General features: G+C 45.0%; 1 protein-coding gene across 1 annotated transcript; it reads right to left on the minus strand.

The window, feature by feature from the left end:
* Positions 1 to 6278: 6278 nt before the first annotated feature.
* Positions 6279 to 29853, minus strand: KLHL31 (kelch like family member 31). Its single transcript, XM_040428568.1, has 3 exons — positions 29719 to 29853; positions 7447 to 8651; positions 6279 to 7113 (listed from the first exon to the last, which is right to left on the minus strand). The coding sequence occupies exons 2-3, from the start codon at positions 8616 to 8618 to the stop codon at positions 6381 to 6383; spliced, it is 1905 nt and encodes a 634-aa protein (XP_040284502.1). The 5' UTR covers positions 8619 to 8651; positions 29719 to 29853; the 3' UTR covers positions 6279 to 6380.
* Positions 29854 to 72089: the final 42236 nt, after the last annotated feature.

The following is a 72089-nucleotide window of genomic DNA, read 5'->3' on the forward strand; positions in this document are numbered from 1 at the left end:
CTTTTGCAATTCTCTGTTCTTCAACAAGTGTAATCCAGTGGCGGTGGGAGGGCGTGCAGCAGCAAGCACTCGTTTTAATATATGCAAGGGAGTTGTAGTGCATCTAGCACAAAGCTTTCAGGTGAGAGGCTTTCCCTGTCCTGATAGCCCCCCCCCCCCCCCTTACATCTTGGTCCTGCATACGCGGCTCTTTTTGTTTTTCCCAATAGCTATCACAGCTTAGGGGGCAGTTGAAGGATGGAACTGAGCATGCGTGTCCACCTCAGCGAGGTGGACAGAGAAATAAGAAAAAGAACAAACAGCAGGCACCATAGAGATATACATTTTATTGAATAACTCAGTGGCTCTGCTAAGTTATTAATTACATGCAATTACGAAAGTATTCGAACCTAGGTGCTGTGTTAAATAATGCTAAATATTTTTTGCGGGACAACCCCTTTAATTTCACAGAAAACCATAAATAATATTGTTACAAGTTTTCAATTTACAGTGTCACCTAAACTATCCTAGAGTACAGTATATGCCAAAAGCGCTAATGTAGTTGCAGATTGCATACTCTTAGAAATTACAGTGAGCTGCCAATGCTAAATGGGCAGGTAATATGAAGATGTGTAGACTTTTTATTCTATTGTGTTTAGGCTAAATTTACTACAAGCGTGAAAGAAGCCTTGTGATGTCAACTTTTATATACTATAAGATTTGTTCCTTTAAAGGGGTTGTTTCATGATAAACAATGGGAGCATATCACTAGGATATGCCCCCATTGTCTTATCGGTGCGGATCCCACTGCTGGGACCCCCACCTATATCGAAAACGGAGCCCGGCAAGGGGGTGGTGGCTGGAGGACTCCGGTACTGGCCACCACCAAGCCGGCTCCCCATAGAAGTGAATGGGAGCTGCGCATCCGCGGCCCCCGCTCCCATTCATTTCTATAGGGCCAACGAAAATAGCCAAGCCAGCGCATGCGCAGTGCGCCCTCCTTCACTTGCGGGCGCCGTTCTCGATATAGGTGCGGGTCCTAGCGATATGCCCCCATTGTCCATGATGAGACAACCCCTTTAACTCCCAATTAATAAACTTGAACACATAATTTAATTCACTTGTCAATCACTAATAACCAGTTCCAATTATGAATTTCTATGCTGCTGACTACTGTATATTTCATTGTAGGCAAAAGTCCCTGGTTCAATTTCATATGGACAGAGTTGATACGCATTTTTACATTGCAGATACTGGACATTCAGCTAGGACAGCCATCCACTGCTCTCTATGTGCTGCATGAGCGGACAGGATCAGGTTGTCACACAGATCTATGTCAGTGAGAGTGAACACTTCTGATCATCGGGAGTGTTCCTACTTCTCCTACTAGTTACACAGCCCAATCCATGAATGGCTGCTTAATGCTTCCTTAACCACTTTTCTATTCCCAACTCCTTTAAAGGGGTTTTCCAGGAGTACAATATTGATAACCTACCTGAGAACAGATCACTATCATCTGAATAGTGGGGGTCTGACACTCAGCATTGCCACCGATCAGTTTGAAGAGACTGCAGCGCAATGGTGAGCGCCGCGGCCCCCTCACAACATACCAAGCACAGCTCCACGCAGTATATAGTGGTTGTCCTTGGTATTTCAGCCCAGGCCCATTCATTTTAATGAGACTCACCTCCACATAGGCCTTGTCACAGATGTATGTGACGTCACCGGCCTAGGATAAGTCAGCCTCACTTACCAGAGTGCTGCGGCTCTTCAAACAGATGATCGATAGGGGTGCTTGGAGTCAACACCACACCAATCTGATATTGATGCCCTATACTGAGGATAGATCATTTATATTATGTACTTCTGGAAAACCCCTTTAAGTAATCCAATTCCAATGTAACCTAAGATGTTCATTATAGGAACATTGATTTTAATTACTGAAAGTTAATACATCCCTTGACCCTCTAATCAAACATGCTTAATACAAACAGGGAATTAAAGAAACTGAGTTTATGGCACAAAATGACTGTTTTGGTTTATTCCAATGATTGTACGTGTATATATGAGTCTTAAAGAGCATACCTCTGAATTAAAAAAATTATCCTCTTGTATAGTTTGATCATATACTTCATAGTTATGTATGCGTTATCTTAGACTCCTAGACAGGTAATAGCTGCTGGGTAACTAGGGATGAACGAATCGACTTAGACCAAACATCCAAAGTCGAATTGCATAAAACTTCGTTAGAATACTGTAGTGCTCCATACAGTATTAGAATGTATTGGCTCCTATGAGCGGAAGTTATTACTTTGCGAAGTCTCGCTAGACTTCGGGTAATAACTTCAGAAATTTATTTCTACTGTCAAAAAAACTTTTACTGAACTCCGGTTCAGTTCCAAGGTACCACTTGGAACTGAAATCGATTTCAGTAAATGGTTTTCAACAGTAGAAATTAATTTGTGAAGTTATTACACAAAGTCCTGTGAAACTTCGCGAAGTAATAACTTTGGCTCATAAGAGCCAATACATTCTAATACCGTACAGAGCGCTCGCTCTATACAAATTGACATTGGATGTTTCATCCAAAGTCTATTCGCTCATCCCTAGTAACAACCATCAGTGGAACATATTGCAGTGCCTATAGGCTTTTCATTGTCATGTATAGTCATATTATGCCCATTCAAGGGCTGTGGAAAATGAAGTGGTTGTGATTCAACATCTGTTCCCTCTGTAGCAATCAAAATACCTCTGATGCCTCTGAATGAAAATTTTATTTGGATGACTCTGGAATTACATTTCCAAGAAATGTTCTAATTTCAGGAAAATGCTTTGTAAGGGTATTTTTTCTATACAGGGTGGGCCATTTATATGGATACACCTTAATAAAATGGGAATGGTTGGTGATATTAACTTCCTATTTGTGGCACATTAGTATATGTGAGGGGGGAAACTTTTCAAGATGGGTGGTGACCATGGCAGCCATTTTGAAGTTGGCCATTTTGAATCCAACTTTTGTTTTTTCAATAGGAAGAGGGTCGTTTGACACATCAAACTTATTGGGAATTTCACAAGAAAAACAATGGTGTGCTTGGTTTTAACGTAACTTTATTCTTTCATGAGTTATTTACAAGTTTCTGACCACTTACAAAATGTGTTCAATGTGCTGCCCATTGTGTTGGATTGTCAATGCACTAAGACTTCTCCCACTCTTCACACACTGATAGCAACACCGCAGGAGAAATGCTAGCACAGGCTTCCAGTATCCGTAGTTTCAGGTGCTGCACATCTCGTATCTTCACAGCATAGACGATTGCCTTCAGATGATACGAGATGTGCAGCACCTGAAGCTACGGATACTGAAAGCCTGTGCTAGCATTTCTCCTGCGGTGTTGCTATCAGTGTGTGAAGAGTGGGAGAAAAGGGTTGTATTGACAATCCAACACAATGGGCAGCACATTGAACACATTTTGCAAGTGGTCAGAAACTTGTAAATAACTCATGAAAGAATAAAGTTACATTAAAACCAAGCACACCTTTGTTTTCCTTGTGAAATTCCCAATAAGTTTGATGTGTCAAATGACCCTCTTCCTATTGAAAAAACAAAAGTTGGATTCAAAATGGCCGACTTCAAAATGGCCGCCATGGTCACCACCCATCTTGAAAAGTTCCCCTCCTCACATATACTAATGTGCCACAAACAGGAAGTTAATATCACCAACCATTCCCATTTTATTAAGGTGTATCCATATAAATGGCCCACCCTGTACATTTGTGTGGAGCTGTAGTGAGCATACTCAAGTGCCACTTGTGCTGGTAACTAGGAACAGGCAACTGGAATGCCCCATACTAGTGACTGGTGGGGTTCCAAGAGGTAAGGCCCCCTGCAACTTGACATTTAGCACCGACTAACTGTCGATAGTTGATAAATGTTATTGGTAGGAAAACCCCTTTCGGGGTTGTTACCATCAAAGTAAGTGGATATTGTTCACATTGATGTGGGATACTTTAGTTTGTATGTTTAATAAATAGCTACTTAACACAAAAAAAACTGCATCAGGCAAGGCCAAATGTGTCCTTAAAGGCATATTTACATAGCAATGTTTTCAATCCATGTTACATCTGCATATTTCTTTCCAAAAAATAAGAAAAAGGTTGACTAAAGGAAAGTAGGAAAACCTGCCCTTTGAGAACAGTTTTTATAAAAAAAAAATAATATATATATATATATATATATATATATATAAATACATAAATGTAGCCTGGGGTGAAAATGTGGTTGTGTTAATATGCCCTTAAATTATGAATAAATAAAAAAAAATGCAAACCTCAAGTTTAAACCTCTGTTTTCTTGTTTTACCTTCGGTGAAAGCATGTAATATGCAGAAACATCTGCTTTTCTTCTTGGTAAGGATTCTGTAGAACCATTTTTCACAGCCAATTTATGTGATATATTGTGAAAAATAATAAATATTCAGTTTTTTGGTATATTTGTCATCGTGTTTATCATAACATTGAAATTGCATTCTGTATTTTCATGATCTTGTAAGCAGTTTTGGGGATTTCAATTTATAATTTTTATGTTACATTACTACCTATCATCGGTGTACTTTATGAAAACTGCATAGCCAAGGACAAATTGAATTACGTTTTCAGCCTGTTTGCAATTCTATTAAGCACTGAAAGTCAAGGTATGGAAAAACAGAGAATGTAATGTCTGCATTATGAGTACATGTGTCTATCTTTCTTTTTGAAGTACATACCAGCATTATATTGCTTTGCAAATCATCGGTTGTTTCATTGAATTGGGAAAAGCAATGACAATTTTATTTACCATGAAGCTTACAGTAGTATTTATTCATTTTTACTCAGTGACTAATTGTTTATTACATAATTAACATAAAGGTTAAGTCCTAAAAAAAACAAAGCAAATTTTCCAAATGTTATAAAGTGATGGGATAATATTAGAACAGACCCTCACCGATTCTGAGAATTAAGGGGCCACAACTCTAATGTTGTACCGCATCCCTCTGTTTTCCTGCACAGTGGCTCCCTGGCCTCTTGCTGTGCAGTAAACTGTTGTGTGGCCCCACTCAAGCACTTAAACTCAAGCACCTCCTAAGTTTTCCACATGTAGCTTTTCACATGCTTGCAATACAGTGAGCAATAACTTTCAATAACAATATCCCATTCCACTGAAGTCATAGTCACAAGTGTCCAGGAAGCTGAAATATGGGGAGATGTTTGGTGCAGTCTTCACACCATAGAACTGCTTATGTCATGGAGTGAACTTGTAGGTCACTAGTGAATGCATTGGCTCTGGGGAGGGGTTGTTACGGTAAAACCTATATTTTAGTATTTGACCCTTTAGATCTAGGAAATAAAATAAGTAGTGACAACAGGGGCTATAGGCCAGGGGACAATGATTGCAGCATTACAGTGTGTGAAGGATACTCTCCATATTCAGTATCTGTGTACCTGAACCTCTGTAAGTATAGTATGGAGTTGTGAAAGATTGTGTTTTGACTCCATAGGCTTGACACCATTGAGGTTTGGACATTGATTATAATTAGCTGCCTATAATTTATGGTTGCATCAAGCTCCAAAAATTCTAATTAGTGGAATAAAAGTACTACAATGATGTAATAAGCAACATAAATATGGATAAAAATCATCTTCCAACTTGGTTATTACATCACAATAGATTAAAATTTTATACAAAAGTTAAGGGCAATTTCCTTTTGTGTAGTTACACTACAATAATATAATCTTTTCACTACAGTACTCCTTTTCATTAGTATTATACACCTAGAAATCCAATGTCCTCTAAGCCACTAACATTTAAAATGCCCTTTCAATTTAAGATTATTGTTAACACATAAAATCATCCAGAAAACATTCATTTCACGTCATACACTAACGATACTAATGTACAAAAACAACAATCACTTTTCATGCCCCAAAATGGCCTACACCAACTTATTAACCTTGCTTTAACTATCAGTTGCATTATCATGAAATATTGGTTTAACCCTTTTATTCCATGGCTGTAATCTTCATTGTAAATAGAAAAGGCTTGCTACAGTGCCTTATGGGCAAATTATTATAATGCCATGCATCAACCTCCAATTTCCAAAGCAATATTAAAGTTGTTATGGATACATTTTCTGATGAATAATTTAATAGTTCCTTTCACATACAAATAGTGTTTCGTCTACATCAGGTTCCATTTGACATTCCATGCACCAAATAATATAAATGGGTCAACTGAGACAACTTATCAGGTAGTATAATTACAACTTTTTTTTCAATTTTTTTTACATTGGCCTGATGCCTGAGAAGCAATGTGCTATAGTAGAAGCATTGGATTCTTTTAATGTATCACTGTCAGTAGAAAACACTTATATACTGACAGGCACTGAAGAAACCGAGCTTGCTCTGGATTCCCGTGTTTTAAAATTTGGCATAGTGATTGTACAGCAAGATACTCCTACTGTTGCCTCTGGTAATTCATCTTCATCAGTCCATTCATTAAGATCAGGGTTGTAGGCCTGAATACATTTCTTGTACTTCTTTTCCACTTCATTCCAGCCGCCCACCAAATAGATTTTGCCATGTAGTGTGGAAGCACCCGCAGTGCTCACTCCATTCTGCAGAGGGGCAACATAGCTCCACTGGCCAGTGTGAGGATTAAAGCATTCAACAGGAAGGACGTCAACTCTCTCACCACGGCCACCAAGTTGACTGCCACCCATCGCATACACTCTGTCACCAAGTGTAACAGAGCAATGCCATCCTCTTGGTGTACTCAGACTTGCCTTATCATGCCAGCTATCATTACTTGGGTCATACATACAAACAGAGCGAGAGTATGCATTATTAATGTATCCACCTATGACCAAGAGCTTACCATCAATGAGAGAGCTGGAATGGCAGCACCTTGCAACCTCCAGTGGTGCCTTTAACTGCCACTGGTTAGTTGAAGGCACATAACACTCAAGTGAAGCTAGGGAACCTTCAGAATTGCGACCACCAATTGCATAAAGGAGACCGTTGAAAACATTCAAGCTAAAATGAGTACGCTTCTGAGTCATGTTTGCAAGGTGAATCCATGCGTTAAAACGTGGATCATATCTAAAAATACATAAGTAAAAGAATAAAAAATGTATATAATTAATATAACAGAAAAACAGTACCACCCCCACAAAATAAAACCCAATTCTTATCTGCATTTAAATTACATAAAATATAAATTGATGCGATTGATATCCAAGTGTAGTGCTATTTAAATTATGTTATAACAGATAGATGCATAGATAGAGAGATAGACGGATGGATAGATAGGTATTTAGACCCACAAAAAGTGTGAGAAGAAATAGAACTGACACGCAATCTCCAGGGCAAAACATAATATCAGAACCTCTCACATGCTGCTTGCTAGCTTTACTTGTTAGAATATAAAATTACCTGCAGAAATTGCTGACTGCATGCTTTGCTTGATTCCTGGCATCATTCTGGTCTTCACCACCAGCAATGTAGAGAAATCCATCCATCACTGTGACGCACTGATTAAAACTCTTAGCTGGCAGCTCAGTGAGCCTTTTCCATCCATTCTCAGGATCCCTGTGCAAAATCTCCCTGCTAAGAGATTTTTCTGTCAATGCTGGTCGGCCACCTACAGTTACAAGAACTCTCGTTCCTCCACGTATTTTTGTTCTTCTTGATTGTAAGGTGTTTTGATGATATGGAAGCAGATGGTAATTCATGGCTTCAACCAGAAGCCTATGGCATTCTGTATCTTGCATCATTCTTGGCACTGATTGGACATAGTTAACCAAGTCTTGAGCTGATATCGTGCCAAATCTAATATTGCCTAAAAGACTTGAGGCATACTTGATTCTCTTTTCATCATGATCTAACCATTTCATTGCAATATGGAAGGCAAGAATTTCAGATGGTAACTGCAACTCATCATCTATAAGAAGTTCATTTATTTGATCAAATGTAAGCTTTAGGAACTGATCAGTTTCAGAGAACTCAATGAAGTTGTCTCTAATGAATTTTTGTGCAGCATCTTTTGTACTTTTAAGTGCATAGGTTTCTGCAATATTAGCAACATACATGCAGTTTTCAACATTAATTTCTTGCATCAAAAAGTTACAGCACATGTTCACAAGGGCATTTATCTGAAGGAAGACGGCTGAAGATATAGTACTACCGATTGTGTACAAAGACAGAGTAATTTTACCAGTGTAGGCATAGGTTATTACTGTAGCTAGACCTAGAGGAGATACATCATTCAGATCAACTTGCTGAGTGGAAGGATCTTTCTTCAGAATGTTGTAGAAGTATTCACTGCAAGATGCCATCACAACCTTGTGGACCATGAATGATTTTGTTTTGGTACCAATGGTAAGATCACACAGGAAACTGTCTTGTCTCATTCTGCTTAACCCTTCCATGAGATTAGATCCATATGATGAGTCAGAAACCTCTGTGGAGATGTAACTAAAGCCATTTCCTCCATCAATTAAGCCACTAAGCCCATTGAGTTTACTCAAAGGACCATCTTCAACGATGATTGTCATCTCATTAATATCTGATTTACTTTTCTTGACATTCTTCTTTTTTGGTGCCATGACTGCAATACAGGAATCACAGCCAAGACCTTTCTGTAAGATGACAATTAATAACAATTAATAATTTAAGGTAAAATATAAATGAAGAAAAAAAATTAAAACTTAATTATATTCTATTTAATGTAGGTTGGATAATTTTATAATTAAGCTAAAAATGTAAAAACAAAATGTAAGCCTTGCCAAAATTTTTGCGATCTTCTGTTTTGACTACTATGTTGTAAGAATATTTGACAAGAAATAATGACATTTGACATAAATAAGTACTTATTGGTTCCTCCGCCTTTAATTATCATATTACCTTCTATATTCCTTGTAATGTAGTGAGTTAGGGATAGTTAGATAACATATACAAACCCCCTTTGTGCTATGAAGGTCACATTCCAGAGTGGTTAACTCTTTAGACATGTGTACTGCACATTGGACATCCTTAGTAGGAGGGACAGAGAGTTATAAACCTTTTTGCACAAAGACAAAGAACTCAGCGCCACTGAGAAAATCATCCAGGTAGGATGCTATAGGTCACTATCTCTCTCTTGTATTGCCATGGGGAATTGGCCATGTGCTACATGGGTAGCATGGTGATGAGAATTCCCTCATTGTGTAGGCAAGGCAATTATTATTTATTCTGTTTTATATAATTCATCACACTTAGTAAATATTTTTTATCACTTAGCCTGTGTAAGCCTAATTATTCTCAAATCTTCAAATTCACACTAAAACAACTATTATGAGATTGCATGTGTAATATTACTTGTATACATGGTTTAATGCAGGGCCATTTCTGCCATGAGGCGAGATGAGAATCTCGCCTCAGGCGGCAGTTTTCTGTATTTTTGAAGGGGCGGCATCCACACAGCAGTTAAACACTGCTGGTGGATGCTGCCAGTGTTCCCTTTAAGCTGCGCATTTCTCTGACCCCCTCCCTCCTAGAGTGCAGGGAGCTCCTCCCCTCCTTCAGGCCGGTGACACATTAAATGGAGAAGCAGGGAGACTTCTCCCTGCTCCACCATTCAGCCTGCAGGCAGGGATCGCGCTGCTGGCCTGTGTGGGAGGAGCCTGCAGCCCGGGAATTTGCATAAGCTCCACCTGCACAGTCCTGCCGAGCGATCTGAGGACTGTGAGCTTCAGGAACGGGAGCGGGACAAGGTGAGTAGGTACTGTGTTGTTTTTTTTTAACACAGAGAAGACACAGATGGCATTTCTACTATAAAGGGGCACAGAGGAGAGGGCATTAATACTACAAAGGGGGCACAGTGGACATTACTACCATAAGGGGGGCACAGTGGGCATTGTTACCATAAGGGGGGCACAGAGGGCATTGCTACTATAAAGGGGCACAGATGGCATTACTACTATAAAGGGGCACAGAGGGCATTACTTCTATAAAGGGGGCACAGAGGGCTTTCCTACTATAAACAGGGCACAGAGCGCATTACTACTATACAGGGGGCACAGAGGGCATTATTACCATAAAGGGGCCACAGAGGGCATTGCTACTATAAAGGGGGCACAGAGGGCCTAGCTACTATAAAGGGGGCACAGAGGGCATTGTTAGTACAAAGGGGGCACAGAGGGCATTGCTACTATAAAGGGGCCATAGAGGCTAATACTACTATAAAAGCGCACAGAGGGCATTACTACTATAAAGGGGGCACAGAGGGCATTACTACTATAAAGGGGACACAGAGGGCTTTACTACTGTGAAGGGGCACAATAGGCATTATTACTATGAAGAGGGCACAATGGGCATTACTACTGTGAAGGGGGCACAATGGGCATTACTACTGTGAAGGGGGCACAATGGGCATTACTACTGTGAAAGGGCACAGAGGGCATTACTACTGTGAAGGGGCACAGTGATAATTACTACTATGAAGGGGGCACAATGGGCATTACTACTGGGAAAGGGACCCAGAGTGCATTGCTAATGTGAAGGGGGCACAAGGAGAGCATAACTATTATGAGGGCATAGAGTGGGCATTACTACTGTGAAGGGACACAGTGATAATTACTACTATGAAGGGGCACAATGGGCATTACTACTGTGAAAGGGACCCAGAGTGCATTGCTAATGTGAAGGGGGCACAAGGAGAGCATAACTATTATGGGGGCATAGAGTGGGCATTACTACTGTGAAGGCGGCACAATGGGCATTACTACTGTGAAGGCGGCACAATGGGCATTACTGTGAAGGGGGCACAGAGAGAGTATTACCACTGTGAAAGGGGTACAGATGTGTTTGTCCCTGTGTGTGTCTGTCCCTCTGTGTGCCTGTCCTTGTGTGTGTCTGTCACTGTGTGTGTGTGTCACCATCACAATGTTCCTATGTCTTGATGCAACTGCATCGAGACATTCTGTGCGGGGCAAGAAGAAAGAAGAGGAGGCAGTGCCACCACCATGGAGGCACAGGGAGGCACACTGAGGACATAGGTAACACTACCACATGATCTACACTAGGGTTATCTGTGGTTTTACATAGGACTGCAGGTAACACTACCACATGATCTACACTAGTGTTATCTGTGCTTTTACATAGGACTGCAGAAAACACTACTGCATTTTCTGTACTCAGCCATCACTGTGTTACCTGTGGTGTTACATAGGACTGCTGGTGATATCAATAACATTATCTGTACTTGTACCGCCCCAGATCTGGCAGGACAGTCTCGGAGTTCGGTGGCTACTTGGCTTTCATACTATTTTTTAGTGGGAGGGGGGTGCATTTAAATTTTTGCCTCAGGCAGCAGAAGAGCTAGAATTGGCCCTGGTTTCATGCACTAAAATAGAAAACTCATCCTCCAAATATTCCACCAGTATATTCGCATTAGACCCACATATTTAAAATCTGTAATCAAAGGTAATGGATACAAAAGCCAGGTGAATTGAAACATATTTCACTCAAAAGTTCAGATTAAGGCTAATTTCAGACAAGCATGTCCACTGCGGAAAACATGCTCTATGTGGGAGCATCATTTCATGTTAACATGGCTAAAATCTGCCACTAATATGCCACTGATTCAGCAGCAGAAAACTGGCATTTTCAGCTGCGATATCCACATTCAAAACTCACCAACAGTTTCCCCATTGAGTTTAATGTTAACACATGGAGCGTGTTTTCCACAGTGGACATGATCGTTTGAAATTAACCTAATAAGGCTGTGCTTCAATGCCCTTGCGAGAGATTAGATTTTATGACATTTGGAAAATATTACACAAACGTGAATATGTCACTGATGCAGTCACCCAGAATCATCTTCACTTTCCCTAATTTATGTGCAAGGATACATAAGGGAAATAACTGATATTTTCTGGTTAAAAGGGGTTGTTCCATGAAAAATATTCTACAGTTTTCAAACCAGCACCTGGATCTGACTACTTTAGTAATTGCATGTAATAAAAAATTTAGCATAGCCACTAAGTTATTCAATAAAATTAAAATCTTTCTGTATAGTGCTACCTGCAGTTTGTTCTCTTTCTTATTTATTTGACCTGCTCCCTGAGATGGCCGCACATGCTCAGTTTCATTCTTCAGCTGCCTCCTGAGCTGTGATAGGAAAAGCTGAGACACGCCCCTGAGCTACAGCAGAAGAGACACTCCCCTTGAGCTGCCAGCTTCATATAAATCTAGCAGAGCAATGAATGGGGAGATCTCTGGACCCATGTGAGGTACAGGGCTGGTTATAGCTTTGTTAGAAAGAGATTGGCATGTACTATATGATGTCTGATTTTTTTTGGACTTTTTTGGACTTTGCTGCCACCACCATATTTTGCAGAATTAAGGCTTCGTTCACATCACCGTTCAGCCTTTCCGTTCTCCTGCTCCGTTTAGGAGCAGGAGAACGGAAAGGACGGAAAGGGCACATAACTGACGCCAAACTGAGTCAAACTGAGCCCTTAGGACCCCATAGACTATAATGAAGTCAGTTATGTTTCCGCTCAGAAGATGATTTTTAAGAGGGGGCAAAAGTTGTGCATGCAGGACTTTTGTCTCCGCTTAAAAATCATCTTCTGAGCGGAAACATAACAGACCCCATTATAGTCTATGGGGTCCTAAGGGCTCCATTTGACTCAGTTTGGCGTCAGTTATGTGCCTTTTCCATCCTTTCCGTTCTCCTGCTCCTAAACGGAGCAGGAGAACGGAAAGGCTGAACGGTGATGTGAACGAAGCCTAACAACAGGAAGTACAGTCAGGTTGGTTGTCATTGTTGAATTACTGTTGCATTTTGATAAATTGTCTTTTTGTTGTCGATTGAACATGCTGACAAGATGATAGTTAATCATCAATTTCTGAGAAGTTAATTTAAAAGTGGCAACTAATATGGCTGATGTTTACATTTTGGGCCAAAATCCTTTGTAATCATACATTGAAAGCAATTCTACATTAACACATTGATCCCTATCTAGTGTAAAACAATAGTTGGTCTGTCCCTTTGTATTTAAGTTAATGATGGTTTAGTCTATGGCTGTCCCATCTGTACAACTGTTTTCCATATGCCCAGGGGCATAGCTATAGGAGAAGCAGGGCAAGCAGCTGCTTTGGGGCCTGAACTCAGAAGGGGCCCACCCAGGAGGAGAACTAAAAGATTTTATTGTCAGGGCCCCCTCAACAGTATTATAGAATGACATACAGTAGAGACCAAAAGTTTGGACACACCTTCTCATTCAAAGAGTTTTCTTTATTTTCATGACTATGAAAATTGTAGATTCACACTGAAGGCATCAAAACTATGAATTAACACATGTGGAATTATATACATAACAAACAAGTGTGAAACATCTGAAAATATGTAATATTCTAGGTTCTTCAAAGTAGCCACCTTTTGCTTTGATTACTGCTTTGCACACTCTTGGCATTCTCTTGATGAGCTTCAAGAGGTAGTCCCCTGAAGTGGTTTTCACTTAACAGGTGTGCCCTGTCAGGTTTAATAAGTGGGATTTATTGCCTTATAAATGGGGTTCGGACCATCAGTTGCGTTGAGGAGAAGTCAGGTGGATACACAGCTGATAGTCCTACTGAATAGACTGTTAGAATTTGTATAATGGAAAGAAAAAATCAGCTAAGTAAAGAAAAACGAGTGGCCATCATTACATTAAGAAATGAAGGTCAGTCAGTCAGCCTAAAAATTGGGAAAACATTGAAAGTAAGGGCTATTTGACCATGAAGGAGAGTGATGGGGTGCTGCGCCAGATGACCTGGCCTCCACAGTCACCGGACCTGAACCCAATCGAGGTGGTTTGGGGTGAGCTGGACCGCAGAGTGAAGGCAAAAGGGCCAACAAGTGCTAAGCATCTCTGGGACCTCCTTCAAGACAGTTGGAAGACCATTTCAGGGGACTACCTCTTGAAGCTCATCAAGAGAATGCCAAGAGTGTGCAAAGCAGTAATTAAAGCAAAAGGTGGCTACTTTGAAGAACCTAGAATATGACATATTTTCAGTTGTTTCACACTTGTTTGTTATGTATATAATTCCACATGTGTTAATTCATAGTTTTGATGCCTTCATAGTCATGAAAATAAAGAAAACTCTTTGAATGAGAAGGTGTGTCCAAACTTTTGGTCTGTACTGTACATATACTGAGACACTGTAGGAAAGGGACGGAGTGGCTACCGGGCCTCGTCTGAGAGAACGAGTTTTACTAGCCACAGGAGTGGGGGTTGCGAAAAAGTTGCTTGGGGGTAGCCCATTCAAAAATTTGCTGTTGGGCCCAGTTATTTGTAGTTATGCCACTGCATTTGCCCTATTAAGGCAACATTGGTGTCATAGAAGGGGATCAGCTCTTTTGGACACAGAACAACCATTTATTAGATGTTTTTTCATACATTTGGGGTATACATTGGGAAATGCTCCTGATGGATACACCAAACATGTCCATAGAATATAATAGGCAAGCTATATTTTTTTTAACTGTACAATACAGTGATCCCACAAAAAAGCATACACACTGTACTTGACTGATCACTCACAGTCTTATTAATGGAAGCCCCCTGATCAGCTGATTGTGCCACCCCTTCCCACTACTGTAGGGGACCATAGCATATACAAGGTAGCTCAACTTCCAGTGCTGAATGCAGCATAGCATGAGACAATACAATTTAAGTACTAGAGTAGGGTCCCAAGCAGATATTCCCCACATTAACATTTGCAGTTTTTTTTTCTCATGAAGCAACTATCTGAATGTGAAAGGAATATCTCACAGGGACGAATTGATTTGTCTCATCTGCGAGGGCTGTCCCCACAGGTGATGAGGCACCCTGCTGCTCCTGGCATATGTTGCGCCTGCACCACTGCTCCAAGTTGTCCGATGTTGGAGCAGAGGCTCAGCTTCCGCTTCCAGAGCAGCGAAGTGGGGATGTAGCCGTGCATGTGCAGTCACTCCTCCAGTAGCAGAAGCAGAGCCTATGCCCTCTCACCACCACTGAGAGCAGCGGTGCAGGCACGAGATATTCAGGGCTGGGTGAAATGTCCTGCTCTGTCAATCAAGTGGGAAGTGGGCACTTCTTCAACTGTGGGGACAGCCCCTCTCATATGCCAGGGCGGGCAAAATGTTCAGCCCTGTAAATTAAGCAGGTGGGTGCCTCGTCACCTGCGGGGACAGTCCCTCACAAGGGAAAAATTGTTGCTAATGAGACAAATAGATTTGATAGAATCGATCTGCTCGAATATGTTATCATGTTCTAATTTAGCTGAAAAAAATAAATAAATGTTATTTGTGGAGAGGTGAGCAAGCACAACAGGGCACATGTAATGCTCAGGAATATCCCTATATGTGGATCTGTCTTGAAATACCGGATCTGTCTCTCCAGTGTCATCCGGAAAACCAGATCCGGTATTTTTTTTTTTTGCATTTTTAAAGGTCTGCGCATGCGCAGACCGGTAAATCGGATCTGGTTTTCCAGGACACTTGGTACCAGGTCCGGCATTAATACATTTCAATGAAAATTAATGCCGGATCTGGCATTATGGCAAGTGTTCCGTAATTTTGGGTGGAGATAAAACTGTAGCATGCTGCGGTATTATCTCCGTCCTGAAAAGGCAAACAGACTGAACTGAAGACATCCTGATGCATCCTGAACGGAATGCTTTCCATTCAGATTGTATGAGGATAAAATTGAAGCATTGTTTTCCGGTATTGAGCCCCTGTGACGGAACTCAATGCCGGAAAACTTTAACGCTAGTGTGAAAGTACCCTAAGCCCCCTGTAGATCTGACACACTGCAGCAGCAGGTATGAAATAAAGTAATATTTTCCAATTACACTTCCTCTGAATGTCTCTACTGACTGCAGCTTCAGCAGGAGGTGGAACATGCTAAACCCCAGCTGTCCATTGCCATATAACATTACCATTTATATGTCACAGCAGAGAATGTACAAGGCACATACAATCCACTTATAACCCATAGCTGTGCTATGAGGTCAGCATATATATCAACAGCATGACCTTAAAACATCTATATATTCTACATTCAGTAGAAATGAACAGAACCAGACTAGAAGCCCTTTCCTGTATGGTCACTGCTGCCTCTTGCACTATGCCTATAAGAACATTTCTCAAGAGTGAAAGGGTATAAATCTCCACTTCCATTGTTGCCACTTGGTAATAAGTCAATATGGCCACTGTAGTACAGAACTTTATCATTTGACTTTTAACCTGATGTTTCTAGCATGACTGCCATCAGAGTTATGTGAACATTTAGTGGAGAGCATAAACTTGCTGACTACTTTTTAATGTCCTAATTCTTAAAGCAGTGATCCCAACATATTTCATGGGTAATTAACAATACAGCTACAATACAGTATTGATGAGAAAGAACAAATCATATCTCGAATCCATGATGTACCACTTTTATTTGTAAGTAAAAACTGTGGAGACTATGATATTAATCTATCTATCTATCTATCTGTCTATCTAACTCATGTATCTATCTAACTCATATATCTATCTAACTCATATATCTATCTAAAATATTAAATTCCACAGCACATCCAAAAAAAACTTGAGTTTTATTCACCAGAGATACAGCAACGTTTCAATCCGCTCAGTGGGATCTTTCTCTAGCAATAGTAATACAAAACGGTGCTCAAATCCAGGTACTGTATATATATACACCCACAAGATAATTGATCAATAAAAGTAATTAATATAAACAATGTAAATAACAGTGTAAAAATTACATCAGTGAAGATACAAAGTCTAGATATTAGTGCATTACAACATGATGGAATCATATATATATGAAAGCACAGTGGTCGCATATCATAATATAGTGTAAAAACTAAGATGCATCATAAAATGTGATAATTACATGATTGTAAACACGTGTAAGAACCCATGTGTCAAGAGTTAAAAACAGCTTTAGACGATAAGGGCAAATTGTGAATACTTACCAGAATGGGAACATCTCCTCAGCCTGAGCGTCTTCACAAACAAACTGCGCATGTCAGCAAAAGTGTCCGATCACATGACCACCCGACATCAGCAGGTAAAGGTCATGTGATCGGATAGGAGCAAAAACAGCACGCCTCCAAAGGTCCTTGAAATATCGAGTAACCTCACCAGAGGGTATCAAAGTAACCTGGAGACACTCACTAACATGTGACCAAACAAGAAAGTCACATGATCGACTGCTGCTGAGGCGCATTGAAGACTGTTTAAACGCTACCAAATAAAAACAAACTGTAATGTAGCAGTTAGATCGGCTTTATTGTAGTGACATACACTTGGTATAAATTGAATAATATAAATGGATGGTTATCTAGTGATTCACTCCATTAATATAACTAGTACAAATGACAATAAGAATAGCGAAGAGTGGGCATGGAGTAATAGTATAAGGATTAGTGGGTGCCACGTCAACGCTATCAACATCTCCTCTCATTGCTGACGACAATGTCCAACCCTCGTCAGAGAGTATGGACATAAATGTCGTCTGCAAAAGGCAGGGAGAAGACATCCATTAATCAGTAGACACCACACTTTAGTATAGGGTCATCGATCAGGTTACTAAGAGGAGACCTCACTGCCTAACAGTAAGGGCGCCACAAGGAAGAATGTCCATCCCAATTAGTGCTAGAGACCCCCACTATGTGAATAGTGAGAGGAACCTATACACACCAATAAATAAATAAATAACACCATTCCTGCAATTAGCCCAATCTTAATTTATTCACTAGTAAAAATAAAAAATGGAGTGTCATAGACATACCCCCATACAATAAATAAATCAGTATTACATATCACATATATAATGGCCAAAAATAGAACTGTAGAAGTAATCTTGACAGGCTTTGGATGGTCAGATGCTGGCCGGGTAAATCACCTGTTCCCCACTCGCCAGCTGTTGATAAAAACAAAAATTGTCCTGACACACTTACATCTTGTATTGACGTCCAATTATTTTCTTTTTGGGGACCATTTTTATTTACAGCGCAAAGGGACCGCCATGGGGTGCAATGTGGCCCCCATTTATGCCAACATGGCGGTCGCATATCTTGAGGAAACGTCTATCTATGTGTCGCCCCACTGTATGCATGTCTTGAGGTGGTGGCGATACATAGATGACGTATTTTTACTTTGGACTGGTACTGAGGAACAACTTCTTTCATTTTTTTCCTTTCTGAACACCATCAATGATGACATTAAATTTACCTTGAATTATTCCAGAGAAGTAATTTGCTTTCTGGATATTAAGGTTATGCTACGTGAGGGACAGTTTGACACTGATGTACATGTTAAACCTGCTGATAGAAGAATACACTTCTTAGGTTTAATAGTGCCCATCCCCGCGCTATGGTCAAATCGCTTCCCTTAAGCCAGTTTTTACGGACTAGGCGGATAGTGAGTGAGGAACAACAGTTGGATAATACATTAAATAATATGAAAAAAGCTTTTCAAACTAGAGGTTTTTCAAACACTATCCTAGACTCACATTTGGCTACCATCCGTGCTTGTGAAAGAGCCAAATTATTGGATAAAAAACGTAAAAAGCCGACTTCTCACAGGATCCCACTAGTTACCACATTCACTGAGGATAGTCATCGCATCAGGGAAATAATTATGAAACATTGCCCTGTTCTGAGGAGTGGGCATATGAATATTGAGGACTTTAAACTTCCCCCTTTATTATCATACAGGAGACCTAATAACTTGAGGGACAAATTTGTACATACTGATGTGGGTTCCCAAAAAAAGAATATATAAAGCTTCCTATGGCAACAAGAAATGGCTTGCTTCCCCTGTTGTAAATGTGTCAACTGTCGGTAGATACATAAAGGGGATTCTTTTGTACATCCGTCCACTTCTAAGGAGTATAAAATCTGAAATTTTTTGACTTGCGATTCTACTTTTGCTGTTTATGCACTGTGGTGTCCTTAAAATCTAAAAATGCTTCACCAACATATAATAGGTTACAAGACTAGATGTAACCAACATAGATACACCATCCCAAAAAAGTAGATGGATCTTCCCGTTTCCAAACACTTTACTGATTTCGATCATAAAGAAAGTGTCTTATGATGCATGTTACTAGATCACATTCCAACCCCTCGAAGGGGTGGCAATAGAAATCTATTATTTAAAAAAACGTGAACTACATTGGATTTCTGAATTAAATACATTAAAATATCATGGATTAAATGTTGATTATAGACCGTGGATTCTAACAAACCCCCCCCCCCCCCCTATTTTACTTCCCTTTCCTTCCCTTCCCTTCCTTGGAGGCCGTCACAATTTATCTATCCTCATCAGCTTGGTGTTCCTATGTATTAAACTATCATTATACAAATTTTTCTCTATTTTTGTTTTTATCAACAGTTGGTGAGTAGGGAACAGGTGATTTACCCGGCCAGCATGTGACCAAAGCCTGTCAAGATCACTTCTACAGTTCTATTTTTGGCCTTTATATATGTGACATGTTATACTGATATATTTATTGTATGGGGGTATGTCTATGATACTCCATTTTTTATTTTTACTAGTGAATAAATTAAGATTGGGCTAATTCCAGGAATGGTGTTATTTATTTATTTATTGGTGTGTATAGGTTCCTCTCACTATTCACATAGTGGGGGCCTCTAGCACTAATTGGGATGGACATTCTTCCTTGTGGCGCCCTTACTGTTAGGCAGTGAGGTCTCCTCTTGGTAACCTGATCGGTGACCCTATACTAAAGTGTGGTGTCTACTGATTAATGGATGTCTTCTCCCTGCCTTGTTTATTTTTTTATTTCTTTATCTTATTTTATTATATACTCCTTACGTATTATTGCAGACGACATTTATGTCCATACTCTCTGACGAGGGTTGGATGTTGTCGTCAGCAATAAGAGGAGATGTTGATGCCGTTGACGCGGCACCGACTAATCCTTATACTATTACTCCATGCCCACTCTTCGCTATTCTTATTGTCCCTAGCAACTTTTTGGTATATACTTATTTAGTCACTTGTTTTCATTTGTACTAGTTATATTAATGGAGTGAATCACTAGATAACCATCCATTTATATTATTCAATTTATAGAAAGTGTATTCCGTACATGTCACTACAATAAAGCCGATCTAACTGCTAGATTACAGTTTGTTTTTATTTGGTAGCGTTTAAACAGTCTTCAATGCGCCTCAGCAGCAGTCGATCATGTGACTTTCTTGTTTGGTCACATGTTAGTGCGTGTCTCCAGGTTACTTTGATACCCTCTAGTGAGGTTACTCAATATTTTAAGGACCTTTGGAGGCGTGCTGTTTTTGCTCCTATCCGATCACGTGACCTTTACCTGCTGATGTCGGGTGGTCATGTGATCGGACACTTTTGCTGACATGCGCAGTTTGTTTGTGAAGACGCTCAGGCTGAGGAGATGTTCCCATTCTGGTCAGTATTCACAATTTGCCCTTATCGTCTAAAGCTGTTTTTAACTCTTGACACATTGGTTCTTACACGTGTTTACAATCATGTAATTATCAAATTTTATGATGGATCTTAGTTTTTACACTATATTGTATTGTTCTGGGGCGGGGCTTAGGCGGTGGGGGGCGGCTGATTCACGCGCATAACAAAACACAAGGTGCATATTAAAATATATAACACTATATAATGACTATATAAACTGACTATGGTCTCTGCTGCACTGGTCCCTGCTGCACTGGTCCCTGCTGCACTGGTCTCTGCTGCACTGGTCTCTGCTGCACTGGTCTCTGCTGCACTGGTCTCTGCTGCACTGGTCCCTGCTGCACTGGTCCCTGCTGCACTGGTCTCTGCTGCACTGGTCTCTGCTGCACTGGTCCCTGCTGCACTGGTCTCTGCTGCACTGGTCTCTGCTGCACTGGTCCCTGCTGCACTGGTCTCTGCTGCACTGGTCTCATTTGCACTGGTCCCTGCTGCACTGGTCTCTGCTGCACTGGTCCCTGCTGCACTGGTCCCTGCTGCACTGGTCTCTGCTGCACTGGTCTCTGCTGCACTGGTCTCTGCTGCACTGGTCTCTGCTGCACTGTACCGTATTTTTCGCCCTATAAGATGCACCTAGGTTTTAGAGGAGAACAATAAGAAAAAAATATTTTTCATTACACCTCAGGTCAGACCAGCAATGTTAATCAGACCTCAGATCAGACCCCCAATGGCTCAGATCAACCCCCAAACCTTTAGCCATCTATCAGCCCCCAATGTCAGCCATAAGCCCCCAATGTCAGCCATAAGCCCCCCAATGTCAGCCATATGCCCCCCATGTCAGCCCCTCATATCAGCCTCTCATGTCTGCCCCTCATGTCAGCCCCATGTCCCCCAGGTCAGCCCCCAGTGCAAATAAAAAAAACAAAAACACTTACCTCTCCTGCTCCTGGTCACCATCGCGATACTCTTCAGCCTGCTGTCGGCTGTGTATAGCGGCGCACAGTGTGAGGTCACGGAGTGACCTCACTCTGTGCGCAGCCCTGCACAGCCGATAGCCGAGCCGTGGACCAGGAGGCAGTGAGTACAGATCCTTCACTGCTTCCTGCTCCTTCTGTACTAATGAAGCGCTTCCATAATGGAAGCGCTTCATTAGTACAGCGTTAAAGACTGCCCTGATCGCCGCGGCCCGGCAAACCATCTTCCAGGGCCCGGTCCTGGGCCGCGGCCCGGCGGTTGGGGACCGCTGTTTTACAGAATAGAAGTCAATGGCAACAAAAAAACAACAGGTCAGGCATCCTGCTGTCATCTCCTGACATGTCGACAGTATTTGCATTCCTTGTGGAATAAGAAGTCTGGAGCATAGTGCTGCTAGTGTCAGACTTGTGCAGGGACACCCCCCAACTGGTAACACCCAGACAGACCTTTATTGCAGACTGCTGGCAATTCATTCATAAACTTCATATAGGCACAATATCCAGCTATAAGAATAGATGCTCCAGATTTGTTATTACATGGGGGATGCAGGTACTAAAAGACATATCAGGAGAAGTGCTCGGTCCTCTTATAATCTTGAAACAGGCTTGCACAACCTTGCCGTATTTTGGCAGCTCAGATATGTGATCATGGCCTTAAAAGGGGTTTTCCAGGAATGAATAAGTATTTAGGTATGGCCACTGACGTGGACCATCACCTAATGAAAGACTCATGTTTACCTGCTCCCTGCCGCTCCAATCCTGCACCCTGGGTCCCATTCCGTTATCATCCATTCCTGTTCTGTCAGTTTTTTTACTTCCAGCCAGGCATAGACATGGTCACGTGTGTTGCTAAGGAATGACTGGCTTCAGCAGCGATGTGTCCCCAAGCCGAATGTCACTGCTGAGTGACATGTTACTTGGGGACATGTCAAAGCTGAAGCCAGTCATTGGCTTCAGTGGCACATGTGATCATGCCCTTTCCTGGATAGAAGTAGACAAGCTAGGGAGGCATGAAACCCAGGGTGCAGGACCAGAGCGGAATGAACCTTTCATTAGGTGATCCACGCTGATAGACTGACGTTGTTACTAGCTCTCCAAGTTCTCATCAAATTGTGTTGTGCTAACGTGAGCCTGCTGAATTGAACCTCTACGAATGAAAGATATGTCTTTCACCACTTCAAACTTTTACTAAATACTTTATTCCCCATGAAATAACTGGAGCATCTTTTCTCAGAACGCGGAATTGTGCTGTTTCTCTGTTATTCCTCCAGCAAATTAGTAGATAAACTGACCACTGTCCAATGTGTGCTGTCTGTGCAGGGATACATCCCTCTGACAAGGGAATGGGAAATTTAAATGTCAATATATTCAGAAGGTTCTAGAAGTAATAATAGAGGAAATGCATAAGGCAGTATTATGAGATTCTAGGAGTAATAATAGAGGAATTGCACAATGCAGTGCAATGGTGTTATGAGAAAAGTTGCCTCAGAATTGTTATTTTGTTGGGAATACAAGTATTTAATAAAACAGACATGGCAGAGGGGTGACAGGTCCTTTTTAGCTGCAGAGCAGGAAGCAGTAGTACAGAGCACTTAGGTTTCCGTTGCTCTATTACAGTATACCATAGCATACTGCATCATTCTATTCTGTAAAGTCATTCTAAGGGTGAGTTGACATCACCCTATATATATCTGCTCTGTTAGAAGAGAAGAATAACTGACCCGAACACCGCAGAACAGTCTCTATTGAAGTCCATTTAGTTTCTGTTCGGGATCCTGTTTTCTTTTTACATGCATGCAGGTCTTTTTGTCCTGTCTTTTTTATGGAATCTATGTCAGAGGCCCCGAGCGAAGCCTCCAACACAGATGTGAACAAGCCCTAAGTCAGTGGGATCAGTCAGGGACCATTAGGATCAGTTACCAAACAGATCATGATAGATTGATCAAATCAAATCCCTAGTGCAGGGATGCTCAACCTGCGGCCCTCCAGCTGCTGTAAAACTACAACTCCCACCATGCCCTGCTGTAGGCTGATAGCTGTAAGCTGTCCAGGCATGCTGGGAGTCGTAGTTTTGCAACAGCTGGAGGGCCGCAGGTTGAGCACCACTGCCCTAGTGTCTACTAAGTCTTACATTATTAAAGGGGTTGACTCATCATGGACAATGGGGGCATATCGCTAGAATATGCCCCCATTGTCTTATAGGTGCGGGTCCCACTGCTGGGACCCGCACCTATATCAAGAACAGAGCCTCGAAAGTGAAGGAGGGCGCACTGCGCATGTGCAGCCGCCCTCCATTCATTTTCTATGGGCCGTCGAAAATAGCTGGCTCGGCTATTTCCGTCGGCCTCATAGAAATGAATGGGAGCGGGGGTCATGCATGCGCGGTATGCTCCATTGCACTTGTATGGGGAGCCGGCTTTGTCCTCATTGTTCATGATGAGACAACCCCTTTAAACCTTTCTTGGACAGATTCTGTCATTATGCAACAAACAGGAGAACTGTCCCTGATCTGACAAGATCACAGATTTTTGTCATGATGGAAAATGATTCATGTAATTATATACTGTAATTCCCTTGTACAGACCCATACGGTATTACTGTACCTTGACTAAGGGGTTATAGTATATTGTATGAGTCTAGTCTTTACCACTAACAGCCCAGGACATTTTGAAGCATGCATGCTAACTGTTTGGACCTATGGAGCAGATTTGCAAGTATCTGAACTGGTTGATTTATCAGTATATACATAAAGATTATGGGTTATCTTTTTCCGGCATACCACTAACAATTATCTTTATATGGCTTCTTAAAGGACACCTGGCAAGCATTCAATGTTACTGTAAGGTTTATATTCCAGGTCAAAACTTATCAAGTTAACAGTCTGCTCACATTTGAGTTGGAAGGCTCCTTTATGGGTCTGCCTGAGGCGGTGGTGATGGTGCATTCACTGAAAGAGTTCAAGGGCCTGAATGTATTTCTGGAGTGTAATAATATGACAGGTTATAGTTATTAGATTTCTGGAGAAGGGTCAATGATCCAGGGAATTATTCTGATTTTCAGATTGGAGTCGGGAAGTTTTTTTTTTCTTAGAACATGTGCCTTCCTTTGGATCAACTTTGTAGGGTAACAGGCTGCACTGGATGGGCATATGTCTTTTTTCTGCCTTATAAATTATGTTACCATAGGTTCTGTAGGCCTTTACAGTATTTTTTAACAACAAGAATATGGCACTCTTCTGCTAGAACCCTGATGATTACCATTAACGTCAATAAGGTCCAACAAAGTCTGTCTAAATTCATCAGAAAACATAAATCACAGCGCTAAAGCTTCAGTCATAAACAGAAGCCATGGTCTATGTGTGAACAGAGTCAAGAGTAAACACTTTAAGCCCTTAGTGACTACCAATAGAAAATTAAACAGCTAATATGATTTTTTATGTCACTGCATCATGAGCCCAGAATGGTTTTCTAGTCTACTGACAGCTATGTTCCTGATCTAACAGCTAGGGTTTCAGTGGGAGGAGGTTCCATCTCTCACCCCATCTCCAACCCTCCAATGTGATCTTCGTGTGGCAATGAGTTTTTCACGGCAGTCAAATATCTAGCAATGGCCTCAAAGTCTGGCATGTACGGAAGTCTATTAGGCCTTGCCAGAGGTAGAAGCTAATAACGGGTGTGACGGACTGAACCGTCACTGGGGCTGCTGGAGAGGCCTGAGGGCTAGCCTCCTTCCTATGGACTATGGACCCAAAACATTGCCCCCTTCCCCTCCGGCTCATTATTCTACAAAGGGAAAAATGGTTGGTTTCTGCCTGTGAGTGATTACGTTATCCCATTGTGTTGGTTAATTGTATCACAGGTGGTTGTTGTCTGCCTGTGAGTGATTACGTTATCCCACTGTGTTGATTAATTGTATCACATGTGTGTGTTTTCTGCCCGTAACTGCATCTGATTGGTTTATGTAAAAACTGTCTCAGTCTTCCACAAGGTCCCCATGGGGAGTGTCCCTTGCTGGAAGACCTGCATAAAAGGCTGGCATGTAGCCTCATTAAAGTGTCCTGTTCTACCCTTTATGAAGTCTGGGCTCATGTTTGGGGGATTATAGAACTACACTCTGGGGATTGCTAATAATCATTATACTTTCCAGAGTATAATCCCTAGCTCTTGTAAGAGCTGTTCTTGTTCCCGCATCGCTCTCTGAAAGAAAAGAGGGTCACCCACTGGAACCTGGAAACCTTGTCGTAGGTCCAGGGTGGGTAGAAGACGACAAGATCCCAACCAAGCTGCAGTGGTTCGTGTGGTCGGCAGTGGTTACAGTATCAAGTGGAGTGCTTGGAGTCCTCGGGAAGCACTAGGAGCATCCGTCAACGGAGGTACCCAGTTTGGGTGCCAGGAGATTCGTTACAGGAGGCCTGTCAGAATACTAGGTACAGCCATAATACACTACATTATATATGGTGCAGTGCATTAAGTGCTCGCAAATCCAAGTCCCCGAACTACAAAATGATCATACCAAAATTGCTGTTCTTAAAGAGGATGTGAAAGAATGGGGGGGAAGGGGGTTGGGCCCCCCACTTGACTAGACCTGAAAAAGACAGATGACTTAGTAGCTTCCCGGCGCTGGCTCCCTGCTCCTTCTCCTCTAGGCCTGTGTTGTTCCATTGGGCCCCTTCGATGGCAACATCTGGTTTGACATCGCCACAGCCAATCACTGGCTGCGATGGAGACCGGATCCCCTTGCATCATGTGATTTGTTATAATGTAAGGGGAGCCGGTCACTGCTGTGGCAATGTCAAACCGATGTTCATATTGAGGGAGCCCAGAGGATCAACGCAGGCCTGGAGGAGAAGAAGTGAGGAACCAGTGCCGGGAAGCAGGTAAGTCATCTTTACAGGTCTGGCCGTGTAGGGGGGTTTGCCAAAAACTCAAAATCGTATGCACCCCAAAATGATGCCAATACAAACTACTCTGCTGAATTTTTTTTAACTCGATCAAGAGAAAAAACACACATAAATCTGGGTGTACTTGTTATCTGACCGTACTTGTTATCGACCCAGAGAATACTGTTGACTTCCTATTTATACCACACGGTGAATGTTGTGAAAAGAAATCCCCAAAAAAAAACATTTCAGAATTGTATTGTGCCCTACAAATAAAAAAAAACTTTATACGGTTATTTCTATGGAAAATAAAAAAAATATGACTCTTGGATGAAAACCAAAAAAATGCTTGATCATTAAAGGATTACACTAGCTTATGGTCAGTATCCAGTTTGGCCAGTACAGTGCTCATCCAAAAGTAAAAAAGTCACTCATTTTCTCCCGCTGGTTCATCCCAGCACCAAGGGTCTGGTCTCCGGCCTGTACACATCTGGGCAGGGACACGTGTGGTGCTGAGGCCAATCACCTGCCTCAACGGTGATGTATCCTCAACCACTAGTGACATGCCACTTTGGGACACGTCACCACTGAGGCCATTGACTGTTTAAAGGTTGGGGAGAAGAAGGAGCCACACTGGGCACTCGGTGCTGGATTGGTAGAGTAGAAAACAGGTGACTGACTTTTTAACTTTAGGATCAGTGCTCTACTGGCCAAATTGAAAAATGTTGTATGAATATTTGAGACAGTAGACAGATAAATAGATGGATCAAATGATAGATGATATTTGCCTCAATGGTGATGTGTCCCTAAGTGGTACGTGACCCAGGAGTGACATACCACTTTGAGATTTGCCACAGAAGTGCATGTGACCCTGTCCAGAAGTTTACAGGTCAGGGACTGGAACGGGACAGACTAGACACTCGGAGCTGAAATGGTCCAGTGGGGAACAGGAGACTGGCTTTTTGACTGTAGGATTAGCGCTTCACTGGCCAAATTGAAAATTGTATGAATATTTGAGACAAAGTATACAGATAAATAGATGAATTGTGATTAGCTGTCTGGAAGTTTACAGGTCAGGGACTAAAAGGAGCCAGACTGGGCACTGGAATGTAGTGGGGAACAGGTGACTGACTTTTTTTGACTTTAAGATCAGTGCTCTAGTGGCCAAATTGAAAATAGACATAAAAGCTGGAATAACCCTTTAAGACTGGTCACTAAGGGTTTAAAAAGAATAATGAAAAGGGCATGGACAGTATCTGACATGATTCCACAAATCAGTCTATTTATCTGTAATTCTGAGTGTACAATCTAAGTAGTGTTCTAGTAAATATAAAAGAATAATACTACATGGAGTTGCTTTTTTGAAGTAGTTGCAGGACAAGGTGCAGATCATGGTGTCTACCTGATGTAACCAGTCTGTGCCTCGTGCTGAATTTCAATATACTGTAAAATCACCTCTGTAATGTGTTATGTTGATGTGTTCTTTAAACTGTGTAACGAGGCATATGTTTAGGTCTATGCCGTCCCACGACCCGGCCCGGCTGTCAGCTGTCCCAGAAGGGAAAGTATCCGATGTCAAACAAACCTCCCTGGAATATTTTGCCCCTTAATTTCTCTCTAAATTCAATTGTTGCTATAAAATCATAATCAACTGATTTTACATGTTAACTATTACTGAACATGACTTTTGTAACAAAAAATCCTTCTAACTAGGCCAGGAGCAGTAGGCTTTATATTATTAAAAAATGTGGAAAACTAACCATGACAGAGCGTCCACTATAAGGGTACAGCCACTCAGTCAGGTTTCTGCATGCAGTTTTGGAATCTGAAATCAGAGTGGATAGAAAAGGATAGAAAGTATAAAGGACACATATGATTTCTCCTCTTATTTGAATTCACTCCTGGTTTTGGCTTCTAAAACTGCATACAGAAATCTGACTGTGTGGCCGTATCCTAACACATACTGTACATAATACGGAAAAATGGAGTGTAGATGTAGACGCTACTACTTGGAAGAGTATTTGGGTGTATTGCCTTTAAGAAGTAAGAGCATGAAAGGCCTAGTTGTGTTACTGCCATGCCAAATCTGTGGATCAGCTGCTACCTGCTATCCTTCCTAACCTCCCAAAACTGCACTTCACCCCCCTACTTCACATTCCACCAGCTGCATCTGTTACAGGAGATCAGCGTCAGTTCCAGAAATAGCAGCATAGAGGGCCCAGATAGAGCACATCCAAAGATAGGTCACAGCTCAAGTCTTCTCAACAGGCACACATTCCAGGGGGTGCCCAAGAGTTCTAGTGGTCGTATGAATGTTTTAGACATAAAGTACATAGATAGATGTGAAATAGATGATAGATAGATAATGGATACATAGCTAAATAGATAGATATGAGATAGATAGATAGATAGATATGAAATAGATAGATATGAAATAGATAGATAGATAGATGGAAAATAGATAGATAATAGATAGATAGATAATAGATAGATAGATAATAGATAGATAGATAGATAGATACATAGATATGAAATGAATAGATAATAGATATGAGATAGATAGATAATGGATACATAGATAGATAGATAGATAGATAGATAGAAGATAGATAGATAGATAGATAGATATATATGAAATAAATAGATATGAAATAGAGATAGATAGACAGATAGATAGATAGGAGATAGATAGATAGATAGATAGATAGATAATAGATAGATGGAAAATAGATAGAAGATAGACAGATATGAAATGAATAGATAATAGATAGATGGGAAATAGATAGATAGATAGATAGATATGAAATGGATAGATAATAGATGTCATGCTGTTTACTCAGAAGAAAAGCAGAGGATCCTCTAACTAACCAAATATAGCCAATTACAGATGTAAACATAAAATCTCTGAGCAGAACCTTTTCAATTATCCACTAAATTAGATGTCAATGAATATAGATCACGGTATAAAGATGTGACAAAACCTAACTCTGCAGAACACAGTTCTTACCTCTCGGCATAACAGTTAGGTTTTCAATGTCAGACAGGTAAAGTGAATAAGAAGTGGTCCCAGATCAGTCTAAGACAGTCTACATGTTACTGGACTTGTGAATACTTGGAAGGTGCCCTTTATCAAACATTTGGTTTCCTCTTATTAGTATCAATGTTTGCATCCCTCATAGTACAATAATTGGTAGTCAGTGCCCACATAGTACACATACTGAAATGTTACCAAAGAGTGTGATATTGTACGGGGATTCTTGTGCTTCCGAATACTTGCTTGGTGTGTTAGGAGAAATGGTTCCATAAGCCAGCCACAAAAAAAGGTAAAATAGGCACAAAAAAAGGGGAATAAAAGCTTCAGTGCTGCTTACCCTTTTAGGTCAGATGTGGTCTCTAGCTGTGATCTTGCTGCAGGCAGGGTTCACTGGTCACACTGGCACCACCACACACTCTGCCACCTGACTGCACCTGTCGCCAGAGAGCTCCCTAAAGCCTTTCCTTTCACATTGAGAAGAGACCAAAGTGTGGGCACATTGAACCTTAAAACAGACTCCACCTCAGCCACCCATGGCACCACCTTCAGGGAGGGACCCCAGCACCCTGTGACTCTTGTGTTATTGTGACATGTCATGGCACACATTTGTTACACTGTATTTCATGGGGAAGACATTAAAGTACTGTCATGTTTTCTCTGTTGGATAAGAATTTAACAAGCAGCGAAACACAGGACAATATTTTTAAAAGACATGTAAATGGCTATAAAGTGTGTTAAAGGGGACTTCCTTTCAATCAAACAAGCATGAGCTTAGGGTACGGCTACTTGGCGACACTGGTCGCATGCCAAGATTGAAGAGGCTTCGCAGTGCAGCGGTGATCCCATACAAAATGAATGGGGTCGCAAATGTGCCGCCACTGCAACCCCTGAGTCGAAAAAATGCGATTCAGGAGCTGCAGACGCAGCACACGCTCAACCACCACTGCAGTCTCATTCATTTCTACAGGATCACCGCTACACTGCAATGCCTCTGCAATCTTGGCCGCGACAGCTGTCATGTGACCAGCGTCACCGTGTAGCCGTACCGCTATGACTCTGTTTTATTTGTAAAGGTTCATCTGATATTGTGAACAAAATGAAAGTTAGTATTAGGTTAATATGTGCAATGAATGCTGCTTGTAAGCAAATTGTACCGCTGTAATTCATTTTGTGATGGATGGATCAGGGTGATTATAGCGATTATTGCTACATATGATCAAAATTAGGTTTGATAGTCTAGCCCAGGGATAGGCAAACTGCGGCTCTCCAGCTGTTGTAAAACTACAAATCCCATCATGCTCTGCTGTAGGCTGATAGCTGTAGGCAGACTGGGCATACTGGGAGTTGTAGTTTTACAAGAAAGCCGCAGTTTGCCCATCCCTGACTCTAGCCTATAAGCCCACCCTAAGTCTTTCACAGAAATGAAGTCATACAGGATTTAGGAATGAATGGTCTCCGGTGTCAGACTGTGACAAGTGATTTTAAGGAATTGTTCACAATCTAGTGAAAGTATGCAAATAATCTATATACAATTGTCCAAGAATGAGCCCAGGACTTCGACTATTGAACTCCGATCTCGTTAATTTGCTGTGATAACATAATTGGGGTCATTCATCAAACTGGTGTAAAGTAGAACTGGCTTAGTTGCCCATAGCAACCAATCAGATTCCACCTTTATTTTTTGACAGCTCCTTTGGAAAATGAAAGGAGGAATCTGATAGGTTGCTATGGGCAACTAAGCCAGTTCTACTTTACACCAGTTTAATAAATGACCCCAAATGTTCCTTTTTAAATATATTCGATGTCATAAAGGGGGTCTCTGCTCAGGATAACACACTATAAGAGCCATAATGAAGTTTATTTTTTTTTAAACTGTGACTTATAGGTTTACATACGGGAGTCAGGTGACGTGTTCCCAAGTGGCATGTCACTCCTAGGTCACAAGCCACTTGGGGTCATGTCACCGCTGATTTCAGTCATGTGACTCCATCCATAGTCTGGTTGGAAGTAAGCAGGCTGGGGACCAGATGATCCAAGTAGCAGCGTCTACATTTACACTCCATTTTTCCGTATTATGTACAGTATGTGTTAGGATACGGCCACACGGTCAGATTTCTGTATGCAGTTTTAGAAGCCATAAATCTGTATATCAATCCGCTCAGCTCTTCCTGCTCTAGAACATGCTGCCTGCAAACTGCATTGCATTTTCATGGTGACAGGTTCCCTTTAAAGAGGACCTGTCACCTCTTTTAGTGACTTCCTGCATCCCCTTTGTAATAACAGTTCTGAAGCATCTATTCTTACGACTATGTTGTGTCACTCCTTTATTTTTCCTGCTAGAGGTTTATGACGGAATTGCTAGCAGATTGAAATGAAGGTCCAGTTGGCTGTTACCAGTTGGGGGGTGTCGCTGCTCAGTCACACACTATCCAAACATTTTTGGCAGTATCAGGTTGTACAGGGACACTCCCACTTGGTAACACCCAGCTGGACCATTATTGCAATCTGCTAGCAATTAATTTGTAACTTCTTGAAGGAATAATAAGGGAATGGCGCAACAATGTCATAACGATAGACTCTTTAGAATTATTACATAGGGAATGCAAGTAGTTACTAAAACAGACATGTCAGGAGAGTTTAAAAAGGTCCTCTTTAATACAGATGATACTTTTATTTAATACATTTTACAGTATATGATAATACACAAAAAACACTTTTTCAACCACTGTGTGCTATAAACACAAAATAAAATAAGCACATCATTTTCACCAAGGCTGCATTTACATACATGAGTTGTACCAGCTGTTATATGCCAGAGTTGGGCATAATTGATTACATTTGTGTACTCCAGTCCAGCGTCCATAGCCTGAAAGTGCCAGACAGCCTCTGTGGCCTGTTCGAACAGCTGATCGTCAGAGACCACCGGTGATCGGATCTTGATGACGTATCCTGACAATAGGTTATCACTATCAAATTCCCCAATAACCTCTTTAAAGGTTTATCAGTTTAAGGCCTCATGAACACGAACGTTGTTTGTTTCCGTGTCGTTACGTTTTTTTTGCAGATAGGATGCGGACACATTCATTTCAATGGGTCTGCAAAAACTGCGGACAGCACACCGTGTGCTGTCCGCATCAGTATGTTCATTCCATAGCCCCGCAAAAAAAATTGAATATGTCCTACTCTTGTCCGTTTTAGGCATTATTACAATGGATCCGCAAAAATAAATGGATGGCATACAGATGTCATCCGTTTTTTTTGCGGATCCGCAATTTGCAGACCGCAAAACACATACGGTCGTGTGCATATAGCCTAAGTATGTGTTATAGGGTGCAAAGCAAGTTATGTGTGCCATTTAATGTGATTTCTTAATAGTTTTTGAAGCCAAACTAGGAGTAGAATCTTTCCTATATACTTCCACTTCCATAACGATTCATTCCTAAAATTGGCTTTAAAAATTACATAAAAACTGCATCAAAGCATCACATAGGAAAGTATCCTAGTGCTATATTTTGCTACTAAAAAATGGTGTGTATTGGTTGTGAATATTAGGCCATATTTAGACTATTCGACATGCTGGACTATAAGAAGCCCCTAGAATTTGGAGAAGGAAAATAAGAAAAAAATATTTTCCATCAGACATCAGAGCAGACCCCCAGATCAGATCCTAATCGGACCCCCAATCTTCATAAGCCTCCCATCAGACCCCCACCCTCCATTAGCCTCAGATCAGCCCCTTATCAGACCCCCCCAGCCTCCATCAGCCTTAGATCAGACCCCCAGCCTCCATTAACCTCAGATCAGTCCCCATCAGACCTCCCAGCCCCCATCAGACTCAGATCAGACCCCCAATCAGCCTCAGATCAGACCTCCCAGCCCCCATCAGACTCCGACGCCCAATCAGCCTCATGGCTGAGGAACGGCTGAGATGGTGAGACATGCGCCAAAGAACCAATCCAGCTGTACCTTCAGAATGTTGTCTGGTCTTTCAGAGCCAACATACAGGAGAATACAGCATTACATACCTACTACATCTACTGACATCTCCATTCATTGTAGAAGTTCTATTTCCTCATCTTCTCCATTAGGCCCAGACCGCCATGACATCTTCTTTCAGTCATGTCTTGTCTCTGCAGAGTTTCATACACAGGCATGTTAGGTTCCTTACTTTTGCATCATCCTTTTCAACTTCTCAAAACAAACTCCCCATCCTTATTTAAAGGGTGAGTGTAGAGCTAAGGCCAGGTTTTCACCAGGGTCAAAGGTTCAGTTTGCTAATCTAAAAGATGCAATTTTGCCATGTAAAAATACTACAAATATGTTTGTAACAGTTTTTTAAAATATGTTTTTGTGAAAAGCTTGAAAAAAAAGCCAAACTAGATTATGCTTAATTACATTTTTTTAAAATAAAAATTAGGTGACCCAAAAAGCATACTTAGGCAAGGGTCACTCATGATGGAAAATCCAGTGTAAAAAATGCACAAAAAACCCCAACAGCTGTAAAATCTTTACAAAAATACCAAGTCAGGAGTTTTTGAGCCTTTTTTTGTGTGGCATAGGCCAGGCACACACAGGCCAGACACGCATGCAAGTTTAATGCGATAAACTTGCAGTGTGTGTCAGTGAGAGGTCCTTTCCTAATCTCCCCTCTTTTATAAAGATCGTACAACATTAAAGGGGTTGTCTGAGTTATGAAAAAAAATAATATAGCACTGAAAATCTGATATATAACTGAGCTAAGCAAGTTTTATGCAAAATATATATATATATTTCCTCATTTCCCTGGTTCTTTTCTGGCCCTTTGTTTACATGCAATAAAAACAATCTCTGCCCCTCCCCCTGCAATGCTAAGGGAGTGAATACAAGTGCTGCCCTGAGTGACATGTCTGCCCCTCCCCCTGCTCTGCTAAGGGAGTGGCTACAAGAGCTGCCCTGAGTGACATGTCTGCCTGCTGGAAAACTCTGCAGCATATTGTATGTGTAGGACTACAAGTCCCAGCTGTATAATGACACTGCTAAGGGAGTGGATACAAGAGCTGCCCTGACTGCTGGGAGAATCAACAGCAACTTGTAAGTGTAGAACTACATGTCCCACCTGTATAATGACACTGCTAATACACCTGTATAATGACACTGCTAATGCTTTCTCTAGTATGTCAGCTCCAGTGCCCAGCATTGTCTCCTCACTGCCTGCAGAGCTGTGCAGCTGAAGGGGTTAAGAATCCTAGCAGAGAGTAGGCGGCAGTGAAGGGGGGGCGTGGCCAGCACAGTGACGTCTCGTTTACATGCTTGTAAACAACCTTTATCAGAGCAGGGAGGGAAGCTGACATCACAGGTCATGTGACCCTCAGTGAAATCTGAGAAACCAGCCACTGCAGATAAAGTGAGTTAATTGGAAAGCTGTTACATTTGCCTAGTTAGCAACATAGAAAGAACAAAAAAATAACTCGGATAACCCCTTTAAGCCTCCTGCACATGACCGTATCCGTTTTTATGGTCCGCAAATCACAGATCTTCAAAACACGGATACTAGTCATGCCCATCCCACATTTTCCCTTCTGCAGGTCCTGTTACATGTTACAAATGCCTATTTTTGTCCACAAAACGGGCGGGACCACTGAACGGACATATGGCTGCGGACATCGCATGATGTGCTGTCCGCATCTTTGCCGGTCCTATTGAAATTAATAGATCAGCTTCCAATCTGCAAAAAATGTAGATCGGACGCGTACCGAAACTACGGTCATGTGCATTAGGCGGTATATGGATTTATGATGCTGTGTAACCTTGAGAGTCCTGGAATCTATTGTATTACACTGACAGCATTATGTCAGTGTAATTCAGCAGATTTCAGAATTCTAAGGGTTACACAGCATTATAAATCATTATTATGCTGTGTGATCCTGTCAGAGGAGTGGAGGTCAGTACAAGATCTCACATTGATACGCACTGCGAGTTCCTCATATTCACATCGCTTGTGTGTGTCTGGCCTAAGGGTGGCTGCACATTATACGGATAAACAGAAAAAACGCAAAAAAACACACATGAAATAAACCAAAACCATGATAAATAGTGCAGATTTATGTGCTTTTTTGCTTGGTTTTGGTGCAGATTTCATTTGGATTTTCTGCACATAAATCTGCACCGTATACAGCCACTCTTAAGCCTTCAGTGATTTGGTCATTGGTTTCCATCAGTTACTGTAAGCCAAAACCAGAAGCCTACACAGAGATAAGATATAATGGAAAGATATGTTCCTGTTTTGTGTTTTTGTCCCGCACCTGGTTTTGGCTCACAATTAGTGATGGAAATCACTGACCAAATAATAACTAGGCCTAGGGTTACTTTCACACATGGTGGCTACGATGCTGGTTTGCCATCATGGATTTTTGCACCCCAAATCCACAACATTGTACAGTATCAGCAAAGTGGACATTATTTTAAAACATCTCATCCACATGCCGCAAAACAATCTGCAATGTAAACTGACCTGCGGTGTGGATTTGAAAATGTTGCATGTGTAATACCCCAATACCCCCCAGTGGCATTACCACTATCTCCTTTGGGTGATCCTGTATCATCTTATGTGTTTATTTCCATATCCTGCATAATGTGTATTTATATTTTCTTGCAAATGTTATGTTGACATGTAATGTGCCTGGTTCACCAGCAGATGGCAATAGTGGCAGAGCTAGTTTCCCTGGAGTGGAACCTTCTATCCATTCCAGCCCTCTCTAGAGAGGGAGGAGTTTAGTTAGCTGAGTTGAGTTGAGCTTACCCCCTATAAGGGGAAGGAGTAGGCCCTCATCCCTTCTGGGCGAGCCTGCAGAAGTTGAGAGCAGCCCCTTCAAGGGGAAGGCTGTGTGCCAGCCAGCAGAGCACTTTCTGCTCGGCTAGGCCCAAAGGAAAAGAGCTAGAAGCTTCAGAGCCAGGAGGAAAGATTGCCTGGATAAAGATAAAGTTAAAGAGAAAGAGAAATATAGATAAAGACAGAGTCAGACTACAGAAAGCTAAGTTGCAGCCTACAGCAGAAAGCAGAAAGAAAAAGTTCCTATTTAATGCAGCCAGTATAGCAGAGCTGAAAGAGTACAGATATAGCAGTGCTGATTGTGTTTGCCTGCCAAAACTAATGCCAAAACCTGCTGATAACCAAGATAAAGTTGGAAGATTGTTTCCTGATGTTTCCTTTATTCAAGTAAAGCTGTTATCTACTTCAATACCAGTCTGGACTCAATTTATTCTGCAAATCCCTCAACTGTTCACCCTATTATCACTGCTTCGGGCGACCACGCTTGGGGTTACGGAGATCCAGATAGGAGCACCGTGACAAGTGCAAAAGCCGCACGTAAAGGGACACTATAGGCAACCCTTACACCACTCTGGTATTCCTATACCTGGGTTCCACCATCACCTTCTACATAGGGGGGCCTAGTTCCTCGTTGCTGCAATGCAACTGGCGTCATGACAAAAACTTACATAACACCTGTAGAAGAGACCCCCCAGCGCACGTCGCACATCGCACATGTCAATTTATGCTGGAGATCTCCAGCCTGCATTTCACCCTTTGCAATGGAGAAGGCGACATCCACAGTCATCACCATGGCAAAAAATGCATGTACGTAAGGCATATTTCACATGTCTGAGTCTGTGATAACATCTGTGACAAAATCTTCAGTAGTTCACATGTGAAGATGTCCATGAAGAATCCGTGTTTGGTCTATGTGTCATCTGTACCTAGGGTTGCCACCTTTATCAACAAAAAATACCGGCTAAATAGGGTGTGGTTGTAGGGGCGTGGCTTAACACTGGGTCATAATGTGGCTCCCAGTATTAAAAGTGCCCCCATTAATTGTCATGGTCTTACCTTCTTGCTGTTCTCCTTCGTTTGACATGTGCTGGCGGCCATCTTGGTTTCTGGGTTTCTTGTAGCCTTCCACCCTGCGGCTCCTCCTTCTCACTGGGAGGAGCTGGATGCCTAGCTCATATATATAGGAGGTCTGTGGCTTCAGTTCCTTGCTTGGTCCTCCTGTGTTCACATGCTTCTAAGACTGCTGCTGCTTCTGGTTCATGATCCTGGCTTCGTCTGACTACCCTGCTGGTTCCTGATCCTGGCTTCGTCTGACTACCCTGCTGGTTCCTGATCCTGGTTTCGTCTGACTACCCTTCTGGTTCCTGATCTCTGGCCTCTCAAAGACTCTGCTTCGGTTTCACCATTCGTTTGGACTTTTGCTTTACAGCTTTATTTTCAATAAAGCCTTCTTATTTTCACTTATCTCTTGTTGTACGTCTGGTTCATGGTTCCGTGACATTAGGACCAAGCCATGAGTTCTGACGGTACAGGGCCATCCTCGCTACCCATGCTGGTTGCCAGACTTGATCAGCAGGATCACCTGTTGGGTCGGTTCGCTGTGGCGTTGCAAACCCTGCTTGAACGCACGGCTCATTTCGCTCCCGTTGCTGATGGGTCGGTTGTCGCTCCTACTGCCGCTCCGGTTGTTGCGCCAGAGTCTACCCCGACACCTGTTGTTGCGCCTGCGGTGTTTCGGGGTATGACCGGTTCTGCCCCTCTTCCACAGCGCTTTGGGGGAGAGCCAACTCAGTGCCGAGGTTTCCTTAACCAGGTGGGCATTTATTTCGAGTTGCTGCCACATGCCTTTCCTACTGAGAGATCAAAGGTGGGCTTCTTGATCTCGCTGCTCTCGGACAAGGCCTTGGCCTGGGCCAGCCCTTTATGGGAGAACAACAATCCGGTGGTTGCCGAGTTTTCCGGTTTTGTTGCTTCTCTTCGGAAGGTATTCGATGTGCCGGCTTGTGCTGCCTCTGCTGCGAAGCTCCTTATGTCCATCAGACAGGGTTCACGATCCGTAGCTGAATACGCCATTGAGTTTCGTACTCTGGCAGCAGAGGTGGGCTGGAATAATGAGGCTCTGGTCGCTGCTTTCTCTCATGGTCTCTCGGATGCCTTGAAGGATGAGGTTGCAGCTAAGGACCTACCAGTGGAGCTCGAGTCTCTTATTTCTTTCCTGATTTTGATTGACACCAGACTCAGGGAGAGACCTTCCTTTCAGGAGAGCCTGCGGAGGTCTTCTAACAGATTGGCGCCTACGTTTGCTGTCCCACCCGTGCCTCCCTCTCCTCCCACGCCTCCTGGGGATGACTTGTCTGGGGGTGAACCCATGCAGCTGGGGTTTGCTCGCCTGTCCGAGGGGGAGAGGGTACTCCGGAGACGCGAGGGTCGATGCATGTACTGTGGTCTCGGTGGGCATTTTCGGTTGGCATGTCCGAACCGTCCGGGAAACGCTCGTACCTGAGATCCTGTCGGGGGCAGATCTTGGGTGGAGTCTCCTCGTCCCCGGTTTCCCGTGTTGACAAACCACTGATCACTGTTGTCCTCTCCTGGGTCGGGGGCTCGGTGACGACCCAGGCGTTGGTGGACTCTGGTGCTGGTGGTTTGTTCATTGATAGTGTGTTCGCTGCCGCCAATTCCATTCCTCTGCAGGCTCGAGGTTCCCCACTGGCTCTTGAGGCGATAGACGGCAGACCCCTTCTGTCGTCACACGTGACTCATGAGACCCTTCCAGTGGGGATAGCCATTGGTGCCGTTCACAGAGAGTCGGTCTGCCTCCAGGTTATTTCGTCTCCACACTACTCGGTGGTCTTGGGGTACCCCTGGCTCCAGAAGCATAATCCGACTTTCGATTGGAGATCGGCCGAGATCCTCTCGTGGTCACCGCAGTGTGGGGCTAGTTGCATCCATGGGTCTGTCAAGTTGCTGTGTACTTCCTCGGACTCTCTGTTGCCTCCTGAATACGAGGAGTACCGGGATGTATTCGATAAGGTGCGCGCGGTTGCCCTACCTCCGCACCGCCCATACGATTGTGCCATAGAGTTACAACCTGGTGCCGTTCCTCCTCATGGCAAAGTCTATCCACTGTCGGTAGCGGAGAATGAGGCCATGGAGGAGTACGTGAGGGAGGCGCTTTCACGCGGACACATTCGCAAATCCTCGTCCCCGGCAGGGGCTGGATTTTTCTTTGTGAAAAAGAAGGGCGGTGAGTTGAGGCCTTGCATCGATTACAGGGGTCTCAATCGCATCACGATCAAGAACGCTTACCCGATACCCTTGATTTCCGAGCTGTTCGATCGCCTTAAAGGGGCCACGGTCTTTACCAAACTCGACCTGAGGGCGGCATATAACCTGGTAAGGATCAAGGCGGGCGATGAGTGGAAGACCGCGTTTAACACCAGGACCGGTCATTATGAATCCTTGGTTATGCTCTTTGGGTTGTGCAATGCGCCCGCAGTCTTTCAGGAATTCATCAACAATGTTTTCCGTGATCTGTTGCAGCAGTGTGTGGTGGTCTATTTAGATGACATCTTGGTATATTCTGAATCCATGGAGGCCCACATTCTGGATGTCAGACGAGTGTTGCAACGGTTACGAGAGAACAAGCTGTTCGGTAAGCTTGAGAAATGCGAATTTCACCGATCCCAGGTAACCTTCTTAGGTTACATCATTTCCGCTGAGGGGTTCTCCATGGATCCTGAGAAGGTTTCGGCTGTCTTACAGTGGCCCCAGCCCAGTGGTCTTCGTTCCCTGCAGCGCTTTTTGGGCTTCGCCAATTATTATCGGAAGTTCATCAGGGACTTTTCCATGCTGGCCAAGCCTCTCACGGATCTGACCAGGAAGGGCAGTAATTCCCAGGTCTGGCCGCTCGAGGCCATCCGAGCTTTTGAGGCCCTAAAGTCCGCTTTTGTGTCGGCTCCGATTCTGTCGCATCCCAACCCTGGGTTGCCCTTTGTCCTCGAGGTAGACGCGTCTGAGACGGGAGTAGGCGCCCTTCTGTCTCAGCGTAGAACACCAGAGGGTCCTCTGCTTCCTTGTGGGTTTTACTCCCGGAAACTGTCTTCCGCGGAGTGCAACTATCAGATTGGTGACAGGGAGTTATTGGCCATCGTGCAGGCCCTTAAAGAATGGAGGCACTTGCTCGAGGGTTCGGTGGTTCCGGTTCTCATCCTGACGGACCATAAGAATCTGACCTACCTTTCTGAGGCCAAGAGATTGACACCACGTCAGGCCAGATGGGCTCTGTTCTTGTCACGTTTTAATTACGTGGTCTCCTACCTACCCGGTACCAAGAACATCAGGGCGGATGCCCTATCACGGCAGTACTCCGAGCTGTCCAGGGAGGAGTCGATTCCGACTTCGGTCATACCTCCGAATCAGATCCTGGCCGCCATTCGCACCAGCCTGACCTCTCCCCTGGGTGAGCAGATTTTGGCGGCTCAATCTGGTGCTCCCTCTGGGAGACCCAACGGCAGATGTTTTGTGCCTGAGGAGTTGCGCACTCGGTTGTTGCGAACCTACCATAACTCCAAGACCGCGGGGCATCCTGGAAAGAATCAGCTGTCCTGGGCTGTTTCACGTCTGTTCTGGTGGCCTTCCCTACGTTCCGACATCGCCGCATATGTAGCGGCATGCTCCGTTTGTGCCCAGAGTAAGTCCCCTCGGCACCTTCCGTTGGGCCTTCTGCAACCCATAGCCACCGGGGAGCGCCCATGGTCACACCTGGGGATGGATTTCATTGTGGACCTCCCTGCATCCCGAGGCCATACGGTCATTCTCATGATTGTGGATCGGTTTTCCAAAATGTGCCACTGTGTTCCTCTCAAGAAGTTACCCTCTGCACAAGAGTTGGCCACGATTTTTGCCAGGGAGGTCTTCCGGTTGCACGGTTTGCCCAAGGAGATTGTGTCGGATCGGGGGAGTCAGTTTGTGTCCAGGTTCTGGCGCGCCTTTTGCTCCCAGTTGGGGATTCATCTCTCCTTCTCCTCGGCCTACTACCCTCAGTCCAATGGGGCCGCAGAACGATCCAATCAGGCCTTGGAGCAATTCCTTCGTTGCTATGTCTCCGATCACCAAGACAATTGGGTTGACCTTCTGCCTTGGGCTGAGTTTGCCAGGAACACGGCGGTGAACTCTTCCTCTGGGACGTCTCCCTTCATGGCCAATTATGGGTTCCAACCTGCCGTGTTACCGGAGGTATTCTCTCCCCAGGATATTCCGGCTGTGGAGGATCACCTTTCCGTCCTACGTGCTTCTTGGGTACAGATCCAGAAGTCCCTTGAGGCCTCTGCGCAGCGCCAGAGACTCCAGGCTGATCGCAGACGAGCGCCTGCTCCTTCCTACCAGGTCGGAGAATGTGTATGGTTGTCCACCCGCAACCTCAACCTTCGAGTGCCCACTCCCAAGCTGGCGCCTCGCTTTGTTGGTCCCTTCCGAGTGCTTCGCAGGGTAAACCCGGTAGCCTATGCCCTTGCGCTTCCTCCTGGCATGCGGATCTCTAACGTGTTTCATGTCTCCCTGTTGAAGCCACTGGTGTGTAATCGTTTCACTTCCTCGGTTCCTCGGCCTCGTCCGGTCCGAGTGGGCAATCATGAGGAGTATGAGGTGAGCAATATCCTGGACTCACGCCTGGTCCGCGGTCGGGTGCAGTTTTTGGTCCATTGGCGTGGTTATGGTCCTGAGGAACGTTCCTGGGTTCCCTCCGCAGATGTCCATGCTCCTGCCTTGCTCCGAGCCTTCCACGCACGCTTCCCTCAGAAACCGTTTTTTGCTCCGCGGAGGAGGGGCCCTTGAGGGGGAGGTACTGTCATGGTCTTACCTTCTTGCTGTTCTCCTTCGTTTGACATGTGCTGGCGGCCATCTTGGTTTCTGGGTTTCTTGTAGCCTTCCACCCTGCGGCTCCTCCTTCTCACTGGGAGGAGCTGGATGCCTAGCTCATATATATAGGAGGTCTGTGGCTTCAGTTCCTTGCTTGGTCCTCCTGTGTTCACATGCTTCTAAGACTGCTGCTGCTTCTGGTTCATGATCCTGGCTTCGTCTGACTACCCTGCTGGTTCCTGATCCTGGCTTCGTCTGACTACCCTGCTGGTTCCTGATCCTGGTTTCGTCTGACTACCCTTCTGGTTCCTGATCTCTGGCCTCTCAAAGACTCTGCTTCGGTTTCACCATTCGTTTGGACTTTTGCTTTACAGCTTTATTTTCAATAAAGCCTTCTTATTTTCACTTATCTCTTGTTGTACGTCTGGTTCATGGTTCCGTGACAATAATATTAATATCCCCCATTAGTGCCCCCAGTAATAGTAATGCCTCTATTAGTGCCCCCCAGAATTAATAATGTCTCCAGTAATAGTAAAGCCTCTATTAGTGCCCAACAGAATTAATAATGCCCTCATTAGTACCCCAGTAATAGTAATGCCTCCATTAGTGCCCCCCCAGAATTAATAATGCCCCCATTAATAGTAATGCCTTTATTAGTGCCTCCCAAAATTAATAATACCCCAATTAGGGCCCTCAGTAATAGTAATGCCCCCAATAGTGCCCCCCAGAATTAATAATGACCCCAGTAATAGTAATGCCTCCATTAGTGCCCCCCAGAATTAATAATGCCCCATTAGTGCCCCCAGTAATACAAACCGGATTCCAAAAAAGTTGGGACACTATACAAATCGTGAATAAAAACTGAATGCAATGATGTGGAGGTGCCAACTTCTAATATTTTATTCAGAATAGAACATAAATCACGGAACAAAAGTTTAAACTGAGAAAATGTACCATTTTAAGGGAAAAATATGTTGAATCAGAATTTCATGGTGTCAACAAATCCCCAAAAAGTTGGGACAAGGCCATTTTCACCACTGTGTGGCATCTCCCCTTCTTCTTACAACACTCAACAGACGTCTGGGGACCGAGGAGACCAGTTTCTCAACTTTAGAAATAGAAATGCTCTCCCATTCTTGTCTAATACAGGCCTCTAACTGTTCAATCGTCTTGGGCCTTCTTTGTTGCACCTTCCTCTTTATGATGCACCAAATGTTCTCTATAGGTGAAAGATCTGGACTGCAGACTGGCCATTTCAGTACCCGGATCCTTCTCCTACGCAGCCATGATGTTGTGATTGATGCAGAATGTGGTCTGGCATTATCTTGTTGAAAAATGCATGGTCTTCCCTGAAAGAGATGACGTCTGGATGGGAGCATATGTTGTTCTAGAACCTGAATATATTTTTCTGCATTGATGGTGCCTTTCCAGACATGCAAGCTGCCCATGCCACACGCACTCATGCAACCCCATACCATCAGAGATGCAGGCTTCTGAACTGAGCGTTGATAACAACTTGGGTTGTCCTTGTCCTCTTTGGTCCGGATGACATGGCGTCACAGATTTCCAAAAAGAACTTTGAATCGTGACTCGTCTGACCACAGAACAGTCTTCCATTTTGCCACACTCCATTTTAAATGATCCCTGGCCCAGTGAAAACGCCTGAGCTTGTGGATATTGCTTAGAAATGGCTTCTTCTTTGCACTGTAGAGTTTCAGCTGGCAACGGCGGATGGCACGGTGGATTGTGTTCACTGACAATGGTTTCTGGAAGTATTCCTGAGCCCATTCTGTGATTTCCTTTACAGTAGCATTCCTGTTTGTGGTGCAGTGTCATTTAAGGGCCCGGAGATCACGGGCATCCAGTATGGTTTTACGGCCTTGACCCTTACGCACAGAGATTGTTCCAGATTCTCTGAATCTTCGGATGATGTTATGCACAGTTGATGATGATAGATGCAAAGTCTTTGCAATTTTTCGCTGGGTAACACCTTTCTGATATTGCTCCACTATCTTTCTGCGCAACATTGTGGGAATTGGTGATCCTCTACCCATCTTGGCTTCTGAGAGACACTGCCACTCTGAGAAGCTCTTTTTATACCCAATCATGTTGCCAATTGACCTAATTAGTGTTAATTGGTCTTCCAGCTCTTCGTTATGCTCAAATTTACTTTTTCCAGCCTCTTATTGCTACTTGTCCCAACTTTTTTGGGATTTGTTGACACCGTGAAAATTGGAATCAACGTATTTTTCCTTTAAAATGATACATTTACTCAGATTAAACATTTGATCTGTCATCTACGTTCTATTACAAATAAAATATTGACATTTGCCATCTCCACATCATTGCATTCAGTTTTTATTCACAATTTGTTTAGTGTCCCAACTTTTTTGGAATCCGGTTTGTACTAATGCCTCCATTATTGCCCCCCAAAATTAATAATGCCCCCGTTTGTGCCCTCAGTAATAGTAATGGCTCCAATAGTGCCCTCAGTAAAAGTAATGCCTCCATTAGTGCCCCCCAGAATTACTAATGGCTCTTTCTCTTCTCTGTGCAAAAAAAAAAGAAATCACCTCACCCATTTTCTTGCTCCGCGGTGAGCACTCACTGCTGACTGGAAGCTAAGGACAGGACCTGCGTGATGACGTCTCAGTGTTCCCCATGGTGCGATCAAATGGAGGAGGTGAGTTTTTTTTTTTTTTTATTAACACAAGTGGGGGTTTGGGGGAGGAGTTAAAGGCTGTACTAATGAGTGCACCACAATGGAAGCGCTCATTAGTAACAGCCCATAGAAAAATGGAGGCAATTATTATTGCTGGTAGAAAAAAATTACTGGCACTAAATTACAGGCTTGGCCGGTGAGATACCAGCCGGTTGGCAATCCTATTTAGATCAGACCCCCAATCCTCATCAGACTCCCCCAAATCAGATCCCCAATGCTAAGCAGACCCCTAAATCAGATTCCCAATCCTCAGCAGACCCCACAATCAGAATAACCAACCTTCATCAGCCTCACATCAGAACCCTTCTCCCCCCCCCAGCCACAGATCAGACATAAAAAATAAATAAACTTACCTCTCCTGCTCCGTGCAGCGCTGCCATTCCCTGGTCTTTTTCTGGTTCGTGCTGAACTGTGAATGGACTTTGCCTGGAAGAAGACCAAGGAGAGGCGAGTACAGCTTGTGGAGCACTAGACTCATTGCTCCCTGCACCTCCTGCATACTGATGACTGCTTCCATAATGGAAGCGATCATTAGCAGTCACTCTATAAGACACACTACAGATTTTCCACCACTTTTGGAGGGAAAAAAGTGCGTCTTGTAGGGTGAAAAAACAATAAATATGATCACCAACATATTTTCTCAACAAAAAAAAAAAGTTCATATATATATATATATATATATATATATATATATATATATAGAGAGAGAGACAAATATAGATACCTCAAAGAAAAAATGTGGGGGATTGGGTCAGCACAACCTGTATTTAGGTGCACATCACTATGGCGAAATACATATACAAACGGAAAATGCAAATGTTATCGCACTCTACATCCAGCACTCTGCCCTGCCTCCGTGCTGGATGAGACATTGGTGTACATTTTGGCCAAAGCGTAATAAGCCACTCACCACGTCAAGGTCGCCTCATTTGAGTGGTCCCTAACACTAGTTCCTACCTGTTTATGGGCTATGACAGCCACACAAAGTCCAGGGAATGCAGGTCAGCATGCAAGCCAAGCACACTCTGCTTTTAACCCCGTCTGGTGCCATTACAGCTTTCATCGGATCCAGGGATGCAAGTACCAACATGCATGCTGAGCCCACCATATACTTCTCCTGGAGCCAAATGGCTACTGGTAGGTTCTATATAAGCAGACTCAGTTTTATACTGACTTTAAAACCAGCCTCCAGGACAGATTGACTGGTCAGGTGTGCATGACTCAAAGGAGATCACCACGCCTCCAATATATACTACAAAGAAAAAATGTGGGGGATTGGGTCAGCACAACCTGTATGTAGGTGCACATCACTATGGCGAAATACATATACAAACGGAAAATGCAAATGTGATCGCACTCTACATCCAGCACTCTGCCCTGCCTCCATGCTGGATGAGACATTGGTGTACATTTTGGCCAAAGCGTAATAAGCCACTCACCACGTCAAGGTCGCCTCATTTGAGTGGTCCCTAACACTAGTTCCTACCTGTTTATGGGCCATGCACCTACATACAGGTTGTGCTGACCCAATCCCCCACATTTTTTCTTTGTAGTATATATTGGAGGCGTGGCGATCTCCTTTGAGTCATGCACACCTGACCAGTCAATCTGTCGTGGAGGCTGGTTTTAAAGTCAGTATAAAACTGAGCCTGCTTATATAGAACCTACCAGTAGCCATTTGGCTCCAGGAGAAGTATATGGTGGGCTCAGCATGCATGTTGGTACTTGCATCCCTGGATCCGATGAAAGCTGTAATGGCACCGGACGGGGTTAAAAGCAGAGTGTGCTTGGCTTGCATGCTGACCTGCATTCCCTGGACTTTGTGTGGCTGTCATGGCCCATAAACAGGTAGGAACTAGTGTTAGGGACCACTCAAATGAGGCGACCTTGACGTGGTGAGTGGCTTATTACGCTTTGGCCAAAATGTACACCAATGTCTCATCCAGCATGGAGGCAGGGCAGAGTGCTGGATGTAGAGTGCGATCAAATATAGATACCTATATACACACGTAAAGACATTATATATATATATATATATATATATACACACACACTCACGCAGACATAGGTAGATATACAGGTGAAACTCGAAAAATTAGAATATCGTGCAAAAGTCCATTTATTTCAGTAATGCAAATTAAAAGAAATTGCATTAATGCAGCTTAAAATTTGAAATTTGTGAAAAGGTTCAATATTCTAGGCTCAAATTGTCACACTAGTCAGCTAATTAATCCATACCCTCTGAGCAAAGGGGACCTCAAAATTGTAACTTTGGGGTTTCATAAGCTGTAAGCCATAATCATCCAAATTATAACAAATAAAGGCTTGAAATATCTCGCTTTGCCTGTAATGAGTCTATCTCATATGTTACTTTCACCTTTTAAGTTACATTACTGAAATAAATGAACTTTGCATGATATTCAAATTTTTCGAGTTTGACCTGTATATAGACATAAATACACACATGCATATATAGATATTAGTGTTGATCGAGCACCAAAGTGCTCGGGTGCTCGGATCCGCAATGCACTACGGACTACAGAGTGAAAGGGCAGCCAAAAATTACAAGGAACTGGCACTCCAATACACCCTTTATTACACATAAAGGAGGGCATCATACACACCCTTGAAAAATTATGATTGATGGTATGCTGGTGACCCTTAAAAACATTAGGAGAAAGGGCCTGCTGCTGATCTGACCATGGAAAAAATTATGGGTGAGGGCCTGCTGCTGAGCTGACCATCTAAAACATTATGGGCGAGGGCCTGCTGCTGAGCTGACCATCTAAAACATTATGGGCGAGGGCCTGCTGCTGACCATCTAAAACATTATGGGCGAGGGCCTGCTGCTGAGCTGACCATCTAAAACATTATGGGCGAGGGCCTGCCGCTGAGCTGACCATCTAAAACATTAGGGGTGAGGGCCTGCTGCTGAGCTGACCATCTAAAACATTAGGGACGGGGGCCTGCTGCTGATCTGACCATGGCAAAAATTATAGGGAGGGCCTTCTGCTGAGATGACCATCGGAAATATTACGGTTGAGGGACTGCTGCTAAGCTGACCCTCTAAAACATTAGGAGCGAGGGCAGCCTAATAGGCATGTTGATATGATGGAGGAGGAGGACGAAAAAAAGGAAGATTGAACCATATACCCTTTTTTGTGGTGGAAGGGGTGCATGGGAATACAGTGTATTCAATACACCATAAAATCCATATTTAAATTGCATTTATGTTCAGCCGCTTTCCTCTGGTGAAGTAGAGAAGTCAGGGGCAATCCAGGCCTTGTTCATTTTGATAAGAGTCAACCGGTCAGCACTTTTAGTTGACAGGCGGATGCTCTTATCAGTTATTATGCCCCCAGCAGCACTAAATACCCGCTCTGACAAAACACTGACAGCAGGGCAGGCCAGCACCTCCAAGGCGTAGAGCGCCAGTTCGTGCCACGTGTCCAGCTTGGACACCCAATAGTTGTAAGGCACAGAGGGATCATTGAGGACGCTGACACGGTCTGCTACGTACTCCTTCACCATCTTCCAAAATTTTTCCCTCCTTGTGACAGTAGGCCGCGCATCAGGGTGAGGCGGGGTGTCATGAAACTGTCCCAGGCCTTGGAGAGTGTTGCCCTGCCTCTTTTGGAACTGCTGCGTGTTCCCCTCGTCTCCCCTCCTCGGTTGCCCAAGGAACTACTTACTCTGCCACCAGCGTTGTCAGCTGGAAATTTTTGGAGCAATTTTTACACAAGGACCTTCTAGTATTGCACCATTTTGCTAGTCCTCTCTACCAGAGTAATGAGAGAGGAGAAGTTCAGGGTTCAAGAAGGATGAACAACCAGTAATCGGTATTGGCCAAAATGCGTACAACCCGAGTGTCACGAGAAAGGCAGCATAACATAAAGTCAGCCATGTGTGCCAGAGTCCCAACAGACAAGACTTCGCTGTCCTCATCAGGAGCATGACTCTCAATCTTCTTATCCTCCTCCTCCTCTTCTGCCTATCCATGCTGAACAGATGGAATAAACCTGCTATGGGTACTACCCTCTGTAGCGGGGGCATCCGTCTCCTGCTCCTCCTCATCATCCAATTCGCACTGAGAAGACGAAATGAGGGTGGTCTCGCTATCACCCTGTGTACTGTCTTCCCCATTTCCACCTCTTTTAAATGAAAAGCGTCCGCCTTCATTGTGAGCAGCGAGCGTTTCAGTAGACGAGAAGTAGGATGGTTACGCTGATAATAGCGGCTTCGCCGCTCACCATTTCTGTTGATTACTCAAAGTTGCATAAAATCTCACAGAGGTCATACATCCATGCCAACTTGTTGCTTGTGAAGAGCAGAAGTTGACTGGAAAGGCGACAACCATGTTACAGCTGGTATTCCACTACTGTCCTCTGCTACTCAGAAAGCCTGGCCAACATGTGGAACGTGGAGTTCTAGCGCATGCTCACGTCGCACAACAGTCGGTGAGCTGGCAATTGCAAGCGCTGCTGCAGCGTTGCCAGACTGGCGGCAGCTGTAGATGACTTTTGGAAATGGGCACACACGCGGCACACCTTCGCCAGTAGCTTAGGCAAATTGGGGTAGGTTTTGAGAAACCGCTGAACCACTAAGTTGAACACGTGGGCTCGGCATGGTATGTGTTTAAGCACCAAAGCCACCACCATGTTACGCCCATTATCAGACACAACCATGCCTGGTTGTAGGTTGAGTGGCAAGAGCCACAGCTCAGTCTGGTCCCTTATACCCTGCCACAGCTCTGCGGAGGTGTGCTGTTTGTCAGCTAAACAAATAAGTTTCAGCACGGCCTGTTGCCGCTTTCCCACTGCAGTGCTACACTGCTTTCAGCTACTGACTGATGGCTGACTGCTGCTGCAAGATGACAATTCAGACGTGGAAGTGGAGGAGGAGGTGGAGGAGGGGAAGGTGGTGGCGGAAATCCTGATGGAAGTAGGGCCCGCAATCCTTGGCGTTGGTAGCACCTGTGCCATCCCAGGGTACGACTGACTCCCGGCCTCCACAACATTCACCCAGTGTGCCGTCAGGAAAATGTAGCATCCCTGGCCACAAGCACTTGTCCATGTGTCAGTCGTTAAGTGGACCTTCCTAATAACTGCGTTGGTCATGGCACGGGTGATGTTACGGGACACATGCTGGTGTAAGGCGGGGAAGGCACACCGGGCAAAATAGTGGCGGCTGGGGACTAAGTAACGAGGGACAGCCACCGCCATCAGGCTGCGGAAAGCCTCTGTGTCAACAAGCCTAAATTGAAACAATTCCAGGGCCAGCAATTTGGAAAGCTGCACATTTTGTGCTATGGCCTGTGGTTGGGTGGCTGGGTATTTGCGCTTTTGTTCCAAGGCCTGGGGTATGGACATCTGTACGCTGCGCTGGAACACAGAAGTAGATGTGCTAGCTGATGGTGCTTGCGAAGGTCCAGGTGCAGGACGGGAGGCCTGCGTCTTGGACAGGGGATTGGCTAGCACGTAACAGAGGGGAAGAGGAGGTAGTGGTGTAACCCACAGACACTGATTGTGGACCCAGGTGTTCGGCCCTCCTATTAGGGTGCTTTGATGCCATGTGGCGGATCATGCTGGTGAGGTTGCTAGTATTCACGCCCCTGCACATTTTGGCACGACACAGGTTGCAAATGACTATTCTTTTATCGTCTGCACTTTCCTTGAAAAAGCGCCAGACTGCGGAACACCTACCCCTTGGCAAGGGAGATTGCTACAAGGGGGTGCTACGGGGAACAGTTGCGGTCCTGTTTGGTGTGGCCGCCTTCTCCCTTTTGCCATCACACTGCCTCTTCCAGTCTGTTGCGGTGCTGTGGATCTGTAACATCCCAGAGTTATGTTACTAAACTCTTTCTCCCCGCTACTATTGGTTGGTAACATGTGCCTTGTCATCTAATGTGATTTCACATAATACTCCTCACAAATGTGCATTTTCTAAGCCTGTTACATGTATTTTGCTGTAATTTTCATGTACACCAGCAGGTGGCAGCAATGTTTAGCCTTAGTTCAGTTTAGCATATCTATACTGGAATAGTACATTCCAGTTTAGCTCCCCCTCTTTGAGGAGGTGTGGAATGTTCCCACATCCTGCCTCATGGGGAAGGAAGGGAGTTCAGTTTAGAGTGTGCCAGCCACCCCGGCTAGGGGAAGGCTGTGCAAGTAGGAGCTCCCAGAAATAGGGATCCCAAACCAGGATCTTGTCTCGGTTGAGACCAAAGATCTTCATTCCCAGTCTGAGCCCTTCAGCCTCAACTGGTGACAAGCAAGCAGCCATCTCCAGAACTCCAGGATGAACCATTCCCTGTGAGCATAACTGTGAGTACCATCCAGAGACCAGGAGAAGCCAAATTCCTCCTCAGTTAGTCAGTCCCATACACAGCAGAAGACAGAGCAGAAGACAGATTCCTGCCATATTCTCCAGGCACATGATAGAAGCAGAAGAGATATTGATCCCTGCCATACATTGCCAATACCTGCTGGGACCAAAGACTATTGCTGTAACTCATATGGATTAATGCTGCCTCCAGTAAAGACAAGTTGAATTATATTCCAAGTCTGGATCTCATTCATTACTACAAAGTTCCTCCATTACTCCTACTAGCAACACACTCATTTATTGCAAGTGAGCCAAGATCCAGGAGTCCAGCCGTACCAAGGTAGGAGACACCGTTGACACTATACCTACTACTACACAGAGACATTACACCACTCTGGCATTCCTAACCTGGTACGTGAGTTACAACACCTTAAAGGGCCCTGAGACTGTACCCTGCGCACGCTGCAATTGGCGTCACAAACAAAAAACTATAGACTTATTTGTGGTCAGGACCTAAACGATTGGAAGATGCCCAACCACCACCCCCCTACCTAATTGGCCTGAGGTGTGCCTTGGCCTCACTAGGTCGGTATGCCTGAAAAAGGGGGCATACCCTGAATGTGATGGTTGAATGACTGAATGAAGAATGGGAATGGGTGGGCAGGGGACGTCCGAATGCCGACGTGCTGCCTGGGAGAGCCAGACTGCTTAAGACAGGTACCGGCCCCTCCCACAAATCCAGGCTAGCCTGCGGCCAGCCTTAACACTTGTGGTCAGGACCTAAACGATTGGAAGATGCCCAACCACCACCCCCCTACCTAATTGGCCTGAGGTGTGCCTTGGCCTCACTAGGTCGGTATGCCTGAAAAAGGGGGCAAAACCCACCAGTGAGGGAAGGATTGGCCTGAGGTGCTACTCTGCCAATGTACTGAATGCTTGGACCAGCTCCGCTTGTGGCTCCGGGATATACCGTACAAAGCACCCCGAGCGCCAGCGCCCCAAGTGTTCAATGATATGCACAGGGACTCCATGCTGGACGCTGCGGATGCCGCACCGATGCGGAAAGAATGCCCCGAGAATTGAGCCGGATTCAATCCTACACTGGTCAACAGGATGCGAATATGTTTGATGAACTGGCTGGACGTCAGTGGACCAACAGGGAATGGAAGTAATGGGTCGGTGGGGCTGTGAAGACTGAGGGCCAGCAAGAGGTTGTCCAAGACTGTCACTGGACACCATGCGTTTGTGGTCTGGAAGAACTTTAACTACATGGCCGGGACCTACCTGCCTTGTTCTGTTGTGAGGCAACTGCAAATGAGTTACTGCCCATCCTGACTAAATCTCCCTTGCGGAGAGCCACCGCCCCTTGTCTGGCCTGTGTCACTTCACCTGGTCTTAAAAACCCGTAAAACGCCAAGTACATCGCCGCCTTGATCACCAGGCTGGGAAGGACTCTGAATGGTGACAATGTGAGAACTTCCGACAGGCTATGAAACGTGTCCCCCTTGATAGGTCGACGGACCAACTTGACCGTGACCTGGCTTTTTTGAATGCCTCTGAGGATGGCCTTGATCGGGTGAGCTGAAAATATAGAGGGTCTGTCTGGCTCTTGAAGTGCCAAAAAAAATGCTGCACCCCAGCCAAATATAGCCTAATGGTGTTGTAGGATAAAGCCAATACCGAATGACAATAAGACACGAAAGCCACCATATACTTGACCTGACCTGTGTCACCTCTAGGATATGCCAACTTAAAGTTCGAAAAACCACCCACGCTCGGCGGTACGACCGCAACGTACTGGCCGACAAAGACTTGGTAATGAGTGAACTGGCGACCCCAATCAGAGAGTCTAATCCAAGACCAGCAGCCGCCAGTCCGGTACCGCGGTGCCCACTGAGTCTGCTTCTGGGTTCTGTAAGAAAAAGCGAGAAAATCAAAACGAGATAAAGCATCAGCTGCAACGTTGCTGACCCCGTCCAAAAACAGGGCATGAAAATGAAACCCCTGTCCCAGAGCTATCCAGGTCAATCTACGCATGAAAGACCTGATGAGTAACGATTTAGATCTGCCCTTGTTAATGATCTCTGCGGTCGCCATGTTGTCAGTGTGGAAAACCACCGTGTGACCCGACCACCTATGCCCCCAGACTATAGCAGCTGCTACGATAGGAGAGATCTCGAACAATGCCGACATCTGAGAAAACCCCGGCACCTGTAGCACGTGTGTGGGCCATGAGCCGGCGCACCAATGTGAGCCAAATATGGCCGCGAAACCTACCGAGGCAGCCGCGTCTGAAAATACGTGTGGAGAATCAGAAGTGGCCCTCGGAATAACCATGGAAATGCCGTTCCACCCACTGAGAAATCTGTCCCACATGAACAGATCTGCTCGGGCGTTCGCATTAAGATGCACTGATGCGTCCAAATCACTGGTCTGTTGTAATAAGACTAGCAATCTTGAAATGAATGATCTACCCTGAGGAATGATCCTCATGGCAAAGTATAACATGCCCAACAGAGACTGCAATTCTCTCTTGGTGCAAACCTGAGACATGAGCAAGGAACGGACACCTGATTTGATTATGTCGAGTTTGTCTTGTGGCAGACTGGCTGACATGGCACGTGAATCCAGAGAGATCCCCAAGAACGTGACAACCTGCGCAGGCCCTTCTGTTTTGTGTTCGGCCACTGGAATGTTTAACTCCTTGAAGACCTGCAAGAGAACCTGCAAGTCAACAGGTGCCTGTGAGGGTTCTTCGATCAACAGAAAATCATCCAGGTAGTGAATGACATTCTGGCAACCCTGTTCCAACAAAATCCATTCCAGTGCCTGCGCTAACCTGTCAACAGACTGGGGCTGCTCTAGGAACCAACGTCAACTTGGTGGGGAATAGTACGCATCTCTCCATTTGATGCCATGCCACTGCCAGAGAGATGGGCTAATGGGCAGCAGTTTGAACGCATCAGAGACATCTGCTTTGGACAGCCAAGCCCCCATGCCTGTCTGAATAATGACCTGGATAGCCTGGTCTACGGAAGTATACTTCAAGGAAAATTCCTCGGACGGAATCAACGAGTTGGGACTAGGAACGTGGGAAGAATGTGTAGCAGACAAATCATGAATCAAACAAATTTATTGGAATATTTTCCCTGCACCACCCCCACCGGGCTCACCCTCCAAGTGCAGAAAGGAGGGGACTGGAAAGGACAATTATGAAACCCTTGTCCAGCTCAACTGCCAAGAGTGAATCCACCAGACCAGCATGTTTAGAAGCCGACTGCAAGTTGGGGCATTCATGAGTCTGCTGGGGCAGGTTGATGAGCCCAGTGTGAAACCCCCGTGAAACCCTTCCACCAGGAATGTACGGAACGGCTGAACCGGATGAAGCTGCAGCAGCTGGTCTAGTGCCTCCACATTCACCCGGCTCAGTCACGCCGGCTTCAATGTGCAGACCGTGACCGGATGTGCCCTAAAACATGTGGCACAGACATGCAGGAGCCTGCACTGGCTGAAGTTGCAGATGGCGTAGACCACTGCAAACAACACAACACCACAAAACAACAACAATAAAAAACGAAAAAAAACAACCTGTTAACCCTATGACCTGCTGCCCGTAAGCTGACAAACAAAATGACGGAATCTAAGCCCCCCCCCCCCCCCCAGCAGCGTGAAACGATTGAACGAAAAGCCTTCGAGGCTGACAGGGAGTATGATAGTCGTTTCCACTGACGTATGAAGCGAGCCTGAGTTTGTGCGAATCTGTGACGTGGCAGATTAATTAAAAACGAATACCGCGGGCTAAAGAACCTACAGACGTGGTAGGTGATGTATGTAAGTATAGGATTTGTGGAAAACAGACCGTATGACACTAGTCTACGAGATGAAACGGGGTGTGTATGTCGTGCGAGCGTGTAGCTGTATTGGCGGATGTACCTATGCTAGAGGTGTATGGATGAAGCTTGGTGGATAAAGTGTTTTTTTTTTTTTTTTTTTTATTTATTTAACAATCCACTTGTACCCCTTTTTTTTTTCATCAAACTGCCTGATGTGCGAACTATGTGTCTAAGGTATGTATGTAGTGTATGTGATGAGTGTCAAACATGTGCACAAGCAGCAACTTTGTAAGTAAGCAGCGTGAAACGATTGAACGAAAAGCCTGCGAGGCTGACAGGGAGTATGATAGTTGTTTCCACTGACGTATGAAGCGAGCCCGAGTTTGTGTGAATCTGTGACGTGGCAGATTAATTAAAAACGAATACTGCGGGCTAAAGAACCTACAGACGTGGTAGGTGATGTATGTAAGTATAGGATTTGTGGAAAACAGACCGTATGACGTATGACACTAGTCTACGAGATGAAACGGGGTGTGTATGTCGTGCGAGCGTGTAGCTGTATTGGCGGATGAACCTGTGCTAGAGGTGTATGGATGAAGCTTGGTGGATAAAGTTTTTTTTTTTTTTTTTACTTTATTTAACAATCCACTTGTACCCTTTTTTTTTTTTTTTTTTTTCGTCAAACTGCCTGATGTGCGAACTATGTGTCTAAGGTATGTATGTAGTGTATGTGATGAGTGTCAAACATGTGCACAAGCAGCAACTTTGTAAGTAATCAACTCAGTAATGGCACCAGGACCCAGCTGCCAGAGTTTAACCTGCTGAGCCCAGATGACTCGCAGCCCCTGTGTGAACTTAGATACAGGTTATGCTGAGACAGGCAATGAGCTCCAACTATGTGACAATGCTGCCCATTGGTGCCAAAACTTGAATTGCATGTGCCTGAACGCAGTGAGGAGAAGCGATCCTCCGGCACACTTCCCCCTCTCTACACACCCTCCTACCCTCCTCCACGTTGCCACGCTCCCCAAACAAACCAGTTATCTTGGAAAACGACCTGAACAGCTTGCAGACTGAAGGGAAAGGTACACCCGGCTTCTCTGAGATCTGACCCGTGCAGGACGCTTGCTGATGACGTCACACCCGGAAGTAGCAGACGTCCGAATGCCGACGTGCTGCCTGGGAGAGCCAGACTGCTTAAGACAGGTACCGGCCCCTCCCACAAATCCAGGCTAGCCTGCGGCCAGCCTTAACACATACCCATATCCGGACCCACTGCATTATTTGGCGTCCGTGTAACCGTACCACGGTCCTGCTCATTGCAGATCCCTCCCTCGCTGTACTGCTGTCCTCGCTCGGCAGTGGTAACTCTAGGAACAATATATAGGGGAGGCACATACCACAGTCAAAAATGGGGGGGGCAATAATAATTTTCACCACTTAATCATGCTATGATAAAAATGAAATAGGTATTGTGACAGAGTGAGAGGTTTGGTCTGGGAAAACAGGTATTTTCCTCCCAGCATGTGCTGGTGTCACGAGGGTGTCAAGAACCACGCCTGACTCCGTTATACCCGGGGTCAGGAAGTCGCAGCGGTTGGCTGCACGCTCTATGTAAGATAGGGCTGTTTCCTTATGGTAGCTTTCTGGGTTTGCTTTGCAAACCCTTTTGGCTCACTCAGGGATCCGTAGCCCTTTCTCCTCAGCTGTTCCTTGTCCAGCACTCCCAAACCTCCTTATATTCCCCTCTCACACTTCTCTGGTTGCCAGATATAGAGCTTTCTGCCTGGACATCTATTCTGACCCTCTGGAGCTGTGTTGCTGTGTTCTCTGGTAGTTGGTCCAGAACGCTACCCTCCGGATCCCTGTTGGACCTTTGTGGTCTATTGTGGTCGCCCACCTGGGTGTATGTGTTTGTCTGTTTTGTCTGTCCTCTCCCTGGTGTTTCCCTCTTAGTGACAGTGGTGCGGACTAGTGATCCCACCGGCCCGTTCACTATCTAGGGCTCATTTTAGGGAAAGCCAGGGTTTAGGCACGTGATCGCCGCACGGGTGAGGAACCCGTCTAGGGACGTCAGGGCAGTCAGGTGCCAGCCGCAAGGTGAGTTAGGGGTCACCACCTTTCCCTCTCCCTTGGGCAGGGCTTTCCCTTTTCCCTCCCTGTGCGTGACGCCGGTCATTACATTATATCTGGCCCTTATTTTGTGTAGGTAAAAAAAAAAAAATGTTTTTTACCTACTTAGAATCCAGTATGGATCAAATTGCTGCTCTGTCCAAACAATTTCATGGCCTGTCTTTGGAGGTGGCAGGATTGAAGGCGTCGGTCCTCCAGCAACAGCAGCGATTGCAACTGACCGCAAGCCCAGCGGTTGCTACTGGTAACCAGGTTGTTGCGGAACCCAAGGTCCCTCTCCCTGACAGATTTTCTGGGGGAAGGGACAAGTTTTTGACATTCCATGAGGCCTGTAAATTATATTTTAAGCTGCGCCCTTACTCCTCTGGTAATGAAGAACAGCGGGTGGGGGTTGTTATTTCCCTGCTGCAGGGGGACCAGCAGTCCTGGGCGTTCTCTTTACCTACTGATTCCCAGGCTCTTCGGTCAGTGGATGAGTTTTTCGGGGCCTTGGGTCTCATATATGACGACCCTGACCGAGTCGCACTGGCTGAATCAAGATTACGGAGACTCTTACAAGGAGAGCGGCCGGTAGAGGAGTATTGCTCTGAATTCCGTAGGTGGGCTACGAATAGCCAATGGAACGACCCGGCTCTCAGGAGTCAGTTCTGCTCTGGGTTATCCGAAAGGGTTAAGGATGCGCTTGCATTATATGAGATCCCCTTTTCCCTTGATGCGGTTATGTCCCTTTCTATCCGAATAGATAGACGCCTTAGGGACAGGTTGAAAAAACCGGAGCAATTGGTAACCCCTCCCAAGCAGCAGTTAGTCTGTACGGACTTAGACGAGCCTATGCAGCTAGGAGGAACTACTCGTCAGGTCCGTCCTCCTGAGGCTCGCCGTAGGCGTGGGTTTTTTTTTTTTTGTGGGGAGAGGGGTCATTTCATTAATGTCTGTCCTTCTTTCCTCAGAAACAAAAGACCGTCGGAAAACTACTAACCCGAGGCTGTGTGGAGGATGTCAGCCGGGGGGTATACGTTTCCTCCATACGTCCATCGCAATTTGTGTTGCCAGCGGTTATTGTTTTTGGTGATAAGACGGAGACTATTTCTTTCTTTCTAGACAGTGGAGCAGGGGTAAATTTGATAGATGCCCATTTTGCCCGCACTATGGGTTTATCTCTCTGTACGCTACAGAGACCTATTCCCATATTCGCTATTGATTCTGCTCCTCTGTCTCAGAGAAACCTCACCCACATTGTTCATAATTTACACCTTCGGGTAGGGGACCACCATAACGAGATGCTTTCATGTTATGTTCTGGAGGGGCTTCCCACTCCGGTAGTGCTGGGTCTTCCCTGGTTGGTAGCGCACAATCCAGTGGTGGATTGGCAGGCCAGGGAGATATTGGAGTGGAGTGAGCAGTGCAGAGAAAATTGCTTAAATAGCAATTGCTTAGTCGCCTCCATAACTACCCTACCTACATTTATTTCGGATTTTGAGGATGTTTTTTCTGAAAAGGGTTGTCAGAAGTTACCACCTCATCGTCCTTATGATTGCCCGGTTAACCTTATTCCCGGCGCAAAATTACCCAAGACCAGGTTATATAATCTTTCGGGTCCAGAGAGACTAGCCATGAAAGATTATATCTCCGAGAGCTTGGCTAAGGGACACATCAGACCCTCTTCTTCACCCGTGGCTGCAGGGTTTTTCTTCGTTAAAAAGAAAGATGGGGGCCTGCGTCCTTGCCTAGATTTTCGCGAATTAAATCGGATAACCATCCGAGACCCATACCCTCTTCCTCTCATTCCTGACCTGTTTAACCAGATTGCGGGTGCTAGGTTGTTCTCCAAACTTGATCTTAGGGGGGCTACAATCTGATTCGTATTAAGGAGGGGGATGAGTGGAAGACAGCTTTTAACACCTCTGAGGGGCATTATGAAAATCTAGTTATGCCTTTCGGTCTGACCAATGCTCCTGCCGTCTTTCAACATTTCGTTAATGACATTTTTAGTCATCTAATCGGCAGGTTTGTGGTAATATACCTAGATGATATTTTAATTTATTCGTCTGATCTGAGAACACATGAGGTGCATGTCAGACAAGTACTGCAGGTCCTACGGACGAATAAATTATATGCTAAAATTTAAAAATGTGTCTTCGCCGTTCAGGAGATACAATTCCTAGGTTATTTTTTATCTGCTTCAGGTTTCCGTATGGATCCTAGGAAGGTCCAGGCAATTTTAGATTGGGATCTTCCTGAGAACCTCAAGGCACTACAACGGTTCTTGGGCTTCGCGAATTTCTATAGGAAATTCATTAAAAATTATTCACTTATTGTAAAACCCCTTACTGACATGACTAGGAAGGGGACTGATTTTTCTAAATGGTCTGACGCCGCAAAAGTTGTTTTTCCTCTCTAAAAGAGAGGTTTACCTCAGCACCTGTACTAGTCCAACCTGATGTCTCTCAGCCTTTTATTGTTGAAGTCGATGCGTCGATGTCTCAGGGTCCGTCTCCTGGCAAATGGCGTCCTTGTGCTTTCTTTTCTAAAAAACTATCTGCAGCAGAAAAGAACTACGATATTGGCAATAGGGAACTATTAGCTATTAAACTTGCGTTTGAGGAGTGGCGTCACTTTTTAGAGGGGGCAGTCCAGCCCGTCACTGTGATTACGGACCACAAAAATCTTCTGTACCTCGAATCAGCTAAGCGTCTCACCCCTAGACAGGCTAGGTGGTCGCTATTTTTTACCAGGTTTAACTTTGTGATTACCTATCGTCCTGGGGCAAAGAATACCAAGGCTGATGCACTATCTCGTTGTTTCCCTGGAGGGGGTAATGTGAGTGATCCGGTGCCCATTCTTCAAAGAGGAGTGGTTGTTTCTGCGGTACACTCTGTTCTGGAGGGGAAGGTGTTAGAGGCCCAGGGGGACGCCCCGGTCTCTTGCCCCTCAGAGAAATTGTTTGTACCGTTGAACCTACGTTTCGAATTATTAAAGGAACATCATAATTCGGCACTTGCTGGGCACCCGGGTAGTAAAGCAACCTTGGAGCTATTGTCTCGTCGTTTTTGGTGGCCAAGGTTGCGTCAGGATGTATTGGATTTTGTGTCTTCTTGTTCTACCTGTGTGCGCGCAAAAGTTTCACATACACGTCCTGCAGGGTCTCTATTACCACTCGTCATTCCCAATAGACCGTGGACACATCTGTCAATGGATTTTATCACTGACTTACCTTCGTCTGCGGGTAAAACAGTTATTTTGGTAGTAGTGGACAGGTTTAGCAAAATGGTACACTTCATTGCGTTACCCGCACTACCTAATGCTAAGACTCTTGCTCAGGTATTCGTCAGTGAAATCGTGAAGCTTCACGGGGTCCCCTCCGATGTTGTTTCGGATCGGGGTACCCAGTTTATTTCTAAATTTTGGAAAGCTTTTTGTTCCCGTTTGGGGGTACACTTGTCCTTTTCCTCAGCTTTCCATCCTCAGTCGAATAGACAGACTGAGCGTACCAACCAAAACCTTGAGACATATCTAAGATGTTTTGTGTCTGAAAACCAAGAGTTGTGGTCATCATATTTACCGTTAGCTGAGTTTGCCATAAATAATCGTCGTCAGGAATCCAGAGGCAAGTCACCATTTCTTGGTGCATATGGTTTTCATCCCCAATTCTGTACTTTCAAAGAGGGGGGGTCTTCTGGGGTTCCCAAAGAGGAACGGTTTTCGTCATCTCTTTCATCTGTATGGCAGAAGGTGCAAGCTAACTTGAAAAATATGGGAGGTAAATACAAATGCATGGCTGATAAGAGACGGTCGCCAGGTCCGGACCTAGGAGTGAATGACTATGTGTGGTTGTCTACTAGGAATATTAAATTGAAGGTTCCCTCTTGGAAACTGGGTCCTAGGTTTATTGGCCCTTACAAAATTGTAGCCATCATCAACCCCGTGGCTTTTCGCCTGGAGTTACCTCAGACTTTTAAAATTCATAATGTTTTTCATAAGTCGTTACTCAAAAAATATGTTCCACCTCTAGAACCGTCACCGCTGCCACCCCCTCCTGTTGTCGTGGATGGTAATCTAGAATTTCAGATATCCAAAATTGTTAATTCTCGTCGGGTCCGCCGCTCTCTTCAATATCTGGTGCATTGGAGAGTTTACGGTCCCGAGGAAAGAATGTGGGTTCCTGCGTCTGAGGTAAACGCTGACAGGCTAGTTTGGGTTTTTCATGCCTCTCATCCTGAGAGACCTGGTCCTGAGACCCCTCGTAGAGAGGGGGGTACTGTCACGAGGGTGTCAAGAACCACGCCTGACTCCGTTATACCCGGGGTCAGGAAGTCGCAGCGGTTGGCTGCACGCTCTATGTAAGATAGGGCTGTTTCCTTATGGTAGCTTTCTGGGTTTGCTTTGCAAACCCTTTTGGCTCACTCAGGGATCCGTAGCCCTTTCTCCTCAGCTGTTCCTTGTCCAGCACTCCCAAACCTCCTTATATTCCCCTCTCACACTTCTCTGGTTGCCAGATATAGAGCTTTCTGCCTGGACATCTATTCTGACCCTCTGGAGCTGTGTTCTCTGGTAGTTGGTCCAGAACGCTACCCTCCGGATCCCTGTTGGACCATTGTGGTCGCCCACCTGGGTGTATGTGTTTGTCTGTTTTGTCTGTCCTCTCCCTGGTGTTTCCCTCTTAGTGACAGTGGTGCGGACTAGCGATCCCACCGGCCCATTCACTATCTAGGGCTCATTTTAGGGAAAGCCAGGGTTTAGGCACGTGATCGCCGCACGGGTGAGGAACCCGTCTAGGGACGTCAGGGCAGTCAGGTACCAGCCGCAAGGTGAGTTAGGGGTCACCACCTTTCCCTCTCCCTTGGGCAGGGCTTTCCCTTTTCCCTCCCTGTGCGTGACGCCGGTCATTACAGCTGGTGGGCTGATTTACAGCCAGGTGAGGTAAAATACCTGACCGGATTTTAAATGTCGTTCCAGGTTTTGGCAGCACCTGGCTGTCCTTAAATAGGCAGCTGGGCTCAGAAGCTCTGTCTCTGTGTTGGGATCTGGGAGCCTTGTGTCTGGATGAAGGCTTGGTGCTGCTATGCTCAAGGACTCTTTGAGGCAGAATTGCCGCATGGTGTGAATTATCACCAACACCGCAAGGCGACTTTTTGTTTGAATATGACTGCTTGTTTTGTCACTTGCCTAAAGTGTGAATAAAACACTGAACTGTTTGATCCAAAGAACTTGTTGCTGCCTCTATACTGCGTCCGCTAACCTTGTCTAGCAGAGCGAGTCCCCACAGTATATATAAATAAGATTACAAAATTATTGCGGTATGCAGGGATACCTTTTTATTGTACTAACCTAAAACTTAAAAGACAAGCTTTCAAGAGTTTTCCTTTCATCCTCAGTATTGCTTCAGACCTGAGAAAGAGAGAAACACTCTCGAAAACTTTTCTTTATACAGGGTGGGCCATTTATATGGATACACCTTAATAAAATGGGAATGGTTGGTGATATTAACTTCCTGTTTGTGGCACATTAGTATATGTGAGGGGGGAAACTTTTCAAGATGGGTGGTGACCATGGTGGCCATTTTGAAGTCGGCCATTTTGAATCCAACTTTTGTTTTTTCAATAGGAAGAGGGTCATGTGACACATCAAACTTATTGGGAGTTTCACAAGAAAAACAATGGTGTGCTTGGTTTTAATGTATCTTTATTCTTTCATGAGTTATTTACAAGTTTCTGACCACTTATAAAATGTGTTCAATGTGCTGCCCATTGTGTTGGATTGTCAATGCAACCCTCTTCTCCCACTCTTCACACACTGATAGCAACACCGCAGGAGAAATGCTAGCACAGGCTTCCAGTATCCGTAGTTTCAGGTGCTGCACATCTCGTATCTTCACAGCATAGACGATTGCCTTCAGATGATACGAGATGTGCAGCACCTGAAACTATGGATACTGGAAGCCTGTGCTAGCATTTCTCCTGCGGTGTTGCTATCAGTGTGTGAAGAGTGGGAGAAAAGGGTTGCATTGACAATCCAACACAATGGGCAGCACATTGAACACATTTTATAAGTGGTCAGAAACTTGTAAATAACTCATGAAAGAATAAAGTTACGTTAAAACCAAGAACACCATTGTTTTTCTTGTGAAATTCCCAATAAGTTTGATGTGTCAAATGACCCTCTTCCTATTGAAAAAACAAAAGTTGGATTCAAAATGGCCGACTTCAAAATGGCCGCCATGGTCACCACCCATCTTGAAAAGTTTCCCCCCTCACATATACTAATGTGCCACAAACAGGAAGTTAATATCACCAACCATTCCCATTTTATTAAGGTGTATCCATATAAATGGCCCACCCTGTAGTTTAAAGCAGTTTCAGCAAACACCAGGGCTGTGTAAATAATCCCATATGTTAAACATGTCACTAAAGAAGACCAATGAACAGACGCCCACAGGCTTATTCACAAAAGGGTGAAGAGTTTGGGAGAAGGGAACAATCTAGGACAACATAACTGAATAGGAAAGTGAGCTGAATTGGAGAATTTTTTTCAAATCAGCAATGCTGTCCTATATTGTTCACTTCTCTTGACTTCTCCAAACTCTTCACCCTTTTGTGAAATACCCCTGTGGGTGTTGTTGGTGTGTGCAACTAATACTACTTATTCTTCTTGTAACGCAGAATGCAGCGGTTAGGGGTGCGTGTAACGCAGAGTGCGCTGGTCGGGGTGCATGTAACGCAGGGGGCGCTGGTCAGGGGTGCATGTAACGCAGAGTGCGGCGGTCAGGCGTGCATGTAACTCTGGGTGCGCTGGTCAGGGGTGCTTGTAATGCAAGGTGCGCTAGTCAGGGGTGCATGTAACGCAGGGTGCGCTGGTCAGGGGTGCATGTAACGCAGGGGGCGCTGGTCAAGGGTGCATGTATTGCCGGGGGCGCTGGTCAGGGGTGTGTGTAACAGAGTGCGCTGGTCGGGGTGCATGTAACGCAGGGGGCGCTGGTCAGGGGTGCGTGTAACGCAGAGTGCGGCGGTCAGGGGCGCATGTAACTAAGGGTTCGCTGGTCGGGGGTGCTTGTAATGCAAGGTGCGCTAGTCAGGGGTGCATGTAACGCAGGGTGCGCTGGTCAGGGGTGCATGTAACGCAGGGGGCGCTGGTCAGGGGTGCATGTAACGCAGGGGGCGCTGGTCAGGGGTGCATGTAACGCAGGGGGCGCTGGTCAGGGGTGCATGTTACGCAGAGTGCGGTGGTCAGGGGTGCGTGTAACTCAGGGTTCGCTGGTCGGGGGTGCTTGTAATGCAAGGTGCGCTAGTCAGGGGTGCATGTAACGCAGGGTGCGCTGGTCAGTGGTGCATGTAACGCAGGGTGCGCTGGTCAGGGGTGCGTGTAACTCAGGGTTCGCTGGTCAGGGGTGCTTGTAATGCAAGGTGCGCTAGTCAGGGGTGCATGTAATGCAGGGTGCACTGGTCAGGGGTGTGTGTAACTCAGGGTGCGCTGGTCAGGGGTGCTTGTAATGCAAGGTGCGCTGGTCAGGTGTGCATGTAACGCAGGGGGCGCTGGTCAGGGGTGCATGTAACGCAGGGGGCGCTGTTCAGGGGTGCATGTAACGCAGGATGTGCTCTGTTCTTGTGCCTTCTTCCTCTAGGTGTGGTGGCAGGGGGAGGGGCGCGCAACAATGTTTCCTGATGTTAAATCCCTAAGGCTACTTTCACACTTGCGGCAGAGAGATCCGGCAAGCAGTTCCGTCGCCGGAACTGCCTGCCGGATCAGGCAAAATGTATGCTAACTGATGGCATTAGTAAGACTGATCAGGATCCTGATCAGTCTTAAAAATGCCTGATCAGTCGAAAAAATGCATTGAAATGCCGGATCCTTTTTTCCGGTGTCATCCGGCAAAAACGGATCCGGCATTTATTTTTCCACCTTTTTTTCAGTCTGCGCATGCGCATACCGGAAGGACAGATCCGGCATTCCGGTATTCTGAATGCCGGATCCGGCACTAATACATTCCTATGGGAAAAAATGCCTGATCCGGCATTCAGGCAAGTCTTCAGTTTTTTTAGCCGGAGATAAAACCGTAGCATGCTACGGTTTTCTCTTTTGCCTGATCAGTCAAAACGACTGAACTGAAGACATCCTGATGCAAACTGAACGGATTACTCTCCATTTAGAATGCATGGGGACATACCTGATCAGTTCTTTTCCGGTATAGAGTCCCTGTGACGGAACTCTATGCCGGAAAAGAAAAACGCAAGTGTGAAAGTACCCTAAGCCGCATTCTTTTCTGCCTCTGCAGGCCCTGCTAGGCTGAAATACACAGGCAGCCAATGGCAGTGCTGCTCTCTCCCTCCCAGCCAATAGCAGCTGAAGTTGGCGGGGGAAGATCCACTTGGCTGCCGACTGCTGAGGAGCCCGTAGTGAAGCGGGTGGGCAGCATGGGCAGTACTTTCAGTTTGGCACAACTGACACATCGCTGTTGTACTCAGGGCTGTCTTCAATATTGATTGGACCCTGGGCAAGAATTTACTTGGGCCCGCTGGATCCCGCCTTCCCACACCCTAGCAGGCAATCACACCCTCCACCACAACACACACACAAAAAAAATCCACACACCTCGTAGAGTAGTAAACTTTAATAATGACTAGCTAAAGGACCCGGCTTCGCTCGGGTATATTTAATCTATTTCATTTAATCTTTGTGTGTGTCGTTAAAAGATATCGACAGTATCCACTATAACAGTGACATCTACAGCACCACTCCCCCAAAACAGTGACCTCCACAGCCCCCCACCCCTTAACACTGACCCCCCACAGTGCCCTGTCCTTTAAAATTGGACCTCCACAGCAGCCCACCCCCTTAAGGCTACTTTCACACTTGCGTTGTTCTTTTCCGGCATAGAGTTCCGTCACAGGGGCTCTATACCGGAAAAGAACTGATCAGGCATATCCCCATGCATTCTGAATGGAGAGTAATCCGTTCAGTTTGCATCACGATGTCTTCAGTTCAGTCGTTTTGACTGATCAGGCAAAAGAGAAAACCGTAGCATGATACGGTTTTCTCTCTGGCGAAAAAAACTGAAGACTTGCCTGAACGCCGGATCCGGCATTTTTTCCCATAGGAATGAATTAGCGCCGGATCCGGCATTCAGAATACCGGAATGCCGGATCAGTCATTCCGGCATGCGCATGCGCAGATCGGTAAAAATGTGAAAAAATGTACAAGACGGATCCGTCGGTCCGCATGACAAGCGGAGAGACGGATCCGTCCTTGCAATGCATTTGTGAGACGGATCCGCACCCGGATCCGTCTCACAAATGCTTTCAGTCAGCGGCAGATCGGCGGATCCGGCGGGCTGTTCCGACGACGGAACTGCCCGCCGGATCACACTGCCGCAAGTGTGAAAGTAGCCTAATTTTGACCTTTACAGCAGCCTTCCCCTTTAACAGTGACCTTCAGAGCATACCACCCCTTGAGAGTGACCTCCACAGGGGCCCGCCCCTTAACAGTGGCCTTTACTGGATCGGGTGTGTCCTTTTGAACAGCTCACTCTAAGACATTGTACTGGATCTGCAGGGAGAAAGTCACCCTCCCTCCCACCTCTGCAGCTGACAGAAGTTGATTTTTACCTTCATTTTTTCATTCTCAGTCGGCTGAAGAGTGGGAGGGGGCATGGCCTAACCGGATCGGGGGTGTGTCCTTTTGAACAGCTCACTCTAAGGGTCCATTCACACGTCTGTAGAATGGGTCTGCATACGTTCCGCAATTATGCGGAACAGGTGAGGACCCATTCATTCTCTATGGGGCCAGAATAGATTCGGACAGCACACAGTCTGCTGTCCGCATCCGCATTTCCGGAGCGTGGCCCCGATCTTCCGGTCTGCAGCTCCGGAAAAAAATAGAGCATGTCCTATTCTTGTTTGCAATTGCGGACAAGAATAGGCATTTCGATGGAGGGTGCCGGCTGGGTATATTACGGATCCGCAATGCACTACGGACGTCTAAATGGAGCCTAAGTGTAGTGGAGCCTAAGTGAGTTTGAGCTGCAGGGAGAAAGTCACCCTCCCTCCCACCCCTGCAGCTGACAGAAGTAGATTTTTACCTTCATTTTTTCAATCCCTGTCGGCTCAGGAGTGGGAGGGGCGTGGCCTAACCGGATCAGGGGCGGGGTTTTAAGTCTTTTGAGGGTGGACTCATTGTGTCAGGGGGCGTATCTGGGCTCCTTCCTGCAAGAGTGAAGCCCCTCTGGGCACCTTTCTGGCTCATTTGCATACCAAATAAACTGGATTTTCTGAGGATAAAAACATCTATTGCTGGAACAAAGGCACATCTAGAAATAAGGTACTAAGTGCTATTAGGCCATGGCTTTACTTCAATAGCGATTATCCTGGTGACAGATTTCCTTCAAAGCTCACCAAGAAGTGAAGAAAAATGGCTGGGTTGTTATGGAAACCTGGTGTAAAACTGTATGTGGAGGCTGAAGGACCTGAGAGCTTCTATTGGCTGATAAGGGTCATGTGACCAAGCTTCTATAGGCTAATGCATTTTTTGGGGAATATCTCAGGAACGGTACGTCCTAGAGAGCTGAGACCCGGTCTAAAACCTTCCCGGACCCCTGATGTTCCTGTGTGCCAAATTTCATGATTGTAAATGCGACGGTGCGGATTCCTTTAGCGGACATACACACATACATCCACTCAGCTTTATATATTAGATGAGTGGTCACTAGAGGTGTTCCTTGGCAGTAATGTAAATACTGCCTTTTTTTCTGTGAAGGCAGTGTTTACATTAAAAAGCTTACAGAGACATGCTATAGACACCAGAACTACTACGTTTAGCTGTTGTGGTTCTGGTGACTATAGTGTCACTTAATATATAGGAAAAAAAAAAAGAATCAGCACAAAAGTATCAAATAAAATGGCTGTATCATTATTCTAAAAATTTCAAAAGCTCAACCTCTGACACAAATATATAATATTTTGCAGATTGCTTTTTTTTTTTTCAATGTGCAGATAGTACTGTACTACTAAACCCCTCTTTCCACCCCTACATACAGTGTAATACAGCGCCACATACCTCTTACATCCAGTGACGTCTCTTTGATGTAGATGTTCTCTTTCCTCATCTTCTCCTTTCAGACCGTCAGACCAGACCCCCATTTTTCAGCCATTTCTCGTCTCTGCAGCTTGACAAAAAAATCTTACTTTACTACTTTTCCATCATCCTCCCATCTTCTGGACAAATCATCCTACCACCACCAATACTGTGCCACTGTGCTCTCCAATACTATACTGCAGAAACAGATAAACCCCCAGATAATAGTAGTACCATGCCCTTCAATAATTATTGGCACACAGCGCCCTAAAATAACTGCGCCCAGCAAATAGTGCCCCTGACACTAATAGTGTAAACATAACGTACCCCAAAAATAACTGTGGTAAGCTGATACTGTGCCCTACAGTAATAGTGCTCCCAAAAGTCCCACCAATAGGAATAATTCTCTGCTAGAGCACAGCACACATGGTAGTAACATCATGTTCCCCATAGACCCCCAGTAGTAATAAAGCCCATCATAATGCCGCCCAGTAGTATTAATTCTCCTTATAATGTTCCAGTGCAAAAAATACCCCCTTTTAATGCCCTCTGTTGAGCTAATGTCCCCATAGTGCCCTCATAATGTGCCAGTATAAAATACCCCCATATATTGCCCCAGTAAATGCCCCATAGTGCTCCTCTCCCCCTTCTTCCTAGTGCCCCCCATAATGTACCAGAATAAAATGCCCTATATATAGTGCCCCAGTAGATGCCCTCAGTGTCCCCCATAATTTGCAAGTATAAAATACCCCTACTTAGTGCCCCCCATAGAGGAGCCCATAGTTCTCCTCTCGCCCCTTCCCCATAGTACCCACCATAATGTGGCCCAGTATAAAATACCTCTATACAGAGCCCCCCATATAAAATACCCCTTCTTTGTGGCCTGAGTAGAACCCCCAGTGTTCCTCTCCCCCCTTCCCCCATATAAAATACCCTTCTTTGTGGCCTCAGTAGATGTCCCCATATGTCCCCCAATAATGTGCCAGTAAGAAGTGCCACCAATAATGTGCCAGTAAAAAGTGCCCCCATAGATGCCCCCACAGTGCCCCCCAATAATGTGCCAGTAAGAAATGTCCCCCATAGATGCCCCCCAATAATGTGCCAGTAAGAAGTTCCCCCATAGATACCCCCATAGTGCCACCCAATAATGTGCCAGTAAAAAGTGCTACCAATAATGTGCCAGTAAGAATTGCCCCATAGATGCCCCACAGTGCCCCCCAATAATGTGCCAGTAAGATGTGCCCCCACAGATGCCCCCAATAATGTGCCAGTAACAAGTGCCCCCATAAAGGCCCCCAATCATGTGCCAGTAACTAGTGCCCCCATAGAAGCCCCCAATCATGTGCCAGTAACAAGTGCCCCCATAGATGCCCCCCAATCATGTGCCAGTAACAAGTGCCCCCTTAGATGCCCCCAATCATGTGCCAGTAGCAAGTACCCCCATAGATCCTCCCGATCATGTTCCAGTAACAAGTGCCCCCAAAGATGCCCCCAATCATGTGCCAATAACAAGTGCCCCCATAGATGCCCCCCAATCATGTGGCGGTAACAAGTGCCCCCATATATGCCCCCAAATCATATGCCAATAACAAGTGACCGCATAGATGCCCCCAATCATGTGCCAGTAACAGGTTCCCTTATAGATGCCCCCCAATCATGTGGGTCACTTGTTACTGGCACATGATTGGGAGGATCTATTAATGCCCCCTAATCATGTGCAGGTAACAGGTACCCCCATAGATGCCCCCCAATCATGTGCCAGTAACAGTTGCCCCAATAGATGCCCCCCAATCATGTGCCAGTAGTAGTACCATATAAAAAAAATAAACACTTATACTTACCTCCATCAGGCTGGCAGCGATGCGATGCGGGCCTCTTCTGGCCGGTGTCCCGCGCTGCATGGCTTAGGCGGCGCGATGACGTCATCGGGCCGCCTGCACCAGTCTCTGATAGGCTGCAGGCACTAGGCCTGCAGCCTATCAGAGGAACGGGAAAGGGAGATGCCTCTCCCTCCTAAGCCCAGCCGCAGCACTTCCATCTGTATCGCTGTCCTGAGGATGGCGATACAGATGACTATTGAGATGAGCGCTTCCACAACGGAAGCGCTCATCTCCCTGTGCGCTTCAGCCGCCCCCCATGTCACCAGTGGCCAGCAGGGATCAAGAGGCAGCTGCCTTGGGCCCCCCAGGAGCAACTGGGCCCGGGGCAGCTGCCCCTTTTGCCCTGCGTTAAAGACAGCCCTGATCAGCAGGGGGGCGCAGAAGGGGGAAAGAGGGGGGGGGAAAGAAAAAACCTAAGGGCAGGCAATTGAGCATGCTTGGCCGAATACCAGTTCGGCTCGAGCATCGCTATGCTCGGCACATGACGGTACTCGGCCAAGTACCGCATGTGCTCGAGCACAATGCTCGAGTCTCCTCCCCGCACGCTTCGCGGCTGTCAAGTAGCCAAAAAAAAACGTGCAGGTAAGTACTGCCCTCACTGTAATGCCAGTAGCCATGTTGGCTACTGGCATTACAGTGATTGGTTGGCCGAAACACGTCATCGGGTTCTATATAACATAGTACATATTAAAGGAATTCAAGAGGGGCCTGGATGTATTTCTGGAGCGTAATAATATTACAGGCTATAGCTACTAGAGAGGGGTCGTTGATCCAGGGAGTTATTCTGATTGGAGTCGGGAAGGAATTTTTTATTCCCCTAAAGTGGGGAAAATTGGCTTCTACCTCACAGGGTTTTTTTTTTGCCTTCCTCTGGATCAACTTGCAGGATAACAGGCCGAACTGGATGGAGAAATGTCTTTTTTCGGCTTTATGTACTATGTTACTATGTTACAAAAGGACATCAAATTTCAGCCTTAAAATCAATATGTTTTCATCAAAAGTCCACCCAACCCGGGTTTTGCCAGTTCAGCTTCGTCAGGGGCGAAGCTGAACTGACGAAACTGAACTGGCGAAACCCGGGTTGGGTGGACTTTTGATGAAAACATATTGATTTTAAGGCTGAAATTTTATGTCCTTTTGTAAGTAGAATAAAACCTGCTAATTGCGGAACTACCTGGTGGAACTTCACTATTTGTGTTATAATTTCCCTCTAGGGTGCAGGTGTACGTGAGTGCACCAGCCTCTGGTAACCGATTGTTTGGCTACAAGGTGAAACAACTGCGCATTTGGAATAAGGATCTGGGATTGGAACTCCACACTCATAAGGCAGCGCGATCAACATTTATTGGAACTTTCCCTAAAATATCAGTAATATCCAGTGCAGTTTTTACATAGACGGTGTCCGCTGCGGACAGTTAAATTATCCACGTCACATCTCCTGTTTAAAGTGTGCGCATCTCTAAAATATCAGTGACATCCAGTGCAGTTTTCCTGTAGACACTGCGAACTGTGACACTGCCTGTCCTGTATAACGTTTCCTCATCACAAATACTGTTGTTAGAATTTTTCAAAACATACAATGACCTTTTGGCCATATTTAATAGTATACAGAGTTTGATATTACAGGTCATATACATTACATTACATATATTAACTACTTGACTTATCTTTATAGATCCATGAGTAATATTATGTGGAATATCAATAATCATAATCCCCTATGTTTTGAAAAATTCTAAAAATAAAGAATTCATAAAAAAACAAAAAAAAACAAATACTGTTGTTAATTTTTTTGCACACACACTTCCAAATCCTACGCTACTGTACGTGTGACATACTTTCAAGAATATATCACATTTAAAATGAAGAAAGCGAGCAGTAGGGGACGGGTAACTGGCCGTGGCCCTGGACGTGGAGAAACTGCGCCTGCTACCAGAGCACAAGAAAAACAATCATCCAAGATACCTAGCTTCATGTCCCAGTTTGCAGGGTGGCGCCGGACACCACTCTTGTAGTCAGCCCAGTGCAAGCAGGTGGTCAGTTGGATTGCAGCAGATAATGCTTCCAGTCGGTTAAGCACCACCCTGT

This window comes from Bufo bufo, chromosome 4, assembly GCF_905171765.1.
Source record: "Bufo bufo chromosome 4, aBufBuf1.1, whole genome shotgun sequence".
In the NCBI taxonomy this organism is placed as follows: domain Eukaryota; kingdom Metazoa; phylum Chordata; class Amphibia; order Anura; family Bufonidae; genus Bufo; species Bufo bufo.

Coding starts and splice junctions, on each gene's coding strand:
- KLHL31 (XM_040428568.1), bottom strand. CDS start 8,618: ATGGCACCAAAAAAGAAGAATGTCAAGAAAAGTAAATCAGATATTAAT. Junction 7,114..7,446: donor GCAGTCAGCAATTTCTGCAG/GTAATTTTATAT, acceptor ATGTATTTTTAG/ATATGATCCACGTTTTAACG.